Here is a 61,445-nt window from a genome sequence, read left to right as displayed (position 1 = left end):
CACACATACACACACACGCACACACACACACACACACACACACAGACGTAGGAAATACGTGGAAAGTATTCTTTCTCCCCAACCCACCAGGGATAAACACGTAGAGTAACAGGCGACAGTACAGCTATACAGTGTTCGTCTTCTTGATCCCTAGGGAAGGCGGCGTCAATGCCTATTCTGGCGTTCCTCTTTATGCAGAAACTAGCTACATATACCCATATAATGTTTCTGAGGCACTTCCTTCCTACTGTACATAGACATACATTCTGGTGACTGGTGTGACGTGTTTCAGTCCTGTGTAAAAAGGTGATGGATGATATATACACTGAGGATTACCGAGACCATCTTTATATACGTGAATAACCAGTCAAGTAATCCAGAGAGGGAAGATCATACACCTTGCTTTAGAATCGAGAACAAGAGGAAGTAGTATCATGAACTACAGGTAGATTCTGAATTGCTGTACTGTTACCGTGAATGTATTCACAGCCGTAAAGACTTCTGTTATAACACTATGGTCGTTTGAGTTCCATCTCTGTTAAAGGACATTCGGCTGTCATGTGATAATCTGTGTCGGGTTTAGAATGGCTTAGCTCAGAGTGATGACGAAGTGTTCCCACACGAGTCATACTCAAGAGGTTTGGAAGGACCGAAGACTAACATGAAGGAACCTTAGGACTCCGTGCCTTCGAGGAGGCGGTCTTATCGATTTCCAAGTTCAGAGACGTACCCTGAGCCATGCCTGATCTGGAAAGAAGTGTGATGACATCTGCGTTGAAACAAACAAACAAATGGTCAATAATAGATCAAGTGATTCTTGTATATTTGATCGTTTTTAGCAGGATCAAGATACTCTATAAGTTTGACCTCTGAGGATGTTGTCATGACCTAAGTGACCCGTGCATATGTTGTCCTTTTAAACCAACGGTCAGGTTTTTGGTATCTATACATTTTTCCCTCTTTCAATGGCTAAAGCGGCATCGAATCATCCAAACCCCACAGTGAACTGCGAGCGTTGAATAAGACATATGTTGTCCAAATAAGAGTGGCAGATCTTGTACACATCCGTAAATAGTAGAAATTTTGTCTTGAAAATGAAACTAAGGTTGAAGAACAATACATCTTTACGGAAGGTTATTTTATTTGTCATCTATAACAATATACCAAAATAGATTCATTTGAGCAGGTCCAACTATCATCTTTAGGTTGTATCAGGTGAAGGTGAGAGCTGGTGGATGGGCAGGGATGAGGTCGTACGTCGGGGTGGACTGGTGAGTGGGAGGCAGCTAGTAGCAGGGAATGAGGTCGTACGTCGGGGTGGACTGGTGAGTGGGAGGCAGCTAGTAGCAGGGAATGAGGTCGTACGTCGGGGTGGACTGGTGAGTGGGAGGCAGCTAGTAGCAGGAATGAGGTCGTACGTCGGGGTGGACTGGTGAGTGGGAGGCAGCTAGTAGCAGGGATGAGGTCGTACGTCGGGGTGGACTGGTGAGTGGGAGGCAGCTAGTAGCAGGGATGAGGTCGTACGTCGGGGTGGACTGGTGAGTGGGAGGCAGCTAGTAGCAGGGATGAGGTCGTACGTCGGGGTGGACTGGTGAGTGGGAGGCAGCTAGTAGCAGGGATGAGGTCGTACGTCGGGGTGGACTGGTGAGTGGGAGGCAGCTAGTAGCAGGGATGAGGTCGTACGTCGGGGTGGACTGGTGAGTGGGAGGCAGCTAGTAGCAGGAATGAGGTCGTACGTCGGGGTGGACTGGTGAGTGGGAGGCAGCTAGTAGCAGGGATGAGGTCGTACGTCGGGGTGGACTGGTGAGTGGGAGGCAGCTAGTAGCAGGGATGAGGTCGTACGTCGGGGTGGACTGGTGAGTGGGAGGCAGCTAGTAGCAGGGATGAGGTCGTACGTCGGGGTGGACTGGTGAGTGGGAGGCAGCTTGTAGCTGGAGCCGGGATGGTAAAGAGGATGGTGGGCATCTCCCTTGTACTGAACGTCAGCCAGGAAGCCGGAGTCGCCCCTTCACAGTGTAGGAACCCTTCTGGAGACGACGGTCGGGAAGCAAGGCGTAATGAGATCCCTGAGTGTCGTATCCGTTACGAGTTTCCTCGTGGTCGTAGTCGTTGGCAAAGTGGTCGTCCTGTACGTTCTACCTGAAGGTGTACTGGGAAGGACCCTGGGAAATAAGGACGTAACATGTCAAATATGTACGACGTATACACATCATACATCGACAAATGATAGTGATTAAAAGTATCTATCGCATTTTCACATAGAGAACCGAATTGCTGCAAGTTGGAAAAGTGATGATACTGAATACGAGTTGTGTTGAAGTGACATACATGTCCCTCCTCTCGTATGCATATATATACATATATACGCGGGAGACAGCGACAAAGCCAAAAAAAAAAAAAAAAAAAAAAAAATATATATACATATATATATATATATATATATATATATATATATATATATATATATATATATATATATATATATATATATATATATATATATAATATATATATGTACATCTGTGTAAGTTTCAGCCCCATGATTAGGGCTGATGAGAAGATCATTGATGTGATTTAGATAAACGTTCTGACCGAAGATGACTACTATGTAGCGAAGTTTATTATCAGAAAGAAACATCAGGGATACATGGTCGCAGACATGAGAGCCAGCTGTATCTTCGGCTAAGCAGCAGAGTCTTCAGCTTTGTTTCAGTCCTTGGATGAAAAGGACATAAGTACATACTGAACACTTGACATGGGTCACCAACCCGCTACGGGTTTGCTTAATGATAATGGTCAGCTACGATTATAGACTGACCCCATGTTGAGGAGTGTGGAAGGAAGGTGTTGGAGGGTTGTAGGAGGGAAGTGGAGGGATGTACGTGGGAGCAATATCTGCTGTGGCGACGGTCAAAAGGACGGTCAGAAAGAAACCTGCTAAACGTGGGACTGAGATTAATAACGTAGTGGAAGACAGATATATTCAGCAATGGAATCTTTATAAGGTACTTTAGGGATGTCTGTCATTCCAAGATCTTATCTCGTAGGCCATGTTATCGATGGCTGGAGAAGATTAAGATTGATGCCGAGTGAGGAATACGAGCAGGTTATATGTTGGACGACTCTACTGGATCTTCCTGGTCGTGACGACATGACTGTGTGAGTGGGAAAGTAAAAAGCAACTTTTTATATAAGCCCTCAGCGATTATGTCAGCCTCACCAATTATGTTTTTCTCGTGGGTTAGACCGGCGCATGCAGCTGGAATCATGAAGAAGTTATGGAACTTTACCCAGCTCCCTCAGGGAACCTGAGGGGAACCCTACAGTTAACTTGAGGACTTATGGTCAGTTGTCACACACACACACACACACACACACACACACACACACACACACACACACACCCACCACACACACAGATCCGGGCAGCAAGAGCTAATAGAGAAGGTCTAGAGAGAGCAACAAATATGGCATCAAAATTTAGAGGTGAGTTACAGTTGAAAGCTAGAGGACCTAAATTTGTCCATCTAGGATGGCTGAGGAGTTAGGGATGACCTCCTCACAACCTTTAAGTATTTCAAGTTTTTAAAACAGATTGATGACTGCTACTGAGATGTGTGTGTGTGTGTGAGAGAGAGAGAGAGAGAGAGAGAGAGAGAGAGAGAGAGAGAGAGAGAGAGAGAGAGAGAGAGAGAGAGAGAGAGAGAGAGAGAGAGAGAGAGAGAGAGAGAGAGAGAGGGTGGGGGGGGTTTCACACTCGTGGGGGCCCCATCTCCTGAACATTCTCTAATATCATACGATTTCCATAATTTCTTTATATTGTCCGCATCAACCATGTCTTGGGTCATTATTCATTATCATGAAGGGAATCTAATGACTCAAGACATGGTTGATGAGGACAACATAAAGAAATTATGGAAATCGTATGATGTTAGAGAATGTTCAGGAGATGGGGGCCCCCACGAGCGTAAATCCCTTCCAGAACAGTACAAAAAGTACCCAAAATTACATGTACTAGAAAATGGACTTCAACAGACATGAGACAGGTCGCTGTTGTGGAAGGTTCTATGACATTTACCATGAAGGATATAAGAGCATTAGTGCCTTTAGCTTTAAATACATAGGGAAGGTTAGAGAAAAAAAAGATGTATAGTTTAATCAATACCAACGGTGAAGAGCGAAAGAGTTGAGGGATATACTGTGGAGATGTCATAGGGAGACGGTCAGTCAAACAGCATTTATAAGGTATAAGAAAACAACGAATGAGTATAAGAGAATAAGAATCGGGGAACATAGAAACTCTGATACTGTGGACAGTGCAATAGATGTTCCAAATTTTTTATATGAATTCATCCATTATAGAAGGTGATGTAAAGATAGAGGTGGAAATGAATGACAAATTCATAAGTGGAATTCATAAGAGCCCCAACACCATTGAGATGGGATTGGGAGGTGGTTTTGGAAATAACTGAATTTTCTGGAAAAGACATAAACTGATGATAAGAGGCTTTGATCCGCTTAAGGCTCATGGTCCAGTTGTAATTTCACATACGTGCTGAAGATGTACTGAAGATACACTAGGCAAACCACTCACTGATCATGTCGGAGAACGGTAAACTAACTGTCAAGGGAGTGGAAAAAGGGCAATTGTCCTGCCTTATCTATAGCAAAAAGGAAACCCGAAAGTTGCGGTGAAATACGCACCAAATTTTCAGACGAATTTGGTAAATAACATATTGGAAAGAATAGTACGAAGGCGAATGGATTATTTTCTTTGTAAAGGTGAATCTACCTACGCGAGAGGAAATATGGATTCAGGGAAAGAACTGAGCTCTGTGTCAGACAAAAGGTAAGGTTGAGCGGACTGTGTGGATCTGATATGCCAGAGAGCATCTGATGTTGTACCATAAAGGAGGCTTGTAAAGAGTTTGAATCTCCAGGCAGTAACACCGGGCAGACTCCTTCGTTGGATGAAAAATGACCTTTCATGGAAGGGAACAAAGGACACATGTCAGAGGAGCCTTCTCGAACTGATCTGAGGTGGAGTGCCAAAGGCTTCCGTTCTGGGACCATTCCTCTTTTTGGTCACTATAATGACCTGCAGGAAGGATTGGGCTGTATCATTTATGGTTGTTGTCTGCAGCTAAACACTCACGGTAATATCGTCAACAAGTCAGCAATCAGTAATGGTTTATCTATTTCTCTGGTTGTCTTTGAATGAAGAGCTCTTCAGAACATGTTTTATAGACTTCGTCTCGAACTCCATGTCTTATCATATCATCTTATAGATTCGTTTTCCTCTTTATATCTTTGTCAGAATCATCATTTCCACAGTAGTCTGACTATGGGTTCAGTAAGTCTTGATAGGGTGAAAGGTCATCTCTTTCTGGACCTGTTATTGTAGAGAGAGAATAATTGGAAGCTTTTCAAGAAAATGTAGGTCATGAATAAGACTGTTCGAGTTTTTACAAAACTCGCTGAATTCATTACGATTGACAGTCTCAGAACTTCAAACTCATGTACCCATCACATGGTAAAAGTAAATGTCTCGAGAGATAATAATTGAAGAAAAAAAATTGAGATTTCTAACGTCAGTGGTTTATATCTCCTTTTCTCTTCAGTAAATTTCGGGGCACAAACGCCATTCCCTTGACCCCTGTTCAAGCTCTTCTGTATAACGAGACGAGGGTGCCATGTGGCAGGCGAAGGTTGGGTGTGCACACTGAGCTCCCCCAGTGGGAAGACGTAAGTGGACGGAGACCTAGCCTCTGCACCAGTGGCCAGGATTTCCTGCGTCTCGATAAGTTGTCTCAGGCGAGAGGTAAGGGAGTGACCACTTGGGACGGTGGCGTACGCCTCTCTCGTCCTGAAGATCTCCTTCGGCGGGAGGCGAGGAGACACTGCAGTGAAGGAGACACCAGCGCCCCTCCGTTCCCCCACACTCCCTACGCCAACAGATTTATTCTCATCACCACACTGTACGACAGCCCTCTTGGCACAGCGTTCTCTCGCGGGCTTAGCCCTTCACAAGCATGTCGCCCCACACCCGCTCCTCAGTGACATGATAAGGAAATGATACACTTCAGGCTGAAAATGCACGGTTTACAGCGGCTCTGCTTCAGCCGGCTACCTTACATCGCACAGTGAGGTGATGAAGCTGGCGTTCATCTGTGCCTCACTGCTCCATTGAGGGCCGTCTGGCGCCTCACGATGCGTCACTCATATCATTACGTATTCCGGCTGGGAAGAACTTCATACTAGCAACAGGACATCAACCAATAAGACAACAGGGTTTTAGTGATATGATACGATTCCCGTGTAGAGTCAAACTACTAAACTGCCAAACTACCACATTCCCGGTTACCACTTCTAGCTGACGTCTGGACAGAGGCTTACAGAGTTCACTGGTTAGATACAGAGTCTGAGGTGATAAAAACATATGCGTCTGTGATTACGAATGTGATTCTAAAAAATTCAACCAGTTTTTAAGAAGAAATTGTCAGAAGAAGAGAAGTATATATAAGTTACAAGGGATTCTCATACAAATGGCATACATATCCTTAAATGGCTGAACCTTTCTTTTGAAAATAAGGGTAATAATTGCATGGGATGAGTATGATTTGTATATATCCGTACATATGTATACATACATATTCATATATATCTATATTCCTATTTTGAGCAAATACATTAAGCTATGAAAAAAAAATGCGTCCCTATTGACTTAATATTCTACTACCGCTTTCCGTTCATGCTAAACGTGGGGGTGTACGTGCTTGTAGATGGTAGGGGGCTTGTAGTTGGTAGGGGGATTGTAGGTTGTAGGAGGCTTGGAAGTTGTAGGGGGATTGTAGGTGTTAGAGGGCTTGTAGTTTGTAGGAAACTTGTAAATGGTAGGGGGCTTGTAGGTGGTAGAGGGCGGGTAGATATTGGGGGGGTTGTAGGTGGTAGAGGTCCTGTAAGTTGTTGAAGGATTGTATGTTGTAGAGGGCTTGTTGGGGGTAGGGAGCTTGTAGGTTGTAGGTGGTTTGTATGCAGTAGGGGGTTTGTAGGAGATAAAGGGCTTGTGGGTTGTAGAGGGCTTGTCAGTGGTAGGGTGCTCGTAGGTTGTGAGATGTTTGTAGGTTGTAGGAGGATTGTCTGTTGTCGGAGGCTTGTATGTTGTAGGAGGATTGTATGCTGTAGAGGGTTTGTATATTCTAGGGGGCTTGTATGTGTTAGGGGGCTTGTAGTTTGCGAGATGTTTGTAAGTTGTAGGAGGACTGTCTGTTGTAGGAGGCTTGTATGTTGTAGGAGGCTTGTATGTTGTAGGAGGCTTGTATGTTGTAGGAGGATTGTATGCTGTAGAGGGTTTGTATATTATAGGGGGGTTGTATGTGTTAGGGGGCTTATAGTTTGCGAGATGTTTGTAAGTTGTAGGAGGACTGTCTGTTGTAGGAGGACTGTCTGTTGTAGGAGGCTTGTATGTTGTAGGAGGATTGTATGCTGTAGAGGGTTTGTATATTATAGGGGGGTTGTATGTGTCAGGGGGCTTGTAGGATACACGGGGATTGTAGGCTGTAGAAGGTTTGTATGTTGTAGGGTGGCTGTATATGGTAGGAGGCTTGTAAGTTGTGGTTGGCTTGTAGATGGAAGCTGACGTGTTTGTGGTAGGGGGCTTGTAGGTGACAGGGGTCTCGTAGGTTGTAGAGGGCTTGTATTCTGTAGGGTGGTTGTATATGGTAGGAGGCTTGTAGGCTGTGCTTGGCTTGTAGGTGGAAGCTGGCTTGTATGTGGCAGGGGACCTGTAGGTGGCAGGGTCTTTGTAGGTGATGGGGGGCTTGTAGATGTCAGGGTGCTTGTAGGAGATAGGGGACTGGTAAGTGGCATCAGGCTTGTGGGTTGTAGGGGGTTTATATATGGAAGGTAACTTGAGGTTGGTGTCTGGTTTGTATGTTGTGGGTTGCTTGTAAATGGGAGGGGGTCTGTAGGTGGTAGTGGGAATGTATGTGGTAGGAGACCTGTAGGTGGTAGGGAGCCTGTAGGTGGGAGCTGGCTTGTGGACGGATACCGGCTTGTAGGTAGGGGTTGGCTCGTAAGTGGGAGGAGAGTTATAAACAGGGTCAGGCTTGTGGGTAGGATCTGTTTTGAACGTGGGTTCTGGTTGGTAGGTGGGGTCGGGAGGATGGACGGCGGGGTCGTAATGAGCGTCATCGTAGAACTGAACATCTGCCACGAAGCCGGAGTCGCCCTTCACATAGTACTTGACCTCTTGAATACGACCGTCGGGAAGAACCACGTAATAGGATCCGTCCGTGTCGTATCCTTCACGAGTTTCCTCGTGGCCGTAGTGGTTGCCAGAGTACGTGTCGTCCACCTTCCATTGAAAGGAGTAACTTGGACGACCCTAGGAAACAGGAAAGTAAAATAGAATTCATAATAGGTAAATACAAAGCGTAGAAAGTCTAACATCTTCGAACTTAGGGAGTCGTGCGTAGGAGCAATGGGCTGGACACTATGGCATCACGACAGTCCAAGTTCCCCCGGTGGATATATTTGGGCGACATGAATACCCCGGGTCCGATGGACGTGCACACGTACATATTCCGTAGGTGAAGGTGAAGTGAGGATGGATGAAGTGATCAGTCTCACCTGTTGTCCCAGTATCCAAAATAATGAGACAAAGTTAATGATTAGGAAAAACACAGGAGTCACGCGTGCATAGATGAATGACTTAGATGTCTATTTATACTCGAGATAAAGATGTACGATGTCTGTAATCTCTGCAGTTCTGAGCACATTTACTAAGTAACAGAAGTAAGTTGGTGACTGTATACTTAAGATAGAAGCATATGTGTGTATATATATATATATATATATATATATATATATATATATATATATATATATATATATATATATATATATATATATTTTTTTTTTTTTCTTTGTCGCTGTCTCCCGCGTTTGCGAGGTAGCGCAAGGAAACAGACGAAAGAAATGGCCCAACCCACCCCCATACACATGTATATACATACGTTCACACACGCAAATATACATACCTACACAGCTTTCCATGGTTTACCCCAGACGCTTCACATGCCTTGATTCAATCCACTGACAGCACGTCAACCCCGGTATACCACATCGCTCCAATTCACTCTATTCCTTGCCCTCCTTTCACCCTCCTGCATGTCCAGGCCCCGATCACACAAAATCTTTTTCACTCCATCTTTCCACCTCCAATTTGGTCTCCCTCTTCTCCTTGTTCCCTCCACCTCCGACACATATATTCTCTTGGTCAATCTTTCCTCACTCATTCTCTCCATGTGCCCGAACCATTTCAAAACACCCTCTTCTGCTCTCTCAACCACGCTCTTTTTATTTCCACACATCTCTCTTACCCTTACGTTACTTACTCGATCAAACCACCTCACACCACATATTGTCCTCAAACATTTCATTTCCAGCACATCCATCCTCCTGCGCACAACTCTATCCATAGCCCACGTCTCGCAACCATACAACATTGTTGGAACCACTATTCCTTCAAACATACCCATTTTTGCTCTCCGAGATACTGTTCTCGACTTCCACACATTCTTCAAGGCTCCCAGAATTTTCGCCCCCTCCCCCACCCTATGATCCACTTCCGCTTCCATGGTTCCATCCGCTGCCAGATCCACTCCCAGATATCTAAAACACTTCACTTCCAGTTTTTCTCCATTTAAACTCACCTCCCAATTGACTTGACCCTCAACCCTACTGTACCTAATAACCTTGCTCTTATTCACATTTACTCTTAACTTTCTTCTTTCACACGCTTTACGAAACTCAGTCACCAGCTTCTGCAGTTTCTCACATGAATCAGCCACCAGCGCTGTATCATCAGCGAACAACAACTGACTCACTTCCCAAGCTCTCTCATCCCCAACAGACTTCATACTTGCCCCTCTCTCCAAAACTCTTGCATTCACCTCCCTAACAACCCCATCCATAAACAAATTAAACAACCATGGAGACATCACACACCCCTGCCGCAAACCTACATTCACTGAGATCCAATCACTTTCCTCTCTTCCTACACTACACATGCCTTACATCCTCGATAAAAACTTTTCACTGCTTCTAACAAATTGCCTCCCTCACCATATATTATTAATACCTTCCACAGAGCATCTCTATCAACTCTATCATATGCCTTCTCCAGATCCATAAATGCTACATACAAATCCATTTGCTTTTCTAAGTATTTCTCACATACATTCTTCAAAGCAAACACCTGATCCACACATCCTCTACCACTTCTGAAACCACACTGCTCTTCCCCAATCTGATGCTCTGTACATGCCTTCACCCTCTCAATCAATATCCTCCCATATAATTTACCAGGAATACTCAACAAACTTATACCTCTGTAATTTGAGCACTCACTCTTATCCCCTTTGCCTTTGTACAATGGCACTATGCACGCATTCCGCCAATCCTCAGGCACCTCACCATGAGTCATACATACATTAAATAACCTTACCAACCAGTCAACAATACAGTCACCCCCTTTTTTAATAAATTCCACTGCAATACCGTCCAAACCTGCTGCCTTGCCGGCTTTCATCTTCCGCAAAGCTTTTACTACCTCTTCTCTGTTTACCAAATCATCTTCCCTAACCCTCTCACTTTGCACACCACCTCGACCAAGACACCCTATATCTGCCACTCTATCATCAAACACATTCAACAAACCTTCAAAATACTCACTCTATCTCCTTCTCACATCACCACTACTTGTTATCACCTCCCCATTTGCGCCCTTCACTGAAGTTCCCATTTGCTCCCTTGTCTTACGCACTTTATTTACCTCCTTCCAGAACATCTTTTTATTCTCCCTAAAATTTAATGATACTCTCTCACCCCAACTCTCATTTGCCCTTTTTTTTCACCTCTTGCACCTTTCTCTTGACCTCCTGTCTCTTTCTTTTATACATCTCCCACTCAATTTCATTTTTTCCCTGCAAAAATCGTCCAAATGCCTCTCTCTTCTCTTTCACTAATACTCTTACTTCTTCATCCCACCACTCACTACCCTTTCTAATCAACCCACCTCCCACTCTTCTCATGCCACAAGCATCTTTTGCGCAATCCATCACTGATTCCCTAAATACATCCCATTCCTCCCCCACTCCCCTTACTTCCATTGTTCTCACCTTTTTCCATTCTGTACTCAGTCTCTCCTGGTACTTCCTCACACAAGTCTCCTTCCCAAGCTCACTTACTCTCACCACCCTCTTCACCGCAACATTCACTCTTCTTTTCTGAAAACCCATACAAATCTTCACCTTAGCCTCCACAAGATAATGATCAGACATCCCTCCAGTTGCACCTCTCAGCACATTAACATCCAAAAGTCTCTCTTTCGCGCGCCTGTCAATTAACACGTAATCCAATAACGCTCTCTGGCCATCTCTCCTACTTACATAAGTATACTTATGTATATCTCGCTTTTTAAACCAGGTATTCCCAATCATAAGTCCTTTTTCAGCACATAAATCTACAAGCTCTTCACCATTTCCATTTACAACACTGAACACCCCATGTATACCAATTATTCCCTCAACTGCCACATTACTCACCTTTGCATTCAAATCACCCATCACTATAACCCGGTCTCGTGCATCAAAACCACTAACACACTCATTCAGCTGCTCCCAAAACACTTGCCTCTCATGATCTTTCTTCTCATGGCCAGGTGCATATGCACCAATAATCACCCATCTCTCTCCATCAACTTTCAGTTTTACCCATATTAATCGAGAATTTACTTTCTTACATTCTATCACATACTCCCACAACTCCTGTTTCAGGAGTATTGCTACTCCTTCCCTTGCTCTTGTCTTCTCACTAACCCCTGACTTTACTCCCCAGACATTCCCAAACCACTCTTCCCCTTTACCCTTGAGCTTCGTTTCACTCAGAGCCAAAACATCCAGGTTCCTTTCCTCAAACATACTACCTATCTCCTTTTTTCACATCTTGGTTACATCCACACACATTTAGGCACCCCAATCTGAGCCTTCGAGGAGGATGAGCACTCCCCGCGTGACTCCTTCTGTTTCCCATTTTAGAAAGTTAAAAAAAAAAAAAAAAAAAGATACAAGGAGGAGAGGATTTCTGGCCCCCCGCTCCCGTCCCCTCTAGTCGCTTTCTACGACACGCGAGGAATGCGTGGGAAGTATTCTTTCACCCCTATCCCCAGGGATAATATATATATATATATATATATATATATATATATATATATATATATATACACACACACACACACACACACACATACACACGCACATATACACACACACACACATACATATATATACATATGAAAAATGTAAGAAACAATTTAGAAAACTGAAACTTCTAGCTTGAAATGAAATGAAAAAAATGGATGTCACATAATGGTTCAACCTCTGGCTATGGAAAAAGGAAATGTACAATTTATTTACACAAACGTCAATAGTAGTTCTCATCAATTTGACCACTGTATCAATAAGCTTCAATGTCTAAGCTACATTTTTTCCAATTTCACTATTTTCTTGTCAAAGCACCATGTATGAAAACTACCACCATATATATATATATATATATATATATATATATATATATATATATATATATATATATATATATATATATATATATATACGTGTTGATTGGTAAGACATCAGTAACACTAATGGGAAAGGCAGGCGACATATCAAGATGAGAGGGCCAGGTCCGGTGGTAGACTTACATGATCAGGGTCGTGGTAGGAGGGTTGTGGAGGCGCGTACGGAGGACGTGGAGTGCTGTGGGTGGGGACAACCTCGGCTGAAGCGAAGACCACAAGGGCGGCCAAGAAGAAGCTCTGTAAACAATTTCATTGGAATGAATTTTGCAGTCATACAAAACCTACTTCTATGTGGAGTCTTGCTCGTCACGTTGGCAGCCATATGGGTTATCAGAATAGCACATCATCCCATTATCCCAAGGGCCTTACCTTGTGGGACATGCTGTCTGTCACTCGTGACCACTGAGTCTGGTGCTCAGCGAAACTCACGCCTGGGTTATATATACTGGTGATTCCGCTGACCTTCTGGTCATGGAGGTCAGTAGTTGAATGAGATAATGCTAACCATCCTTTTTACCAACCCCTCACCTTTTACGACGGTTCAGGGGGTACGTGTCCCCAGATCACGGGGTGCGTCCGTCAAGTTATCTCCCGGACAACCTACGTTAGTTTTCTCGTTAAGCAGCCGGTTTCTCTAGGTCTGTCTCTCTGTGAGTATGAGTGTTAACTACTGCTACAGTTCATCGCTAATCCCAGACGAGGTCTTCACCCTCGGGGAGCCAAAAGATTGTCCCAAGGAGAGTCTTCCACGCAGACTGATTCTTTTTTAAAACTTTTTTTTTTTGTGGCAAAAGCGGCAATTTCATCGTTCACACCTACCCATTCTATCGGCAGTGGCAGAAAAGAGTATACAGAGCGCTCAAAAGGTCCAGAGACTGGGTGTTCTCAGTGACTGAAATACATTACCGGTTACAGAGTGAGAAAAGGGTAAACATGGTTTGGGAAATTCAATGAATCAATTGGCAGTTTGCATGGTAATTGTAGGTTCCAACAGTTGAACAACAATGATTGTATTACGTATCAAGATAGATATCAAAAGAATCATTTTCATTAAACAAATCTATGATACGTTTGAAGTCTCGGAGTTGGAACAATATGGATGAAAAGTGTGACTCTATCTTGTAATATTTGGTGAGCATCATTTCTGAATGATTATCATAGCTTCATTTTGTATTATTTCAAGCCTGCAGAATTGTGGTTTGAGCCTGCTCAGTATTCAACGAATGTACATTAGTAATGGTCACATGTGTGCAGACCGAATGCCACACATCCTTCACCGTATTGTTTTACCTCTTCACAATATTCCATTTCACGGCGCTACATCATCGGCGTATACTGGATCGAGAGCAGTCTTCCAACTTCCTTCATCATCATAGGCGTAAACTGGCATCAACGAACACCATTTTGGAAATCATCTTCATCAAGCCCTTAATTACGTGTTCTGTTATATAGGATAAGGTAATACAACGGCTTTCAGGCAACTAGACAACATAATAATGTGACTAAACTTTCTCTCACTGTATTATTGGCATCTCTTCTAAAAGGACACTAACCCATGTTTTTCGTCACGGTTCTCCGGTAACACAAGTTTGGCAATGACTCGAAGCATCCTGTGCCAACATGGCTGTTTCTTCCATAAGGTTTTTGCTACACTCATTTGTCTCGCAAAAACACATTAATGGGCTATCTTCGTAACTATCTTCCCGAGGTGTCTGCTGGAGACTAGCAATACATTACATAACACGCCTTAAGTGTCAACACTGTAGAATGAGGAGGTCCTTGGAGGTACAGGAGACAGCAGCGAGCATCCTTTCCCACACTGTCCACGGCAGCAGATCTGCAGTGCATTCCGCCAATCCTCAGGCACTTTATTATGATCCATACATACATTGAATATCCTTACCAACCAAACAACAACACAGTCACCCCCTTTCTTAATAAATTCACCTGCAATATCATCCAAACCTGCCGTCTTGCCGGACTTCACCACCACCGCAGCACAGTCCTCTTTTGATCAACACGTCCTCATGTGCTGAGTTCCTTCAGAAGAATCCCCACAAGGAATTAGTCACGAAGCTGACCATGCCTAGATTGATAGGAAATGGTAGGTCCCAAGCTGCATTAGTGCAGGGTTAAAATCCAGCTTCAGGATAACGGCTGCCTCACTTCAGTTAGCTGCCTCATGTCCTCATGGCAGTCCAAATAAGAGTACGGCTGACGTAGGAGGACTCAGTGCCATCTGAACACTGTGTGGCTCTTCAAGCATCCGTTGTCTTGGATATGAAAATCCGTACAATAACAACAACGAAAAAAAAGTAGAAATAAGAAAAATAAATGAAACTCTTCGTTCTATTTGGTTTTAAAAGTGACAACTCATCAATTTTATTCTCTGTACGAAGGCACTGCCTACCAGGATATATGCCATATTTCGTTAGTGTATTTCACAGAGTTAGATGAGAATTGTGCACACGTGGATGACAGATTAATAGATTTGCATATGGAAAATGTAATAATATAACATCATGTTGTTAGAGGAATATGTGCAGGCGTGATGCGGATTCTTGAGAGCAAGGCTTGGACATTTGTATATGATTAAGTACAAAGTATGAAAGTAATTATTTTGTGATAGAATATTTACTTAAGAATACCAACCAATGTTTGGTAAGGAAAAACTCTAAACCAGCAGAAGTATTCATGTGTAAGGATTAACCATTTGAAATAAACATGTGTAAGGATTAACCAGCAGAAGTACACATGTATAAGGATTAACACACAAAGGGAAGATACATCTTTTCAATTATAGTCGTTCTAATATTGAAATTCAAGATTATGATTACAAGAAATACACGTGATTCTGTATAAGATTATTTATTATTTGCCTGCAATAACATATGAGAAGAAATACATCTCTATTAATATAAAATTGTAACATAATGGTTTGATTATGTTAAACTAAGGATAGCCGTGGGGTGGTCTGTAGGTGGGTTCGTGAGGGTAGGTAGGGTAATGGGCTTCGCCCTCGTAGTTGACGTCAGCCAGGAAGCCGGAGTCGCCGTGTACTTCGTAGTTCACCGTCATGAGACGACCGTCAGAAAGTCTGACGAAATAAGTTCCTTCAGTATCGTATCCGTCACGGGTTTCTTCGTGGCCGTAGTAGTTGCCGGCGTATTGGTCGTCCACTTTCCATTGGAAGGAATAGTTTGGATCATCCTGGAAGATAGGAACGTCACTTAATACTACTTGCATAATATATAGACAGAAATCACATGCAAAAATTGTGTCTGGCCTGTCATGATGGAGAGAATGTATTACTTGTCTGTAAAACAAATATGGTTCCTGTTTGTGGTAGGAGCAGTTCTAAGGGTAATGGTAGGTAATGTTTTTGGTCGATATAAATATTCCACCTCCGATGGACGTGCACACATACACATGTATAAGAGATTCTGTTCCGCATGTGATGGTGAGGCGAGTATGAATAAAGTGGTCAGTTTCATGTGTTGTTCCATCATACGATATGATGAGGGAAAGTTAATGATTAGGGAAAATACAGGAGTAACGTTTGAATAAATGAAAGAGTTAGTTAGCTTTTCGGAGGTGTGATTAAGATCTACGAAGATGGTAATCTCTACAATTCTGAGAATAATGCCTGATTATTGGAAATTATGTTGGTGACAGAATATTCAAGCATATGTAGTTATGCATTAATTGTTGGACATAGGTAAGACTAAGGCAAAATACAGGAGACAGTACACTAAATAGATGAGAAGACCAGGTTTGCCGGTAGACTTACATAATCATTATCGTGGTAGGAGGGTTTTGGTGGCTCATAGGGAACAGGTTGATGACTGTAGATTGGAATAATTTCTGCTGATGCGACGACCAGAAGAGCGGCCATGAGGAATATCTGCAAATAATTGAACTAGAATGTATTTTGCAGTCAAGTTATGTTTAGTTGTTTATGGAGACTTGTTAGCAGCCATTAGATACCACAGAAGTGTTTTCATAAAATGTTAAGAACCTACCTTGTTGTACATGTTGTCGGTTGGTGGAGAAGAGTGAGGTGATGCTGACTGAGACTCCTGTCCGCTTTATATACTGGTGGCTTCACTGACCTTCTGGTCGTGGGGTGAGCAGTTACATAAGAGAAAGTAGAGCATCATTTTTTATAACCTCTCTCCTCTTATGATAGGTTCATAAAATGTGTTACCCGGTGAGAAGATGGGAAGTAATGTGTGAGTTTTTCAATTATGTTGTTTAGCAGCCGGAATGTATGGGTGTGTTTGTGTGTTAGTTATGGTAATATGTGTGAAGACCGAATACCACAGACAGTCTCCTGTACTTTTGTGCCTTTTGAAAAGACCATTTTTCTATAGCGTAATACGACATAGTTGGCAAGTACTTGATCAAGAGCAGTATTCCTACCTTCTCCATCATAATGGATGTAAACTGGGATCCAAGTTCGGTAATAATCTCCTTGGACACACCATTTCCGGAAATCATCTGTAACAGAGCCTGAGTCACCTGTCCTCTTTCACTAGAAGGTAATAGAATGGCTTCCAGGTAACGAGTATCATAATCAGTTAAGGTAAAATTGTAAGTAAACTTTCTTACAATGTATTGGTGGAATGTCTCCTGAAAGGATACTATAATGTTCCCTGTAGTTGCTGTCTTCGCTACCAGTCGACTGCCAATGTCTTGTTTCATCAGCTGCCATCCACGTCTGTGCAAAATTGTGTCGTCCTTTCTGTAGGGTGTTTGCTCCACTCCTAATTGTCTGAGAAATTCTTTCATATGTCATGTAATTCAATATCATTCCAAGTGCCTACTAGGGTGCAGTAATACGTAAACTTAGTTCTCAGAGAGAATATGCTTTATAAACACTGTGTACAAAATCATAAGAAACCTAAGACGAAATGATATCAAAGACACACTAAAGACACTAATGAAGGACAATACACTATTTACCTAAACATTTTGATTGTCAACACTGTAGAATGAGAAGGTCCATGGAGGTACAGGAGACAGCAGCGAGCATCCTTTCCCACACTGTCCACGGCAGGAGATCTGCAGTCAGCTCACCACCGCAGCACAGCCCTCTTGATGAAAACGTTCTCATGTGCTGAGCTCCTCCAGAAGGATCTTCACAAGTAATTTGTCACGAAGTAGACCATGCCTAGATTGATAGGAAATGGTAGGTCCCAAACTGCATTTGTCTAGGGTTACAATCCAGCTTCAGGATAACGGCTGTTAGCGGGGATGGGGTTTTGTGTAAGGTAGTGTAAGGTATACCCGACCGATCATCTTACTGCCATCTCACCACTTACTTCGACCTCTGCTATTGGCACTGATCTACTGTCTTCTCTTTAGTGTACCCATATACATCTTTCTTCAAATGAATAACTTTCACTATCTAAACTTTATATCTTACTTAGTTTACCTTGCACATTAGTTGGCTTTTCCTGCACCACCCATCACTCATTAGGAATCCATGATTAAAATAGTTATCTCGCGTTATCATGGCAAACCAAAATGAGCGTAAGGCTGACGCAGGAGGACTCAGTGCCATCCAAACAATATGTGGATCTTCAAGAATCCTTTGGCTTGGATATAATAAACCGTACATTATCAACGACAAAAAAGTAAAGGAGAAGATGATGAAACTCTTTGTTCTAGTTGGTTTTAATAGTGACAACTTATAAATTTTCCTTTCCGTGCAGAGGCACTGCCTACCAGAATATGTGCCATATTTCGTTAGTGTATTTCACAGAGTTAGATGAGAATTGTGCACACGTGGATGACAGATTAATAGATTTGCATATGGAAAATGTAATAATATAACATCATTTTGTTAGAGGAATATGCGCAGGCGTGATGAGGATTCTTGAGAGCAAGGCTTGGACATTTGTATATGATTAAGTACAAAGTATGAAAGTAATCATTTTGTGATAGAATATTTACTTGAAGAATACCAACCAATCTTTGGTAAGGAAAAACTCTAAATCAGCAGAAGTATTCATGTTCAAGGATTAACCATTTGAAATAAACATGTGTAAGGATTAACCAGCAGAAGTACACATGTATAAGGATTAACACACAAAGGGAAGATACATCTTTTCAATTATAGTCGTTCTAATATTGAAATTCAAGATTATGATTACAAGAAATACACGATATTCTGTATAAGATTATTTATTATTTGCCTGCAATAACATATGAGAAGAAATGACATCTCTATTAATATAAAATTGTAACATAATGGTTTGATTATGTTAAACTAAGGATAGCCGTGAGGTGGTCTGTAGGTGGGTTCGTGAGGGTAGGTAGGGTAATGGGCTTCGCCCTCGTAGTTGACGTCAGCCAGGAAGCCGGAGTCGCCGTGTACTTCGTAGTTCACCGTCATGAGACGACCGTCGGAAAGTCTGACGAAATAAGTTCCTTCAGTATCGTATCCGTCACGTGTTTCCTCGTGGCCGTAGTAGTTGCCGGCGTATTGGTCGTCCACTTTCCATTGGAAGGAATAGTTTGGATCATCCTGGAAGATAGGAACGTCACTTAATACTACTTGCATGATATATAAACAGAAATCACATTATGTTAAATTCTCTTACAAAAATTGTGTCTGGCCTGTCATGATGGATAGAATGCATTACTTGTCTGTAAAAGAAATATTGTTCCCGTTTGTGGTAGGAGCAGTCTCAAAGGGTAATGGTAGGTAATGTTTTTGGTCAATATAATTATTCCACCTCCGATGGACGTGCACACATACACATGTATAAGAGATTCTGTTCCGCATGTGATGGTGAGGCGAGTATGAATAAAGTGGTCAGTTTCATGTGTTGTTCCATCATACGATATGATGAGGGAAAGTTAATGATTAGGGAAATACAGGAGTAACGTTTGAATAAATGAAAGAGTTAGTTAGCTTTTCGGAGGTGTGATTAAGATCTACGAAGATGGTAATCTCTACAATTCTGAGAAGAATGGCTGATTATTGAAATTTAAGTTGGTGACTGAATATTCAAGTTAGAAGCATATGTAGTTATGCATTAATTGTTGGACATAGGTAAGGCTAAGGCAAAATACAGGAGAAAGTACAGTAAATTGATTAAGAGAGAAGGTTTGCCGGTAGACTTACATAATCATTATCGTGGTAGGAGGGTTTTGGTGGCTCATAGGGAACAGGTGGATGACTGTAGATTGGAATAATTTCTGCTGATGCGACGACCAGAAGGGCGGCCATGAGGAATATCTGCAAATAATTGAACTAGAATGTATTTTGCCGTCAAGTTATGTTTAGTTGTTTATGGAGACTTGTTAGCAGCCATTAGATACCACAGAAGTGTTTTCATAAAATGTTAAGAACCTACCTTGTTGTACATGTTGTCGGTTGGTGGAGAAGAGTGAGGTGATGCTGACTGAGGTTCCTGTCCGCTTTATATACTGGTGGCTTCACTGACCTTCTGGTCGTGGGGTGAGCAGTTACATAAGAAAAAGTAGAGCATCATTTTTATAACCTCTCTCCTCTTATGACAGGTTCAGAAAATGTGTTACCCGGTGAGAAGATGGGAAGTAATGTGTGAGTTTATCAATTATGTTGTTTAGCAGCCGGAATGTATGGGTGTGTTTGTGTGTTAGTTATGGTAATATGTGTGAAGACCGAATACCACAGACAGTCTCCTGTACTTTTGTGCCTTTTGAAAAGACCATTTTTCTATAGCGTAATTCGACATAGTTGGCAAGTACTTGATCAAGAGCAGTATTCCTACCTTCTCCATCATAATGGATGTAAATTGGGATCCAAGTTCGGTAATAATCTCCTTGGACACACCATTTCCGGAAATCATCTGTAACAGAGCCTGAGTTACCTGTCCTCTTTCACTAGAAGGTAATAGAATGGCTTCCAGGTAACGAGTATCATAATCAGTTAAGGTAAAATTGTAAGTAAACTTTCTTACAATGTATTGGTGGAATGTCTCCTGAAAGGATACTATAATGTTCCCTGTAGTCGCTGTCTTCGGTACCAGTCGACTACCAATGTCTTGTTTCATCAGCTGCCATCCACGTCTGTGCAAAATTGTGTAGTCCCTTCTGTAGGGTGTTTGCTCCACTCCTAATTCTCTGAGAAATTCTGTCATATGTCATGTAATTCAATATCATTCCAAGTGCCTACTAGGGTGCAGTAATACGTAAACTTAGTTCTCAGAGAGAATATGCCTTATAAACACTGTACAAAATCATAAGAAACCAAAGAAGAAATGATGTCAAAGACACACTACAGACGCTAATGAAGGACAATACACTATTTACCTAAACGTTTTGATTGTCAACACTGTAGAATGAGGAGGTCCATGGAGGTACAGGAGACAGCAGCGAGCATCCTTTCCCACACTGTCCACGGCAGCAGATCTGCAGTCAGCTCACCACCGCAGCACAGCCCTCTTGATGAACACGTCCTCATGTGCTGATCTCCTTCAGAAGGATCTTCACAAGTAATTTGTCAAGAAGTAGACCATGCCTAGATTGATAGGAAATGGTAGGTCCCAAACTGCATTTGTCTAGTGTTACAATCCAGCTTCAGGATAACGGCTGTTAGCGGGGAGGGGGTTTTGTGTAAGGTAGTGTAAGGTATACCCGACCGATCATCTTACTGCCATCTCACCACTTACTTCGACCTCTGCTATTGGCACTGATCTACTGTCTTCTCTTTAGTGTACCCATATACATCTTTCTTCAAATGAATAACTTCTTTCACTATCTAAACTTTATATCTTACTTAGTTTACCTTGCACAGTAGTTGGCTTTTCCTGCACCACCCATCACTCATTAGGAATCCATGATTAAAATAGTTATCTCGCGTTATCATGGCAAACCAAAATGAGCGTAAGGCTGACGCAGGAGGACTCAGTGCCATCCAAACAATATGTGGATCTTCAAGAATCCTTTGGCTTGGATATAATAAACCGTACATTATCAACGACAAAAAAGTAAAGGAGAAGATGATGAAACTCTTTGTTCTAGTTGGTTTTAATAGTGACAACTTATAAATTTTCCTTTCCGTGCAGAGGCACTGCCTACCATGATATGTGCCATATTTCGTTAGTGTATTTCACAGAGTTAGATGAGAATTGTGCACACGTGGATGAAAGATTAATAGATTTGCATATGGAAAATGTAATAATATAACATCATGTTGTTAGAGGAATATGTGCAGGCGTGATGCGGATTCTTGAGAGCAAGGCTTGGACATTTGTATATGATTAAGTACAAAGTATGAAAGTAATCATTTTGTGATAGAATATTTACTTGAAAAATACCAACCAATCTTTGGTAAGGAAAAACTAAATCAGCAGAAGTATTCATGTGTAAGGATTAACCATTTGAAATAAACATGTGTAAGGATTAACCAGCAGAAGTACACATGTATAAGGATTAACACACAAAGGGAAGATACATCTTTTCAATTATAGTCGTTCTAATATTGAAATTCAAGATTATGATTACAAGAAATACACGTGATTCTGTATAAGATTATTTATTATTTGCCTACAATAACATATGAGAAGAAATACATCTCTATTAATATAAAATTGTAACATAATGGTTTGATTATGTTAAACTAAGGATAGCCGTGGGGTGGTCTGTAGGTGGGTTCGTGAGGGTAGGTAGGGTAATGGGCTTCGCCCTCGTAGTTGACGTCAGCCAGGAAGCCGGAGTCGCCGTGTACTTCGTAGTTCACCGTCTTGAGACGACCGTCAGAAAGTCTGACGAAATAAGTTCCTTCAGTATCGTATCCGTCACGTGTTTCCTCGTGGCCGTAATAGTTGCCGGCGTATTGGTCGTCCACTTTCCATTGGAAGGAGTAGTTTGGATCATCCTGGAAGATAGGAACGTCACTTAATACTACTTGCATAATATATAGACAGAAATCACTTACAAAAATTGTGTCTGGCCTGTCATGATGGAATGTATTACTTGTCTGTAAAACAAATATTGTTCCTGTTTGTGGTAGGAGCAGTTCTAAGGTGAATGGTAGGTAATGTTTTTGGTCGATATAGATATCCCACCTCCGATGGACGTGCACACATACACATGTGTAAGAGATTCTGTTCCGCATGTGATGGTGAGGCGAGTATGAATGAAGTGGTCAGTTTCATGTGTTGTTCCATCATACAATATGATGAGGGAAAGTTAATGATTAGGGAAAATACAGGAGTAACGTTTGAATAGATGAAAGAGTTAGTTAGCTTTTCGGAGGTGTGATTAAGATCTAGGAAGATGGTAATCTCTACAATTCTGAGAAGAATGCCTGATTATTGGAAATTATGTTGGTGACTGAATATTGAAGTTAGAAGCATATGTAGTTATGCATTAATTGTTGGACATAGGTAAGACTAAGGCAAAATACAGGAGACAGTACACTAAATAGATGAGAAGACCAGGTCTGCCGGTAGACTTACATAATCATTATCGTGGTAGGAGGGTTTTGGTGGCTCATAGGGAACTTGTGGGTGACTGTAGATTGGAATAATTTCTGCTGATGCGACGACCAGAAGGGCGGCCATGAGGAATATCTGCAAATAATTGAACTAGAATGTATTTTGCAGTCAAGTTATGTTTAGTTGTTTATGGAGACTTGTTAGCAGCCATTAGATACCACAAAAGTGTTTTCATAATATGTTATGAACCTACCTTGTTGTACATGTTGTCGGTTGGTGGAGAAGAGTGAGGTGATGCTGACTGAGACTCCTGTCCGCTTTATATACTGGTGGCTTCACTGACCTTCTGGTCCTGGGGTGAGCAGTTACATAAGAAAAAGTAGAGCATCATTTTTATAACCTCTCTCCTCTTGTGACAGGTTCAGAAAATGTTACCCGGTGAGAAGATGGGAAGTAATGTGTGAGTTTATTAATTATATTGTTTAGCAGCCGGAATGTATGGGTTTGTTTGTGTGTTAGTTATGGTAATATGTGTGAAGACCGAATACCACAGACAGTCTCCTGTACTTTTGTGCCTTTTGAAAAGACCATTTTTCTATAGCGTAATTCGACATGTGGCAAGTACTTGATCAAGAGCAGTATTCCTACCTTCTTCATCATAATGGATGTAAACTGGGATCCAAGTTCGATAACAACCTCCTTGGACACACCATTTCCGGAAATCATCTGTAACAGAGCCTGAGTTACCTGTCTTCTTTCACTAGAAGGTAATAGAATGGCTTGCAGGTAACGAGTACCATAATCAGTTAAGGTAAAATTGTAAGTAAACTTTCTTACAATGTATTGGTGGAATGTCTCCTGAAAGGATACTATAATGTTCCCTGTAGTCGCAGTCTTCGGTACCAGTCGACTGCCAATGTCTTGCTTCATCAGCTGCCATCCACGTCTGTGCAAAATTGTGTTGTCCTTTCTGTAGGGTGTTTGCTCCACTCCTATTTCTCTGAAAAATTCTGTCATATGTCATGTAATTCAATATCATTCCAAGTGCCTACTAGGGTGCAGTAATACGTAAACTTAGTTCTCAGAGAGAATATGCCTTGTAAACACTGTGTACAAAATCATAAGAAGCAAAAGAATAAGTGATGTCAAAGACACACTAAAGACACTAATGAAGGACAATAGACTTTTTACCTAAACGTTTTGATTGTCAACACTGTAGAATGAGGAGGTCCATGGAGGTACAGGAGACAGCAGCGAGCATCCTTTCCCACACTGTCCACGGCAGCAGATCTGCAGTCAGCTCACCACCGCAGCACAGCCCTCTTGATGAACACGTCCCCATGTGGTGAGCTCCTTCAGAAGAATCTGCACAATAATTTATCACGAAGCGGACCTTGCCTAGACTGATAGGAAATGATAGGTCCCAAGCTGCATTAGTCCAGCTTCATGATAATGGCTTCCTCACCTCAGGCAGCTGCTTCATGTCTTGGTGGCAACCCTAACATAAGATAACGGCTGACGTAGGAGGACGTATCACCTGGGGCCTCACTTGTTTCCTTATGAAACCTGTATGTTAGTAACAGCAAATTATGCTTTGTAGCCAAGTATTGAAGTTCCCGTTTAAAGTTAAACTATCTCTCTAGTAAGTATCTCGATCTAAACTACCACAGTCCTGTATGTAGAAGTCGTCTATGTAGCATAGATGCATGCAGCACTTCTGTATGTAGAACAGCTGCATGAAGCACTGCTGTGTATGAAGCACAGTGGCCATCGTTCACCAAAGGTTTAGGAAATTTACTGTTAAGATATTCTTGTGATATATGTAAGCGGACAGTCGAAGAACTGGATGATGTGATTGATTTATGCTGTTAACCCCGGCAACTTTACTGTGCACACTGTGTTCATCTTGTAAGCAGCAGCGACACAATTGGGTCTTACTCAGGCCCCAATGGATTGATCCTACATATAACGTTATTTCATTACATACACAACAACAGGAATACGTCATATTCCTGTGATGTATAGACATAAGTTGAAGATGTTCAAGACTTTATTTAATATTTATATACGACAGTTCAGAGACTTCAGATTTGTATAATGATCGGATGGTGTATGAAAATCGCTTGACAGACGGAAATTTTGAGACGTGAAGCAAAAGAGAAACATTTGAAATGCACAACTTGGATAAAGATGAAACTCTTCATTTTATGTGGTTATGAAAGTGATAACTAATCTAATTAATAATAATCTCATTACAAATGCAATCCGGACTAGGATATGTTTCAAATTCGTCATGAATTGATATTCGGAGAGCTGTAATGTCGACGCGCGGACGCAAAGGAAGATTAATGAACGAATAATCAATGGAAGAATAAATGAAAGATGTTGTAGATATAACTTCATAATGTAGCACGATCAAACACAATAGGATGAAAATATCATGGAAGAAGATAAGGATATGTGTGTAACCACACACACACACACACACACACACACACACACACACACACACACACACACACACACACACACACACACACGAAGCGGATACACATCCTTGAAATTCAGGGTAATGATTGCAAGAAATACATAAAATTCTGTTTAATAAGATTTAATTGATATTCTCACACAATAACACATAAAACTAAAACGAATTCCTATTAGAACAGATTCTAATATCACTTTGCGATCAAACGTGGGTGAGTTCTGCCAAACAGGTCAAGGTTGGAGTGGGAGATGGGATCTGGTTCATGGATGGGTCCTGCTGGCTCGTAAGTGGGATGAGGCTTATATGTGGGTTCGTGAGGGTAGGTAGGGTAATGGGCTTCGCCCTCGTAGTTGACGTCAGCCAGGAAGCCGGAGTCGCCGTGTACTTCGTAGTTCACCGTCATGAGACGACCGTCAGAAAGTCTGACGAAATAAGTTCCTTCAGTATCGTATCCGTCACGGGTTTCTTCGTGGCCGTAGTAGTTGCCGGCGTATTGGTCGTCCACTTTCCATTGGAAGGAGTAGTTTGGATCATCCTGGAAGATAGGAACGTCACTTAATACTACTTGCAATATATATAGATATCACATTATCTAATATTCTCGTACATAGATTGTGTCTGGCATGTCGTGACTGGGGACTGTAATGCAGTTCATGTCCATGGCACGATCGGTGGGTAAGATTTCTTTTTCCGTCGACAAAAATATCCTGCCACCGATGGACGTGCACACATTGAGGTGAGTATGGATGAAGTGGTCAGTTTCATCTGTTGCCCCAGTATACAGTATGTTGAGACAAAGCTAATGAGAAGGAAACACACAGGACTCACAGATAGATAGATGGAAGAGTTAGTGGTTTCTTCAAACCTGAGTTGAGCATCTAGGAAGTGAGTAATCGTTACACCAATAAGGACAACCTATAAAAGATTAAAATCAAATCAGTGGCTGAAGATTGAAGCTCTGAACATCATACATGTTTATAAATAAACATTCGGGCAGACGAAGGTCACGGAATATACAAGAAAGATAACGCTAAAGCAAGAGACTGGAGAACAGATGTAGTAATATTAGGTGTAGATTCCGCCCATGTTGACGAGTCTACATGAGAGAGCCAGGTCTGTAGACTTACATGATCAGGATCGTGGTAGGTGTGTTTTGGTGGCTCGTAAGGATGTTGTGGAGTGCTGTAGGTGGGGATAACTTCAGCTGAGACGGTGACTGCAAGGACGACCAAGAACACCTGTAAAAAAAAAAAGTTTACAGGCATCAATTTCGCAGTCAAATAGAATTTGTTGTTTATGTAGTGCTGTGAGCAGTGGCAAGACCTTACCTTGTGGGTCATGCTGATTGTTACTGGAGTACTAACAAGACTGGTGTTGGGTTAGGCTCGCGCCTGCTTTATATACCGGTGGCTCCACTGACCTGGTCATGGGGTGAGCAGCTACAGAGAAAATGCAGAACAACCTTTTTTTTCTTCTTATGAAGGCTTCACCTTTTGCGACAGGTTCACGTGGTAAGTGTCCTCACCTCATACGATGCTCCCGTGTTGCCACTGTCAATAACAGGGTCATGTTAGTGTCTTAGACGAACTATTATAATGATTCCGCTAAGCAGCCGGTGTCATGGGTGCGTGTGACTGGCGAGCGCGCCTACAACTTCCCACTTACGTTAGACGAATTGGCAGGTGAAGCAAAGGACATTTCTTTAAAGGGAAAGTTAATTCTTACGCAGTGGGAAACGGAGTTGTGTGGCAAGCAGACGATGAGTTGTTGACGATAGTACGTTAGGTATAGTCATATGTGTAGAAAGACTTCCACACACACACACACAAACACACACACACACACACACACACACAAACACACACACACACAAACATCTAAGTAGCTTAGAGTTTTCCTGTCTTAAACACTGGAAAGTATCAAGAACAGTGAATTATGACTAGGGAAAGAAAGAAACTGACGAATTGATTGAAAAATGATAATGGTGTTATGAGATGAAAAAGAATCTCATGGAATGAAAATGACATAGTAATGAACACAGATTTACATAAGATGACGAGCATGAGAGGGTACATAGCCAAAGGATGAAAGGTACGATATGTAAATAACTGGAAAGGTCAGTCGGGGCCGCTCTAGATGTCTTGCTGGCTGCCAAACTAGAGGAAAACCCCATAGCAAAGGATATAGAAATTAGTGATCATAGCAGACAGGGAGGGAGACCAGGAGCAGAGTCTGTGTCTGGGCAATAGACCCAGAGCAGTGGGACACGAACCTGGGGACATCATACAGAGGTGCGCAGGATATGCTGATGAATTGATAGAGACGGAACAATCACTGAAGTTTATGGTTTGGAAAGATTGAATGCTCAGACAAATGCAGAGCATTCAGGACCAGTGCTTGTTGGCAGAACTGGAGATTATAGAGAAAGCCAGAGACAGAGGTTGACCTATCGATCGTGATGCACTTGATGGTAAAGTAGGAGGTTGATCAAAGCAAACCTTTAATCATTTTTGGATTGAATGAAGATCGAACACCATACAAAGAGGACTTGCACGTTGAAAGATGACTTGTGGTTGTAGAATCTCCAGACTTGATTTCTTTAATAAAAAGACAGAAGAGTTTGTGGTTATGATGGTGAGGTGTGAGGATGGCCAATGATGATGATGATTTCTTTGGGTCGAGCAGCCAGGAGGTGCTGAGGCAAGCTAAGGATTCAGCCGCTTATAGACCAGACGTGATAAACCAAGGGCACACAGGGAGAAGAGTCAAGAATGTTGTCAGAAGCGAAAAAGAAAAGATAAACAGGGTAACACGAAATGATGCAAGAGGACGGGGCTTCCCCGCCATTAATACGTAGGCGTCAGGAATGATGGCAAAATTGGACAAAGTGTCTAAATGCTGACGGACTAGTAATAGATGGTAAGGGGCTGGAATCTATGGAACGTATTAAGGCAAACACTTGTTATCGTTGGAGTCGTGGAAACAAAGGTTATTAATGAGATAACATCTCACCTGTCCTGTCCAGCGGGGTACATGATAGTAACGATGGAAAGTGATGGCAGACGAAGAAAAGATTTTTACCATCCTAATAACAGGTTTTGAGAGTAATCATATATGATAAACCCACTGGAAAAGATGATCATTTGATGATGGATTATATGTGGTATAGATTATGAGATCAGATTCAAAGAGGAGGTATAGTCGTGGAAACTATGTAGAAAATCAACAATTTCTCAGGTGTGGTGAGAGGTAATATTACAATGAGGTTTGCCTCATATATAGAAAGAATGTTGAGAAAGACGGAGGAGTGGTTCAGTCTAAGATGCTCAAAGGCGAAGTCACCCCGCAATCTGCTGTGATGATTATAAGGGCTGAACCCCTGTCAGCCAGCGGCATAAAGTATAAGAGAGAGGAAGAAGAAAAGGCAGGATAAGAATGGAGGAGTAGGGGAGACACAGAACTCTGAAAAATGATATGGCGGACAAAGCAACGGACAGCCCAAAATCTATACATAAAGTCATCAGGTGTAGATGATTATCAGCTGATTACTCTGAGGGATACAGAGGCAAGAAGTACAGAGGATGGTGTAAGGACATACGAGGAACTACATGTAGAGTCCATTAGTAATTTCACAGTGACAAACACTGTAGCCCTAACATCAGTTAGATGGAATGTGGAGAATACTGAAGGCTCTTGACCCTTGACAGATCACTTGAAATGTTGTTCAAGATATCGCTGGAAAAAGGTCAAGGGAGTGGAGGCTGGAAAATGTCATACCTGTCCATTAAAAAGGGCAGTGAACTCCATCCAGTACTGAAGACTTCCATAGTGGAGCTCGGCCTCCTTCATCTCCTTGGTGTTCTGACTCAGGTCATCTATATCAGGTCATGAGGCGAAGACGTGGTCTAGACAGCAACACGGGTCATTATGACACTTGCTTCGCTTCCTTGCGTCTGTGAGGCTTCCCTTCCTCTATCTGTACCTGGTTTATGACCAGGTGAATCTATACATATAGCTATACATATAATTATTACATATAACTAACCATTTTCCCGACTCCATGAGTCATTTGTGCCCTGAGCACCAGACATTTCCTCACCGCCTCGGTGCTACCTACACTCACCGGTCCCATGACAGTAAGAAAGGTCACACCACCACCAAGTTCCCTCTCTGTCTTGGACGTCGCTCTTTATCCCCCGGCTGAGGAATCTGAAGGTCAAGTGTTAACTAAACGCGGTTGGCGCTGCTTCGATCGTTCCTGATCTCAGGTCATCATGTTCTCCAGTGCCAAGCGCTCTTGTTTTTCACCCTGTAGGCGCTTTTTTATATCACTCCGAAACCTCTAGTTTTACTCTCTGTAGCTCAGAGTTCCTGACAGAAGAACATTGATGAGAAACTAATCATCCATATTCCTCTTCCTCCCACCACCAGAAGAAGGAACACTAGTGAAAAACAATGCACTATTTACACGCGTCCGAAATCAGAGAGCAAACATGTTCAGTATGAGAGAAATTGAGGATTACAAGCAGGAGGGGAGTGAGAATCAGTGTCATTATGTGAAGTGAAAGTATCTGCATAAGAACCAATAAGGTTAGAGGAAGAGATGATCAATTACAGAGTCAAGAAGAGAGTAGGCGAAAGACAGAACCCTGAGGAACTCCACCGTTGCTCCACAAACGACAACTGTAGTGGAACGGCCAGAGAGGAATTCATGCATTCAGGGTACAGACTGAAACACAAAAACCAAAGGGAGTTTAGAACGTAAAGTCTTACGCTACACCCAGTCAAATACTTTGGTCATGTCACAAGTTACGGCAAAAGTTTCACCAAAATCCCTGAGAAAAGAGGACCAGAGATGTGTCACATAGGAGATATCACCTGTATATCAAGCACCGTGAAATCCACATTTGTGTTCGGAAAGAACGGAATGGGAATCTAAGTATTTCAAAAAGTGAGAGTTAAGGATAGTCTTGAAGGCTTTGGAGAGGCAGAAGTGAGACTGCTGGTGTGATAGCTTGAGGGGGTTGGATCAGTCTCCTGTCTCAGGGATAGGTTGCATCCAGGCAGGCTGTACGAGGAGGGAAAAGTCCGGACCTTTAGACAGAGACTAAATAGGCGGACAAGGATCGCTGGAAGTTCAGAGGCGCGCTTCCTGAGGACACGAGGCTATATTCCATCTGGAGCATACGCTCTGTCTTCGTGGAGGTGGGAGAACACTTAGAAGACCCTGCACGAGGAACATATAAGAGATGGTGTGGGGTCAGTAGGAGCAGATATGAACTGATGATGATTAGACGCAGAATCATTTAGAATTGAATCAGTGGAAGATAAGGTAGCAAATAGAATCTGCTTTATTAGATGGTTAGATGGTTAGCTATAGGCTGATGAGGTCGGAAGAAAAGGGAAAGGTTTAATTACATAAGTTGTCGGAGATGTTATTAGTGAAGGGTCAGAAAGATTTGTTCGTAGACGAAAGCACGCGGCACATTCTATGTTTCTGTATGATTTCTCGACTTTAAGAAAAAAGAAAGAAAAAAAAACCCAGCTGTTCCGAGCAGAACGCTGGGCGTGTTTCAAGGGTAGGGAAGGTTCATGATCTGGTACGATCTGTCCCTGAAGGGAAGTGCAATTGAGCAGGAGCGATGAAACCATGTGACAGGGGAAAGAAGAGTTAGAAGGTGGGGTAAAGAACTCCATCCCAGCCAAGATTATCTCCGATATACGTTCAGCACAGCTGGAGGCGCAATGATCATTAAGTAAAGAAACTGAACAACGCTAAGTTGTGCCACAGGGCCTAAGGTGTTGTGTTCGAGGATGGAATAAAGGGTAGAGGTGCCCTGTGTGAAGAGACAGAGATAAGATTGTAGTCGGAGGTCGCAAAAGGAGTAAGAGATACGGTCGTGAACTTAGAATAGGAAGGTTGTGAGAAATGAAAAAAAGAGATATCAGGTGTGTTGGAGGCGTGGTAGTGAAGACAGGGAACTACGTGTGAGCACTGAACACAGTCTTAAGTGAGCGATGATATTCAAGTTCATGATGTGGCAGCAATACACACACACACACACACACTTGAGACGGAATTCTGTCACCGATGCCTGGGACCTCGTATAGTTACACATAGAATGTGGATAAACCATAGATTTTTCTGTGCTTTATGATATGACGAAATTCCGATCGGTCTCGAAGTGAAAGAAGTTGTCAAAGAGCAGAGGCAAGTGTGTGTGTGTGTGTGTGTGTGTGTGTGTGTGTGTGTGTGTGTGTGTGTGTGTGTGTGTGTGTGTGTGTGTGTGTGTGTGTGTGTGTGTGTAGGGATCAACACACGAAGGACAAATGATACCCATGAACAAGTGTACCTATGTCGTGAAATTCAAGGTAATGGATACAACTGATGGATATGATTCTTAAAAAAGATTGCCTTTTCTTCTCGGTTCATACAGTACGAAAATAACTTAATAACAAAAGGCCTGATACCTTTCATTATCATGCCAGACTAATGTGAGACGTACAAAGGCTGGTAGTCGTAAGTCGGGTCAAGGATGGTTCCCGGTTTGTACGTGGGCCAAGGCTCGAATGCGGGCTCGAGGTAGTAGGCGAGCTTGGGTCTATAGGTGTGCTTGGGTTTATAGGTGGGTTGAGGTTTGTAGGTGGGTTCGGGCCTGTAGGTGGGCTCAGGTTTGTAGGTGGGCTCCGGTTTGTAGGTGGGCTCGGGTTTGTAGGTGGGCTCGGGCCTGTAGGTGGGTTCAGGTTTGTAGATGGGCTCCGGTTTGTAGGTGAGCTCGGGCCTGTAGGTGGGCTCAGGTTTGTAGGTGGGCTCCGGCTTGTAGGTGGGCTCAGGTTTGTAGGTGGGCTCAGGTTTGTAGGTGGGCTTGGGCCTGTAGGTGGGCTCAGGTTTGTAGGTGGGCTCCGGTTTGTAGGTGGGCTCGGGCCTGTAGGTGGGCTCAGGTTTGTAGGTGGGCTCCGGTTTGTAGGTGGGCTCGGGTTTGTAGGTGGGCTCGGGCTTGTAGGTGGGCTCAGGGCTTGTAGGTGGGCTCAGGTTTGTAGGTGGGCTCGGGTTTGTAGTTGGGCTTGGACCTGTATGTGAGCGTGGGTTTATCAGTGGGCTTGGGCTTGTTGGTGGGCCCGGGCTTGTAGGTAGGGCTCGGGCTTGTAGGTGGGGCCGGGCTGATGGATAGGGTACTGGGCATCACCCTCGTAGTCGACCTGAACCTGGAAGCCTGAGTCACCATGGACTTCGTAGGTAACTCTCTGGACACGACCGTCAGAAAGATGGACGTAATATGATCCCTCAGCGTCGTAGCCTTCACGAGCTTCTTCATGGCCGTAGTGGTTGCCAGAGTACTCGTCGTCCACCTCCCACTGGAAGGAGTAGTTGGGATCATCCTGGAAGAAAGGAACGTAACTTGATATTAAATTTAATTCTTCTACATCAGTTGAGTCTGGCATGTCATGACCTGGGACTACGTATTACTTATCTGTATAACAACTTGGATGTGGTTCATGGCACGACCAGTTTCTCAGGAGGTCGACATAAACATCCCGCCACCAATATGGTCGTGTAACACATACATTTGTATGCGATTCTGTTACGTGCCTGAAGGTGAGGTGAGGAAGAATGAAAGGTTCAGTGCCAGCATCCAGTATGAGAAAAGCAAGGCTTTCCTTCTTCCTTCACTTAGGAAAACCGACCCATCAAAAGAGTCCAGCGTCTGCGAAGCCCCTTGAATGTTTTCCTTCGTTGCCTGTACCGACAAAAGTTGGTTACTGGCTCTGGATGATGTCAAGGACATCAAGGCTGGTCGATGGCTCCATCATCCGGGGCCAGACGGAGGACATCTGCGTCAGGAACCTACCAAGCCGTAAAGGTTTTTGTTTTCCGTGTGCCAGGCTAGGTAATGTTGTGGACACTGTAGTGGAGGTGTGTGGCGGTGCTAACGACAGTATCCTTTTTGATATGTCACTCACGTCCTAACGATATACTGAAGGAGAGATCAGTGTAACAGTTGGGAAAATATTGCTACCTTATTCGACGTTTTCGAAACAAAACTAACAGTATTATGATGGCTTTTTCGGTAAGGTGTTCAAGGCTCATCAATAGATCAGTGAATCTTTAGTCACAGGAGGGAATCGGATTCGTGAACCTATGGAGGCATTTTAAATGCATTCTGATATGTTTACGGAGGACGAACTGCATCTGAATGAAATGGGAGTTGCGCATTTTGGCAGGCTCCTTAGTGAGTGTATGTTTGCGTTTTGGTCAATTAAACACAGTCCGCCAGGAGCAGCCACATCCTCGTATGTTAATTCTCTTCGAAATATGTCTCATTCATATATGAAAATATTTGATGTTGATTTACGGAGTATATGTAACAAAATATCAGAGTTTGAAACTACTGCAATGATTGAAAATTATGATACTACTGACAGTTTTGAATCTTTGTAAAGTATTGAAAATAGAGATTCCCTTGCTAAATGAACATTTCCAAGGTACACTGTCTTTATCAGGTCCAGGGTATACTACTGTCCTGAGAAATGTTGCACCGGTTGATAATGACTTCATTTATGGAAGAACCAGAGATAAGATTTGCAAGAAAATAACATCAGGACTAGTTAATAAGTTCCCTGCATAGACACTAGAGGAAAACGAAAGACTTTATGACTAGTAGTGGAAATTTGCTATGAACACGAGTCGACCATAGTAAATTTTGATATACCGGTATTTGAGTGAGGGAAATTGCTCTCCAATAGCTCCGGGCGGGACTCTGCTTAGAGTTGCTAAATAGCGCCCTAATACATTTACTAGAGAAACTCTCTTGCGACGAGAGTACATTAGATTCAGTTGTAGCTACAAATGAGGATCTCGTCAATAATGTGGAAACTGAAGAAAAGTTTGAGAAGTAATCACCGACAGAGTAATTTAGAGGTATGGTGCAGTGATGAAATAAAGGAGTGCCACTTGTCTGATAATACTGCGCAGAAGAGACTCAGAAATATCCATAACCAAAATCATGGAGTATACCATGTAAATGTGCGTAGAGAAACCAAGAAATGTATATACCTAAGTAAACGTCAGTATGAAGCATGTATTGCCGAAAGTGGCACAGGAAATTCAGATGAATCTTATGATGATGTTGGAAGGAAGAGAGTGATCACCCAAGCAATTGGGTCATTGATTGAGGAACATGGTGACTTGGATGAAGATGTCGGAGTCAAGGTTTAAATTATCTGTTTTTGCTTTGCATTTCTTGCATATGAATATACAGCTGATGTCTCGAGTCCTGTTCCGTTGGTAAGAGAAGGAAAATGTTGACATAAAATTTGAAAATGTACTGTCAGCATTAGATGGTATGAAAGTAAACAAAATGGAAGGCTTAGACGAGTTTCATCCAAGGACAATGAAAAAGACGAAAAGCGAGAAAGCTAAGCCCTTGACTGTTGTGTTCCTTTCAGTAGATCACTTGCCTGTGGGGAAACTTCCAGAGGACTGGAAGTATGGAAATGTGACACCGATATACAAAAACGGTAATAAATCGAAGCCCAGAAATAATCGTCCAATCAGCGTCGCGTGTGTAGTTGGTAATGGGATAGAAATCCTCATGGTGGACATACTCATAACCCATGTAGAAACCACCACTTGATAAACGATTCTCCTCAAAGCTCTCGGCAATACCGCTCATAACTGACACTTGGCCTGATTTCTTTTATAAAATGATCAATAGCACCAATAAAGTAAAACAAGTGATCTCATCTATTTAGATCTTCGAAAGGTTTTCGATGAAGTTCAATACCAAAGTTTACTAGCGAACTCTTTTACATATCGGCTGTAATATAAATTCTGTTGAGCTTCGAAAAGTAGATGAGAAAAAAGACTTAGGTATGTATAATCTCGATGATCTAAAAACAAGTAAGCATTGCAAGAAGTAGTAAAAATGACCAACAAAAGACTCTTGGATTTACAGTTAAGGCTTTCGAATCTAAGTCCAGGTAAATTATCCTCACTCTTTACAATTCAATGATGCATCTCCACCTTGATATTGTGCTCAGGTGTGGTCACCCTGCTAGACAAATGACGTAGATGGAATGGACAGAGTACAGAGACAAACTGCCAGGATGATTCCCGGACTGAGAAACTAATCTTATGACAGACGAATAAAAGACAAATTTCTTTCGCTTAAAAAAAAGAAGAATAAGAGGTGACCTGATACAGGTATTAAGAATTTTCGAAAGCTTCGATGATTTTGATCTAATAGGCTACTTAAGGATAAATTCTTCTGATTTCACTCATTTCAGTGGACAGAAACCCGTGTGTAAACGTTTTACAGTGAATCCTTCAGCAGGATTTTTGACATAGGGAGAAATTTGAGAACAGAACGAAAGATGCGTTTAAGAAGTCTTAATAAGAAATTCGTTTCATATCCACGATGAACATTGTTTGAGCCTCCTCAATTACATGAGAATGTTGCAGGTTTCTCTCTGTGAAACAACTTTATGTCTTTCTGCACTTAAGTATTTGTTCTCTTCCATATACCAACAGTCTCTTGAGGACCAAGTGGTCTGTTGCTCTTTGAATTCCTTCCTAGTCTTTGTCTAGATATTGATCGTGAAGTTAATTATATCATAATCTGAGTTCTGATTTCAGTCAATAGATACGGCACAGACACAGTCAGACATTGCAGATAATGAAAGGGGCGAAGGAATAACATACACTAGACATGAACTTCAATCGCTTGACAGGTCTAGATGAGAGGACCAGGTCTGGTTGTAGACTTACATGATCAGGGTCGTGGTAGGAGGGTTGTGGAGGCGCGTACGGAGGACGTGGAGTGCTGTGGGTGGGGACAACTTCAGCTGAAGCGACGACCACAGAAGCGACCAATAAGATTATCTGTAAGCAGTTTAACCGGAATGAATTTGGCAGTCGTAGGAGACGACAGTAGCAATTTTTTTTTTCTCCCTATATTATCCTCAGAGCTTACCTCATGGGTCATGTTGTTTGTTACTGGAGAATGCGACTGGTGCTGAGCAAAGCCAGCGCGTGCGCTATATATATATATTGGTGGCTCCCCTGACCTACTGGTCATGGAGGTCGGCCAATGTGTCAGGTAAAACCAGAACATCCTTTCTTCAAGCCTTCACCTCTTGCTAAAGGTTCGCGAGATATATTTTATCCTCTCGTAAGCTATGATGTATTGCCGGTATTATTAATAAGTTATGCTGGCGACCCGAACACTTGGTTCAGTCGTTAGGTTTGAGATGGGTGTACAATTTGTATTTTTTTACGTTTCTTTTTTAATTCCTCGCTGCCCTAGATTGAAAGGTGAAGACCAGCTTCTCTCGATGTTCCTCGCCTAAAGATTATAAGAAGTACATTTATCTTACAAGTCGACGGTCATTAAGACGAATAATCTGGTTTTTGTAACCGTCACATATAATTGATACGTTTATAGTCACTGGTATTTCATCGTTAGAGCCACTGGCGAGTATCTTAATACCTAGTCATCATGACATCAACTGGGATGGACTGGCATAAATACCTACCTCTCAGAATATATAAAGGTTTCAATTTCATTTATGAAAATATATAAAGGTTTCAATTTCATATATGAAGAATATATAAAGGTTTCAATTTCATATATGAAGAATATATAAAGGTTTCAGTACCATATATGAACATATAAAGGTTCAATTTCATATGGTAAGGAAAACATCTAAGAGGTTTGCAGGTGATGAAAGTAACAGACAGTGAGTCTTCAGATTCTTTTTATAACACCTGTGACCCATATTCTCTCCACTCTCAATAGCTTACAAGAAATGAAAGAAAAAAGATATAGAAAGACAGGAGTCGTAGGCTTACGTATTGTCTCCGTACTGATAACAGTGGTGATGTATTTTCTTTTATGATATTTCTCTTTGCAGATGTGCCTCACATATCCTGAGGCTAATAGAATCTTCGACGGTGCTTTGACGCTTTCTAATGACCATAGTGACAGAAGAAATGACTTCAAAGAAACATACAGACACAATAGCACGTAAGCCAAGTCTATGGACGTGCTAATTACAATCTTTCAGAAAATAGGACTCTGAGAAAATTGGTATTTCCGCTTGAGGCATAAATGGACGCCCGGTGAGGAGTCGTGAGATACAGAGTGATGTGACCAGGAGCTACGGTAAGCAGGCGGAGGAGACGTTCCGTGGGAGTGCTCACCAGAACAGCAGTTTAAACCAGAGAGAGAGAGAGAGAGAGAGAGAGAGAGAGAGAGAGAGAGAGAGAGAGAGAGAGAGAGAGAGAGAGAGAGAGAGTGGGTGGGGGTCATGAATGTATCGCATGAATGCAATAGTCGAATTTCAATTTTCGATTAGGTCACTCATATGTACAGGCTCGGGTAGCCTGGGTGCTTAGACACCTCCCTGATGATGGTCAGCTTCTCAGTGCTTCCTCCCACACGACCACCAGGAGTGTTGAGGGTGGGTGTATACGGACGCAGGAGGGTCATAGATAACATGATTCTTCTCGTTGACCGAAGCTGGTGCCATTGTAGTCCTTCTTTATGCTCCAGATGAACTCGAGTGTGTAGAGGACTTTGGGCAAACAAGGTTGAAACTTGTCACTAATCGTGTCATGGCTAATTGACCGAGGATCGCTTATAACTATCTCACGTACACATCCAGGATGGACTTCATGGCTGGGGGTCTGTGCTCGTTGTCTGTGGCGCATTCATGATGAAGTCAATACCCGTAGAACTAAAGATCTCGAAGTGCATGAGTGGGAGTTAAACTTTAGGGGGCTCCCTTGAAGCGACCTATGTGTTCTGCAGTCGGTATATGGAAAATCGTCCCGCTGGTTTCAGTCCCAATCTCTAATCTGATATGATGGCCGTTGAAATGATCAGTCCCACTAAGTTTATCCCAGCGACGGTGGTAAGTGGAAGCTGGAAATTTGAGAGTTACGTGTGTGCTTATGTGGCGGGAATGTGGACACACTGACCTCCAGCACGAGACATACCAGGTATGATCACCAGGTGTGGACACCATCCCCCACCCACACCACCAGACGTGGACACCAGCCCCCACCCACACTACCAGGCGTGGACACCAACCCCCACCCACACTACCAGGCGTGGACACCATCCCCCACCCACACCACCAGGCGTGGACACCATCCCCCACCCACACCACTAGGCGTGGACACCATCCCCCACCCACAACCCCAGGCGTGGACATCAACCCCTACAATTTCTGATAGAGACAGTTCAGTATACACAATTCCTTACTACCATTCAGAAGGGTTGTAGGCAGCAGATGGAAGCTGTAGGTGGCAGGTGGAAGCTATGGGTGGCAGGTGGAAGGTTGTGGGTGGCAGGTGGAGGACTGTGGGAATCAATGAGATTCCAAATAAGGTAAAGTAAGACGATTTGCAGGAAGTGATCACTCACACGTTTACCGGATCTTGTGTATCTTGTCTGGAGACCTTACATGGCCAGTAGTGCTACCTGGTGACCCCTTGATCTCGTCTGTGCGAAACGAACAGGAAAGTCGACTTTGTAATGTGCCTCCCACTGGTTATATACAGGAAGCTCCTCCCTCCTCGCATCTTGGGGGAGTCACTCGCTTTGAAAGCGAAAGTAGAGACGTTTTTTCTTTTTTTCTTTTATCATCACAGAAGGTACTGAGAGAGACCCCTGGGCCGACTCATGATGATTGGTATGACGGCCTTCATCCAAAGCCTTAGAGCGAGAGTTCGCGCCTTAACTGGTCTCCTGAAATACCTTACTTGAAATACCATGCCAGGACAGACATGGCTGACCTACTGCGCTGCCACACGTCTGAACCACACAGATCTCAGTCATGTACCTCGAGCTGCCATTGTGCACACGTGACGATGCCCATTCTGAAGTTTGGATAACAGGAGACAAGAACTCTCGTGTCATATTACATTGATCTATGCTAATGGATCGACTGGCATAACCGTTTGACATAGCTGTTTGGTGACACAGATCCTCCGTAGGTGTGGCCATATGGTGTGTCTACCTCTGTTGGTGTGGCCACAAGGTGTGGCTGTCTCCGCCGGTGTGGCCCCACGGTTACTGTGGTCATCTAGATACGTACAACTGAGGAACCTGAACTGAATCTTTTTTCTTTCTGACGGGAAAATGTTGCTTGTCTTGTTCCACTGACATATTCCCGGGGGAAGCTGTGGTAAGCGAGCCACCGCCTCACCGGAAGCCTTCCACGAGAGTGTACATTTACTGTGGTAACAAGCCGCGCTGTCTCCAGGACCTGACGTGGTATCATGGGTCATCATACTCTGGTTTGAACACCATTGATAAAGAATCCAACACCTTCACTGACACATTGATAAAGAATCCGACACCTTCACTGACACATTGATAAAGAATCCGACACCTTCACTGACACATTGATAAAGAATCCGACACCTTCACTGACACATTGATAAAGAATCCGACACCTTCACTGACAAATTGATAAAGAATCCGACACCTTCACTGACACATTGATAAGGAATCCGACACCTTCACTGACACATTGATAAAGAATCCGACACCTTCACTGACACATTGATAAAGAATCCGACACCTTCACTGACAAGGAAAATCTGGGACGTCAAAGACCTTGTCATTTGGGAATCAGTTGTTCTTGTGTGTTGTGATCGTAAGCTGTGTCAAGCTGGTGAATTCTTTAGATGCAAATAGTGTCATGTCAATCACTTCGTCATCCAGTAGGCAACACCTTCCTCACCTTTTCTTCTTTTCGTGATTTTATGAAAAAGAAAAAATATTCTCTCGTGTGCAAAACTAATATATAAAAAAGAATTCCTTTCAAATTAAGTTCTATACTTTTCGTACCGTCTTACATAAGGATTTTTTTTTTTTGCGTTTTTCGCTGTTCTAAAATCTCAAACTGGTTTTTACTACATTTCATAAGAAATTCTTATCTTTTTTTTCCCTCTGCAACTGGTTGTGGTCAAGAGGTGTTGGCTCACAATAATGACTTCAGAACACTGTGCCCAAGACACACTAATATCAGAGAACCATTGCCTTGTTATCATTTTCTTCCACTTCTTTAAAGGTGTTTAGACCAGATCATCTTACATAGGCCTTGGGCATGTGTGGTCTGTGTATATATGACCTTGGGTCTGTGTGGTCTGTGTATCTATGACCCTGGGTCTGCGTGGCCTATGTATCTATGACCTTGGGTCTGTATGGTCTGTGTATCTATGAGCCTGGGTCTGTGTGGCCTATGTATCTATGATCCTGGGTCTGTGTGGTCTGTGTATCTATGACCCTGGGTCTGTGAGGTCTGTGTATCTCTGATCTCTTGGTTCTGTGGTCTGTGTGGTCTGGCTCATTTATGACCTTGGGTCTATGTGTTCTATGTATCTCTGACCCTAGGTCTGTGTAGTCTGTGTGTCCTTGACCCTGAATCCATGTGGTCTTTGTGTCTATGTAGCTCATTTCCTTGAGACTCCCTTAGAACGCCTTAACAGTGGCCATAGAGGTCAGGTCAAAGGTGAACGTGTCACCTCGTACGGTGGCTCTGATGCTGGTTGATCTGACAAACAAAAAAACATCTTAGCATCGTGCATCTTTCTCCCCATAGCTTCATCTATATAAGTGACCTCGATATATATATATCTATATTCATGGCTCTCTTCATATATCCAGCAATTGATAGATAGATGATTATCATCATCAATCTCCATTATCATCATCAATCTTTATCATCATTATTATCACTATTAATTACGAAACTCCTCGGACTATTTTGATAAGGCTCCTTCAGCTTCGAGGCTGCGCTCTACGCAGGAGCAGGGCAAGGTGGGTCCCTCTTGGTGCAAGGAGAACCAGGACGACGCTGGACACTTTCTCCGTCTGTTGACGATGGTACAACCTCCTCGAAGAGGATTCCTGTCTCGTGGTGTAACCAACTGCAGGAGTAATCAACACAGACCTGGCGCAATGTATACTTGACCTTCCTACCCCAGGATCCCCCTCTTGTAGGGCTTCCGCAGCGCTCAGGAAGTCAGCCATGTTCACCGGGCGGCGCTAGAGGTTTAGAAAGTATGATATGGGTATGCGTGTTTGGGGTTAACACTAAACAGTTCGGGTTTAAATGCTCAGTGTCTTCTGCACAGATTTTTCTTGATTATCTATGGACTTGGTCATACAGCAACTTTCTAACTGCCTACTTGATCATACAGCAACTTTGTAATTACAGACTTGATCATACAGCAACTTTCTAACTGCTTACTTGATCATACAGTAACTTTGTAATTACAGACTTGATCATACAGCAACTTTCTAACTGCCTACTTGATCATACAGTAACTTTGTAATTACAGACTTGATCATACAGTAACTTTCTAACTGCCTACTTGATCATACAGTAACTTTGTAATTACAGACTTGATCATACAGTAACTTTCTAACTGCCTACTTGATCATACAGTAACTTTCTAATCACAGACAATGATTTTTTTTCATGGTGGAGACATAATTCACGGATAAAAGTCCACATCACGGTTGAGTCCTAAGTGAAATACAGAAAGAATTATGAAACGGAGAAACAAAAGACAAAGGAAAGTATTTACGAATTTTTGAGGACATGTAAGACCTATCTTTTGAAATGTGCGGCAGGTCATAGCTACTGGGAAAGACATGAGAAGGCATAGAGTTCCAAAGCTTCGAGGTATAGGGAGAGAAGCAGGTATCAAAACGGCCCACCCCTGAGTTGCCAATGGTCGCACAATAATCATTTGACGCAGCGGCTTACGGAGTATTGCATGGTCTAGCTAGTGATGGGGGCACACGAGCAGCCAGATCTCGGGAGCAAAAACCAAAGTAATAAAACAACTTTCTAATTACAGATCACAGAGCAACAAAATGCTCTCAGTGTCAGGCACCACAAACCAGTGCTGCCCCCCACTAACTTTCTCTGGGGTCCACTACTCCCTGGGCCGATGGCCCGATGGGTGCGAGTGAGCTACATGAGCTGGACCAGCATGTTACACTGACCAACAACACTGGACCAGCATGTTACACTGACCAACAACACTGGACCAGCATGGTACACTGACCAACAACACTGGACCAGCATGTTACACTGACCAACAACACTGGACCAGCATGGTACACTGACCAACAACAGCGGACCAGCATGGTACACTGACCAACAACACTGGACCAGCATGATACACTGACCAACAACACTGGACCAGCATGTTACACTGACCAACAACACTGGACCAGCATGTTACACTGACCAACAACAATGGACCAGCGTGGTACACTGACCAACAACACTGGACTAGCGTGGTACACTGACCAACAACACTGAACCAGCATGGTACACTGACCAACAACACTGAACCAGCATGGTACACTGACCAACAACACTGGACCATCAAGGTACATAATTGCTTGCATTCATTGCACACTACCTTGCGTCACACTGTATCATTAGGCGTCACCCTACATCACACTATGTCTCCTTGCGTCACCATACATTACACTCTGTTACGCTAAATCATTATGCATCATCCTACATCATACTTCGCCATCTTGCATCACGTTGCTTCACACTGTCTCACCTTAACTCATACTATATCATCCTACATCACCCCACGTTACACCATGTCACCCTACATTACCTTACATCACACTACATCATCCTTCGTCACCATACATCACAGTATATCATCCCCATACATCAAGCTACACCATCCTGCATCACACTGCACCATCCTACTTCACTCTGCAACACGCTACATCCTTCTCTTTCACATTGCATCATAACCTACATTACGCTACAACCTTCTGCATCGCCTTACATCTCCTTACATTGCACTACATCGTCCCTCTCCATCCTATATTCCGCCACATCATCCTACATAACCCTACATCATCCGGTATTATCCTACGACATCTTGTCTTATCCTGCATCGCATTACATCATCCCTGATCACCAGCATCATCCTCTGTCATCCTGTACTACCCTACATCATCCTGTACTACCTTACATCATCCTGTACCACCCTACATCATCCTGTACTACCCTACATCATCCTGTACTACCCTACATCATCCTGTACTACCTTATATCATCCTGTACTACCTTATATCATAGTATATCGTCTTGTACTTCCCTATGTCATAGTATATCATCCTGTACGAACCTAAGTCATAATACATCCTTCAGTACTACCTTACATCACACTGCATCATCATTTAGTACCTTACACCACACAACATCATCTTTGCCTTACATCACAAAATATCGCACCTACATCACACGACGTCAACTCACACCATCCCTGGACAGATTATAATGAGGTTTATGAAGTATCCCATCCTCTACAGGCTACTGTGACTGGTTGGGACGTCTGTCCCACCTCACAGTCGAAAACGTCTGATGATATGAAGGTAATGTTGGACCCGACTGGCTCAGGGCAATCGCCCGTGCCAACCTGCCTACACCACCTACTGTGTGCTGCATCATCCACCCAGATTCACTTATAGACACACACTGACGAACCGTCTTATTAAACACCTCTGATTACCTCATGCTCAGGTCCCCGTGTCCCATGAGAGTGTTGTAACGAGACTGTACTCATACCACGGGTCTCCAGGAACAGGTGAATTTACCACAGGCTCTTGAATTCCCCACATATGGTCAGAGGACTTTTGACCTTACTTGATCATCATCGCTGACCAGTATCTACCCGTTGGCCGCAGCCCACAGGCGCCAACGCCCTAACGAAGACACCAATACCTGGGCACACAGGCCGGTGGCCGCAATACGCCACTGTGGACCGCGGACTGGTCGATGCTCCTGGGCTGATGTGTTGAGCGAATATGACGTGGAAACTAAATGGGATGATAATGTGAGCACCGTCAAGGAAGCCAACCCACACGTCGCTGCTTCCGAGGGAGGTCCTTAAGACGACACCCAGGCGACGTGCCCTGGATCACACCCATCTGACGTGTCCTGGACGAAACCCAGGTGATGTGTCCTGGATCACACCCAGCTGACGTGTCCTGGACGAAACCCAGGTGACGTGTCCTGGATCACCCAGACATTAAGAGGCTAACGCAACCATGAAACCAGGCCATCAACCATCACCACAACAACAACCTCTACAAGGCCCTCCACAACACCACCACCACCACCACAACCTCCACAAGGCCCTCCACAACACCACCACCACCACCACAACCTCCACAAGGCCCTCCACAACACCGTAATTCGCGACTTAAGCATTGTGGAGGCACGATATTCCCCCCACCAAGCTCCAGCACCTGGAGCACTCCATCAGCCACTGTCAGTAGGATACTCACAGAGTTGGTCCAATCCTTTCCCTGAGTCAGTCACCTCTCCAGTGGAGAGAGTGTCCCTCATCTTGCTGACAATGCTACTATCTGCCATCCTGCTGTTATTCCCTGTCCCCCAGACCACTTACCCAGTCCCATCACTCACAGGTCAGTGCTGAACGCGTCAGCAACACCACCCGGGTCCTCCAGCGATCATAATGACATTCTTCGTCGTCTCAAGACACTTGGACTCCTCCACCTCTGAACCCAGGAACATCGACACACCGTTCTTCCTTCTCACACTCCGCCCACGCCTTCCTCGCCTGGTCACCCGGTCTTGTCTACCTCACCACCAATCAAGAGGCGCTCCACACCCTGGTCCTCCTACCACAGCTCTCGCTAACCATCATCAACTACACCTCATCCGACAATTTGGAAACAAGCCACCATTTTCGCCACCATCATCCCCCTCATGCTGTATGAGTTTGCGAACTACGTGCACTCCCTCAGCGCCATCTACATGCACTCGCTCAGCGCCATCTACATGCACTCGCTCAGCGCCATCTACATGTACTCGCTCAGCGCCATCTACATGTACTCGGTCAGCGCCATCTACATGCACTCCCTCAGCGCCATCTACATACACTCGCTCAGCGCCATCTACATGTACTCGCTCAGCGCCATCTACATGTACTCGCTCAGCGCCATCTACATGCACTCCCTCAGCGCCATCTACATACACTCGCTCAGCGCCATCTACATGTACTCGCTCAGCGCCATCTACATGCACTCGCTCAGCGCCATCTACATGTACTCGCTCAGCGCCATCTACATGCACTCGCTCAGCGCCATCTACATGTACTCGCTCAGCGCCATCTACATGCACTCGCTCAGCGACATCTACATGTACTCGCTCAGCGCCATCTAAATGTACTTGCTCAGCACCATCTACATGCACTCGCTCAGCGCCATCTACATGTACTTGCTCAGCACCATCTACATGCACTCGCTCAGCGTCCATCGAAATAGAGTTAATGATGACATTATGAAGAGAGAACAAGCGACTCATCATTCTTGGAGACAACAGTTGTCTGTCTGCCTTCACCATGATGGTATTTAACCCCGGACTCCTAACCTAACCTGACCTGACCTGACCGTATGTAACTCAACAAGACACAGTTTAACACAGGGAAAACTTTTTCATTTTTTCTCTCTCTTTTTTCTTTAAGATTGATGAAGTTAAGTTTAAGTTAGGTTCAGAAAGCTATATCTTTTTCTTTTTGATAGTTTTCACTTCATGTGTGAGCTTTATTCACAGTGAGAGAGAGAGAGAGAGAGAGAGAGAGAGAGAGAGAGAGAGAGAGAGAGAGAGAGAGAGAGAGAGAGAGAGAGAGAGAGAGAGAGAACATGTCAGTACATTTTCTCTGTGTGTGTGTGTGTGTCGTGTGTGTGTGTGTGTGTGTGTGTGTGTGTGTGTGTGTGTGTGTGTGTGTGTGTGTGTGTGTGTGTGTGGCAGTAATGGCATGACCACAGGTCAACTGGGTCAGGCCACGGAAATGGCGATAACGAAACAAGGTCGCCTTTCACAGAGAAATGACCGTTTTGTAATGTCAGTCAGGCTGTGCCATCACCCTGCTCCACCCTCATGGTACACACCCCTCCTCCAGAACCGTGAGGGAGGGTACACACACACACACACACACACACACACACACACACACACACACACACACACACACACATTATGTCATCCGTCTTATCTATGATGATAATGATAATGATAATGATAATGATATTAATAATGATGATAATGACGATGATAATAATAATAATGATAATTATGATGATAATAATAATGATAATGTTAATAATGATAATAATGATAATGATAATAATGATGATGATAATAATGATAATGATATTAATAATGATAATAATGATGATGATAATGATGATAATGACGATAATGATAATAATAATGATAATAATGATAATAGCTATGATAATAATAATAATGATGATGATTATGATGATACTGATTATGATAATGATGATGATGATGGATAGTCCAGCCCAGCGTGAGATCTGAACACTGTAGAGTGAGTGGTAGTGGAATGTCCAATCAGTTGCAGTCAGTACGGTCATCCCCAGTCAGTACACACTGGGACCAGTCAATTTCCAGCGGTGAAATTAGCAATATTTCTATTTCCTCGTTAATCTCGAGCGATGAGATTAGTGATATTTCTATTTCCTCGTTAATCTCGAGCGATGAAATTAGCAATATTTCTATTTCCTCGTTAATCTCGAGCGATGAGATTAGTGATATTTCTATTTCCTCGTTTATCTTGAGCGATGAACTTCGTGATATTTCGATTTCCTCCTTAATCTTGAGCGATGAAGTGAGTGATATTTCCATTTCCTCGTTAATCTTGAGCAATGAACTGAGTGATATTTCCATTTCCTCGTTAATCTTGAGCGATCACGGTAGCTTCTTACCATCTAACACATCTCGTCAGCGTTTAACGAGCAACACAGCGAGTGAGGCTTCTATTGTTCTGCGTTAAGCTTGTCCCTGATGGCGGTCCTTCGCTTAGCCATTCTATTTTCTGGCGTAAATAAAGTTTCATTGTTCTTCCTGTAATTCTGTCAGTCCCTCCTTCTTGATAGTGTTATGTTAACCCTGGTAAGTCAGGGGTAAGGAGGCCTTGGTCGTCCATTACCCATGAACGGATCAATCGCTCTCCTTGTTCCTCCTTGATCCAAGTTCTTCATTGTGTCTGAGAGAGAGAGAGAGAGAGAGAGAGAGAGAGAGAGAGAGAGAGAGAGAGAGAGAGAGAGAGAGAGAGAGAGAGAGAGAGAGAGAGAGAGAGATGAATATCCGAGTTGGAGTCTGGCAAGGGCGAGTGAGAAGCCATTCCATTCTAAACAGCAAATCCTTGATATCACTTTCCTGACTTAAGTATAGATGACCAGATCTTCTGGACAAAGTAAGTGGAATGTATAAGTGTTTTTAAGATACTGAATGCTATACATGAAGACACTGTTGCACTATCAAAGCTCGGAGGGAGACGGGTTGAAGAGTGGTCATTTACGCAAAATGTATGAGGAATATGACTTCCAAATTAGTCGTAACTGAAAAACAATGAATGGGAGTCGCAAATAGATAATGATAAAGATACTTTGTATCTGTTGAGAGGCATCGCCTACGTCATATATGGAACTGATTACAGAAATGGTAACAAACTAATCTAACATGATCTTTCCTCACTCTCAGCACACTGGGAAATAAGTGGAAATACAGGATGATAATGAAGATATAACTTCTTCAGGTAAACACTTGCTACTGGATGTTGTGGAACTTATATCAGCAAGTTTGACCTTGCACATTTCTTACACATTTGTCTAAAGGCGAAGTCGTCACGTTGAAGAGTTTGTCGTTAGGACGATTTGCAAAGGAGCAGCTCAAACCACAGGTATTACTGTTTTTGTTCACAGTGAGCGAGGCGATCCGTCAACCAGAACAGCTAAATCATCATGTATATGACTGACCTTGACCAACACCCAGTGAACATACCGGATCTTAGCAATAGGGTATGAACGCAGACGCTGACCTTTGCACAGTGTCTTATTCCTGCTACTACTGCTGGCTGGTTGTTGGGGCGAGTTGTAAGCAGTTAGAGAGAGAGAAAGAGAGAGTAGTAGTACTAATGTCCAGTCACGGGTCTCATGATCCCTTTGACAAAATCATGATGATAAAAAAGTATGCAATTCTGAGTTTATCTAATTCGGAGGTCGAGTCTGTGGACGTCCATATCTCTGGCAGGTAGGTGTCATGGACGTAATGTATTGTCACCTTTTTCACGATTTTCTTTGGCTTATCCTCTCGTTGCTCTTTTAGGATAGACTATTGAGTGTATGGACACTTATAGTCATCTGACTTTCAGAGCTGGAACTTTGTCATACTCTGGCTCATGGCAGTGAAGCAGCCACCCGACACGCTGGCGATGTTTCATCTCGATGATGTGGGGGAATGAACAAGTCTGCCATGAAGAGGAAAGCTAGGCCCGTCTTCCCGTTGTCTGTGGCGGGTCTGATTGCATTTTCTGTGGAGGTAAAAAAGAAACAATGCTGTTGAACGCCCGGTTTCTTGGCGTGACGGACGTGCATGTACCATCGGTGCTCATCCCGAAGTTCCTCGCGATCTCAACACTGTCAAGAATACTTCTTCTTCGCAGAGGTCGCTATGCTTAAGCTTTTGACAGAGGTAACAGCAGCTTGAGTGACGTCACACCTGATGAGTTCCGCTGTGGTTTACACTATAACATGTTTATTTCAGTGGATGATGTTATATGGTAACTAAAACACACACACACACACACACACACACACACACGTCATCTCTGCAACACCTGCATGTTGCACAGCATCAGGGAACTCACACCTGGACTCGTTCATTAAGGAGATAATCACTACAAGTACCGTCTTCTTAATGAGGGTTGGCGACACCGCGCTGCCCACTACACTGTCAGACGAGGGGACTCCGTCATCAGCTCCTGTTCCAGTTGACTATCTCTACCTGTCTGTCGCAACACGGTAGACTCCAGCCATCCCTAAAGTAAATACAGATGTGTAACAGTATAGAGTAATGGCGGTAGTAAGTCTAGTGTGTGTTTATATTTACTTGTAGATACCTACTGTTGCTGTATGGGGAGGGAGCGGTCCATTCGTGGAGCTACGTGGCTCAGGCTACCTGCCAGGGACCAGGAAGAGGCCAAAATGAGGCACCATCCCGCCTTAGAACGCTCCTACCACCTTGCCCCTCCCGCCCCAGCACACACCACAACACGTACCTCCCTCCCTCAGTACCACAGCTATGTTCGGTCGTCAGCCACAGACTTCCCACCAGTCGCCAGGTTCTGTCTCACTTGGCTTCGCTTCTCACCAGTAATGTGACACACACTTTCCCCAAGACCCGCTGGTATTGACGTCCAGCGTCTTCAGCAGGTCTACCAGATCTGTGTGTGTGTGTGTGTGTGTGTGTGTAAGTTATCCGATATAATCTATCGTCACACGGAGCATAAACTTCTCCGATTACCGATTATTTATCTCGAAATCCGGATATCCTTAAAATTAAATGAGTTAGCTTGAGGGAGACAAGATCGATCAAAAGTTCCTCTTGTTGGCGTTACTGAAGGTTTCTGAGCAAGTGAGAAAAACGGTGAATTCTTCTATCTTGTTAAAGTCTATTAATGATGGCACCTGGCTGACACGTCGAGGAAAACGTATATATGATGTGAAGTTGTTTATAGCAAGTATATATGTTGTAAAGTTTATATGTTATTAAGTTGTTTATAGTAAGTATATATGTTCAGAAATTTTCATAGTAAGTATATATGTTCGAAAGTTGTTTACAGTAAGTATATATGTTGTAAAGCTTTTTATAGTAAGTATATATGTTATGAAGTTGTTTATAGTAAGTACATATGCTGTGAAGCTGTTTATAGTAAGTATATATGTTGTAAAGTTGTTTATATTAAGTAGATATGTTGTGAAGCAGTTTATAGTAAGTATATATGTTGTAAAGTTGTTTATAGTAAGTATATATGTTGTAAAGTTGTTTATAATAAGTATATATGTTGTGAAGCTGTTTATATTAAGTATATATGTTATGAAGCTGAAGTAAGTATGTGCTGTAACGTAGTTTATAGTAAATATATATATGTTGTAAAGTTGTTTATAGCAAGTATAGTACTTGGATATAAATGATGTGAAGTCTGCGAGACACAAGTCCCTGATGATCGCTCAAAAGTTAGGTATTGCTCTCAAAACTGACCTAATAACACACACGCTCGTCCACATATATAACGTTCCTCTGAACTCGTGACGTTCAACCATTTTTTTATTCTTTACTTTAGAGAGCAAATATCTGTAATGGTCACTGTACCCCGACCACCAAGATCTTGTCTGATGAACAGTAGAGAGAAGGAAGGCCAGAAGTGAGGTACACTGATGAGTTATTGTGAGTTCGATGTAGTAACCTAACTTTTAAAAATAATCAGTCCTTCATTATCAGATGACCTTATAGTCATTTTTTTTTATATATATTTAGTACTTTTTCATATATGGAACGACCTCAGACACACCATCTGAATCAGCCAATCAGTGATTCCAACCGCAGGTCAACAATGCAACGACAGACACAACCAGTAAGTTACGTGACTCATCGGAGAACATGTAGTTATATGATCTTTGAAGAATACGTAATGACGAGATTAGGTTCAGCTAAGGCCTCGTCATCCCACGTCCTCGTGACAGCAACACTCACTACCGACCTGTGCCAGTAATGGCATCTAGAGTACACACACACACACACACACACACACACACACACACACACACACACACACACACATACAAACACGACCTCAGCCACAACCAATTATGTCAACCCCGAGCACACGTTTGACCTGTTGTCATTGTAGCAGTTTATTGTACTTAAATCTTTGTCTGATGTTGTGATATCCATATTGTCTGGTGAGGTTTGATGTGTCATGCACTCATGACTGGAAAGGCATACTGTCATGCACTCATGACTGGAAAGGCATGGTGTCATGGTGTCATGACCTCATGGGTGGAGAGGTGTCGGGTGTCATAGCCTCATGATTCCAGGTGTCATTTGCCGGTCTCACACGAAGTGTCACCACACTCACTTCGCCCGCCAAAGTAAAGCTTGGGGAGCTAACGCCATGGCAGAGAGAGGCAGCACCGAAGCCTCCCTGGTGTTACCCTCGTGTACCCACAAGGATAAGTCTCCTGGCTGGCTACTCCCATCCCTATTGGACTCCGAAGGACTTGACAGAGAAACACTGCTTCATCGGCAGCAGCTCATCCATACCCGTCGTAACTTGTCCGTGTTGATAATTGCTGTGGTTCTGTACACGAGAGGTCGCCTCTCTCTCTCTCTCTCTCTCTCTCTCTCTCTCTCTCTCTCTCTCTCTCTCTCTCTCTCTCTCTCTCTCTCTCTCTCTCTCTCTTACTCTCCTCTCACGCCTTGGCGACAGGTGCCCTACACGACCCTTCCTCTGTGATACTATGAAAGCACCATTTGTCCACGGGCTCCTTGTGACTATCACCACTAACCATTGCTTTACCAGTGGACCATAAAAACACACACATAGCCATCATTTATGCTGGTATTTAGTCTAATTTTTTATGTAATCGTTTGTAATCCATTTCGACTGTTTTGCATAATCTGTCTATATAATCCCACTACTCTTTACAAGCAGTTAAAGACATCAGTCTGTTTATATACTGTGAGATTTATATAGAAAAAGGAATACTGAGGAATTCAGCAGCAGATTAATGGCTCCGTTTTCTAAGCTGTGTGTGATAATGGAAGAGAACAGGAAGTCCTAACTTAGTGTGGTGGGATTTGCGGACGTCTTGCAGATCATAAACACTGCTCATACGAAGAGGATTACTTCCTTATCAAAGTAAAATTCTACGAAATCTCCCCATCTCATTCAACTGTTCTTATATACTCTTCCCCTGTAGAGACAATAGCATCTCTCTCGCGTCAGTTCCTGGAACGACAGAGTCAGATTTAGACATGTTAACAGTAAGATACAGATCACACTGACGATGGTGAGACTCACCGTTCCTCTGGGATGGTAAAGAGGCAGCGGACGGAGTCCTTGCGTGATGACCAGCTTCCTCGCTGGCGGCGTCGACTACTACTTGGCCTCCTACAAGGACCATGTGCCATTATCCTCCTGACGGAGGTCCGGCATCTCGTCTGCTGCTTGAGAGATGGGGTAGATTCCTAGAGTGGTGGAGGAGGGAGGTAAGACACCAGGTGTCAGCAGGCGAAGACCAGCGTAGAACGAGTCTTGACTCTTGCTGTGGTTTTCTATTTTCATGACTAGGCAACTCAGCTACTTTTTACCCACGTTACTGGAGGCTAAGTAGCTTTTTGTTCCGTCAAATTATAATGTCTCGATTTTTATAATCTTCGTCTACTAAAAAAGTTACTGAGAACCATTTTCACTTCTGGTTGTCATCAAGCGAAGATGTTATCCATTGTTTTGGTTGGAGGTTTTTCAAGATCTTGTTCATCTGGGGTGAAATGTGGACGACGCTACGTGACTGGCATGACACGTGCGGTGGTTCAGTGGTTTTCAGTCAAAGTTTCGTCAGGCACACACGGTATAATGAAGCAGAAACTACCAGTTTACTGCGGTAATATTGTCCGATGAATGTGAAGTTATGTCCAGCTCTGGGTGTGTGTGTGTGTGTGTGTGTGTGTGTGTGTGTGTGTGTGTGTGTGGTTTGCCCTACATGTGACCTTGTTTTTAAAAGAGCAGAAAAAGTGTTTTTTTTTCTTTTTTTTTTAACGTGTGCTAAAAACAAACTGCGATACGCGCACACACACGGACCATGAGTCAGCTAGGGCCCGATAGGGATCGGGTCTGCTTGGGGTTCGAATCTTGAGTGCAGCAGTCGTCTCACACCCACTCCAGATGTTCATCCTCACCTCGAGGCTGATCGATGAATATATACGTGGCTTGGGCTGGTGTGTGTGTGTGTGTGTGTGGGGTGCCCATACACATATAAAAGTAGAGACGATACACATATAAAAGCTTAAGAGGAGAAGCAATGCGAGTCTAAAACTTTTCCCCGTGACGGAAAAATAGCAATCAATCACACACACACACACACACACACACACACACACACACACACACACACACACACACACACACACAATCACATATCTGAGTCCACTTAAAGCCAAACTTCTGTCGTTATCTATTAGTGACTGATACTATGGGATCATTAGGAAGGTAGATATCTAGGTTTCCATTTTCATTCTATGGTGCATGAAAGATGAAATCCAATGGTTGCAGTGTGCTGAAAGAGACAGGCTGAACGAACGAAAGAAAACTGAGGAACGGCTTAAAAGGGAAAACTAATATGGAGGTTTATATGGATCTTTTCGACACGAGTATTACATAACCTTTGTTATAAATACATTCACTGTAAAGGCAGTAGGGAGCAAGACTGAGTAGGAAAGATTAAAGAATATTCTCATATATCAGGCAAAGTTTCATTTATTGTTCAAGTTCAGTCAGTCATGTAGAAACAAGAGCTGTCGAGTGTGTATTATCCATAATGGGGAGCAGGACTGTAGGAGGGAGCTGGGGCAGGGTGGTAGGTGGGGTACTGGGCCTGGCCCTGGTAGCCAACCTGGGCCACGAAGCCCGAGTCGCCTTGAACAGTGTAGTCCACCTTCTGCAGACGACCGTCGGGGAGCTGGGCGTAGTAGGAGCCCTGGGTGTTGTAGCCGTCCCGGGACTCCTGGTGACCGAAGTCGTTACCGAAGTTGTCTCTTACCGCGTAGTTGAAGTCGTACTTGGGAGGATCCTGAGAATTAAGATATGAATCTGAGCGTATCTTGGCACTGACGAGATCATCGAGCATGCAATATTCCTAGCATAACGGACAGAGACCTAGCTGCTGGGACTTACCACAGGGGCGTAGCTGGGAGGGTGAGGGTGGTAAGGTGGGCGGATTGCCGGGTGAGCGAGGGCTACCGCCACCAGAGTGGCCAGCACTAACACTTGCATCATCTGTGGAAATAACAAACACCCAGTAAATGTTACGAATGGCTGGGCTTAAACTATCTTGTCAGAGCAATACCAAAATGGCCATTGTTTTGATTGGAACCTGAGCACTTGAGGTTTGAACGATTTGGAAAGACTCCTCAAGTCTTCTTCCAGCACACTGTACTGTACCTGGGAAGTCATGTTGAGAGTTAGGGTCGTGACAATGATGCTGACTCCAGGAGCTGCTGGCTTTTATACTGGAAGCTCCACCACAAACCGTTACGTCACGGAATGGTAGAAGGGAGGTCACTGTTGTCAAATTTTTGTGGGCTGTGAAAGTCAGGGTGACCGGACGTCGCCCAGCTACCATGTGTAGTTGTTGGTGATGAGTTTAAACTACTGAATGTTCATTTAACATGCATTTAATATCCTGTTTATTTTCTATATTCACTCATCTATCGTTATCATCATTGTTAATCAATATCATGGATGTTTATGATAATTCTTATTGTTATCATTATAAGTTTTATTATCATTATGAATGTTTATGATGATTATTATCATTATCATTATTATAAGCTTTTCCTGCTGGCCTTGAACGTAGTTTGGATCATTTTGGGTGCCCGGTCAGAAAGACTATCTGCATTGCAATGTAATCTTCATTGGATTACATCTTCACTACAACCTTATCTTCATCCAATTTACATCTCCATTATTTTCTTATCTTCACAACATCTCTAGCTTCACCACACCTTCATCTTCGCTTCATCCACATTATCAACACAACCTAGTGTTCATTATGAATGATTTCATTACACTTATCTTCATTATACCATCATCTTCAATACACCCTCCTCATTACTACTCTCTTATCTTTGCTATATCTCAGACTTTACTTTCTTTAATACGTATATGACTTTACTATCTTAACAATACTTATGCATTCACTAAGTTAGCTTCCATCCGGCCTTGAACCCAGCATAGATAATTTCATGTTCATATTACTCTTCTTCACTGTAAAGGTCATCTGCACTACACACCATCTTAACTACTTAGGTCATCATCACTACACCCTTAGCACCATTGACCTTTGAGCTCACCATTGCAGGTGAGGTGAAAGGTTAAGGTTTTCCCATAGACACACAACACCAATGGTTGGTTGGGTGGTTACTTGAACTTCAGGCTTATCAATTGCCAGGATCAGTAAGGTCGTCAACATCAGGTTAAAACTCTATCCGAAAAGTCCTTAATTCCTACAGGTGTTAAGGATGATTATAAGACTATACATACTTTACATGTATGATTCTTGGCCATTATCAGTATAAATGATACTATCCTTTAACACGATATTTGTGAGTGAGGAGTGAAATTGCCATCATCCACTTACATCCACTCAAGGTCTGATGCTTTTTTTAGATTCTAGAAGCATCAGAACTTATGCAAGTGGACATGATATCCCTGGGATCACATTAGAGGAAATCAAACCCCACAAGGGTCGGATGGTGCGTTGAGGCAGTAGTACCACCACCTTCTGGTACAGTGCTCTTGAAGTCTCATCACCGTCTGTGATTGTGTAGTGAAGCATTTAGGTCTTTGGACCTCGAGAAGACAGCAGGTGATATGAACACAAAGTCCGCAGGAGTTTGACGGGGGTAACTGGAGTAGATATCTATGAGGTGGTGGAGATGTAGGGTTATTCTTACTACAATGTGTTGCTGATTTGGTTTTTCAGTTCGACGTTATAGATGAATAAAGTAACTTATGGTGAATTGATGAGGTTAAAGATGCAGTGAGAGTAAAGATAACATACACAGAGATGAAACAAAGAAAGAATTAGAGGAAAATGATAAAAAGAAGAATTATGAAATGGGTGAAGGGAAATGGAGTCAGTGTAAAAGAAAGAAACTGGGCCATGACTTTAGTTAACAAACCGGAAAACAAAGGAATGTTATCTGAGAACTGGGAAAGAAATAGTTCATAATATCTTTATAGTGAGGTCTGCACGTTCAGGGAGAGATGCCTGCATTTTACTGATAAATGGAGATCCCATTTCATTATATATATATATATATATATATATATATATATATATATATATATATATATATATATATATATATATATATATATATATATATATATATATATATATATATATATATATATATATATATATATATATATGTATATATACATATAATGATTACTTATTGATATCTAAAAGATAAAATGACAAGAGGAAATATTGTCATAATGTCGTGGTTTCATTTTAGCAGTTTACCGACTCATCCATTAAAAAAACTTCATCGTCACGGAACTCATAATGACGCCTCGCCTCGCCTCCCTTAATAGAGAAGTTGTTAAATAGTGACTTTGCTTTCTGCCCTTCCAGTGTTTGGTGACGTAAGGACTTGTGGTGGAGCTTCCAGTATAAAAGCCAGCTGTACCTGGAGTCAGCATCATTGTCACGACCCTAACTCTCAACATGACTTCCCAGGTACAGTACAGTGTCTTCAGAAGAACTTCAGTATCCCTGCCTGAAATGAGACTTCAGGGGTAACTACACAGATATAAGCAGACCCCAGCCACTTTAATCATACTCTGAGATGGAAGTATGATTAGCTTCAGCGTTTCTTTACTGATGCTGTTTATCTTCCCACAGATAACGCAGCTCTTGGTGTTGGGCGCACTGTTGTCCGCTGCCTCAGCCCATCCTGGCTACCAGCCTTATCGCCCTCATGCTCCCACCTACGCTCCTTCGGTGAGTCCAAGATCTTTAATTTGATATCTCTCCCAACGACAGTTGAGCCAGAGGGAGATATGGGTGAGATTTTTTCCTTCTGTTTGACTTTCATCATTCCAATACTATGTTAAGCCCGGTTTCTTTAGCAGATAACTCGTCATGGACCAACAGGTCTCCTGTTATCTGTCGTTCTCATGTACTCTCAGCATCAAAACTTCTGGCCACTGTACTCAGAGTATCTGTTGTTTGCCGATGCAGTTAGTGTCAATGACGATTGTTAGCTACCGTGTATCTCCAGGGTCCTGCCAGGTACGACTTCAACTACGCGGTAAGAGACAACTTCGGTAACGACTTCGGTCACCAGGAGTCCCGGGACGGCTACAACACCCAGGGCTCCTACTACGCCCAGCTCCCTGACGGTCGTCTGCAGAAGGTGGACTACACTGTTCAAGGCGACTCGGGCTTCGTGGCCCAGGTTGGCTACCAGGGCCAGGCCCAGTACCCTACCTACCACCCAGCTCCCTCCTACAGTCCTGCTCCCCATTATGGATAATACATTAGGCAGCAACGACCCCTGTATGACTGATTGAACCCCTGTATGACTGACTGAACCCTTGTATGACTGATTGACTAAACCCCTGTATGACGACTGACTGATCTGGAAACAATAAATCTATGCTTTATAGTCAGGAACATCTTTTACTTTACATCCCTCACGGATTGGGACCTCTTATGTAGTATCGAAACCTCTTACCCCTCGCCATGTGACAGGTTGTTGAGGAAGCCGTTGATGCACTGCAACTCCTCTTGTGTTCGAGTGTCTGGTGCAGAGCAGACCCTCTTGGTCTCTTGCAGTTGTGTGTGTTGGAGTCTTCGGTGCCATGCAGGTCTGGCGCGGTGCAACAACACCCGAGCCAGTGACACTGTAACACCTGAGTGCGGGCCCTCGACCGTAGCGCGGCAACACACGCTTCTGTAACGTAACTATGGGTATGACTGGTGTTGCGTATCACCTTCCAAGTTGATGGTGTAGCGTCGCGTGTGTGTGTGTGTACGAGCCTTTGTTATAGTGCCTGAAATGTACGTGGGAGCCCAAAGAGAGACGGATGATAAAAGCTGATCGGCAGAGACAAGGATAATCTGTTGGAAGACAGTAATGATAGTCTACGTGCCTTATCACTCCTTATCTACATGGATAAAGATGGGGTAGTCAAAGAGGTGGCTCTTCTCCACCAATGGCTCCCTCGAGCACATCATCCGGCAGGAAAATACCTATGAAGGAACACCATGTAGTAGACAGAGGATATATTGATTTGGAAATTCCATCAGAAAGACCGAAAGTACTTCCTGACCTTTCTAATCTCTGGGTATTTTATTTTCTTTCTTTAGGGAGAGACATTTCTAGTGCATTTATACACATTTACATATTCATACTTGCTTGCCTTCATCCAATTCCGGCGCCACCACACCCCACCGGAAACAGCAACGTTACCCGTCGCTTCAGTGAGGTAGCGCCAGGAAAACAGACAAAAAGGCCACATTCGTTCACTCTTGGTCTCTAGCTGTCAAGTGTAATGCACTGAAACCACAGCTCCCTATCCACATCCAGGTCCCACAGACCTTTCCATGGTTTACCCCAGACGTTTCACATACCCTGGTTCAGTCCATTGACAACACTTCGACCCCGGTATACTACATCGTTCCAATTCACGTATCTCACCCTCTTGTATGTTCATGCTCCGATCGTTCAAAATCTTTTTCACTCCATCCTTCCACCACCAATTTGGTCGCTCGCGTCTCCTTGTTCTATCCAACTCTGACACGTATGTCCTTTTTGTCAACCTTTCCTCACTCATTCTCTTCATATGTCCAAACCACTTCACCACACTCTTCTGCTCTCTTAATCACACTCTTTTTATTTCCACACATCTCTCTTACCCTTTCATTACTTACTCGATCAAAACACCTCACACATTTCATCTCCAATACATCCACCCTCCTCCGTATACCCTGTCTACAGCCTATGCCTCGCAACCATATGATATTGTTCGAACTACTATTCCTTCAAACATACCCACTTTTGTTCTCCAAGTTAACGTTCTTTCTTTCCACACGTTCTTCAACGCTCCCAGAACCTTCACCCCCTCCCCCATCCTGTGACTCACTTCCCCTTCCATGGTTCCATTCGCTGCCAAGTCCACTCCCAGATATCTAAAACACTTCACTCCCTCCAGTTTTTCTCCATTCAAACTTACATCCCAACTAACTTGTCCGTCAACCCTGCAGGACCTAATAACCTTGCTCTTATTCACTTTTACTCTCAACTTTCTCATCTCAAACACTTTTCCAAAGTCAGTCACCAACTTCTGCAGTTTCTCACTCGAATCAGCCACCATTGCTGTATCATCGGCGAACAACAAATGACTCACTTTCCAGGCCCTCTCATCCTCAAAGGACTGCGTACTCGCCCCTCACTCCAAAACTCTTGCATTTACCTCCCTAATTACCCCATCCATAAACAATTTAAACAACCATGGGGACATTACACACCCCTGCCGCAGACCGACCTTCACTGGGAACCAGTCACTTTCCACTCTTCCTATTCGTGTGCATGCATTACATTCTTGATGAAAACTTTTCACTGCTTCTAGCGACTTACCTCCCACACCATATACTCTTAAGACTTTCCGCAAAGCATCTCTATCAACCCTATCACATGCTTTCTCCAGATCCCTAAATGCTACATATAAATCCATCCGTTTTTCTAAGTATTTCTCACACATTCTTCAAAGCAAACACCTGATCCACACATCCTTTACCACTTCTGAAACCACACAGCTCCTCCCCAGTCTGATGCTCTGTACATGCCTTCACCCTCTCAATCAATACCCCCCCACATAATTTCCCAGGAATACTCAACAAACTTATGGCTCTCTACTTTGAACACACACCTTTATCCCCTTCGTTTATATACTATGGCACTATGCATGCATTCCGCCAATCCTCAGGCACTTCACCATGGTCCATACATACATTGAATATCCTTACCAACCAATCAACAACACAGTCACCCCCTTATTCAATAGATTCTACTGCAATACCATCCAAACCCGCCGTCTTGCCGGATTTCATCTTCCGCAAAGCTTTCACTACCTCTTCTCTCTTAACCAAACCACTCTCCCTGACCTCTCACTTCGCATTTGTATCAGCAGCGCCACCCTTCCCACCAGACCATAACCCCAGGAACAGTGCCATCCTTCCCACCAGACCATAACCCCAGGAGCAGTGCCACCTTTCCCACCAGACCATAACCCCAGGAGCCGTGCCACCTTTCCCACCAGACCATAACCCCAGGAACAGTGCCACCCTTCTCACCAGACCATAACCCCAGGAGCAGTGCCACCTTTCCCACCAGACCATAACCCCAGGAGCCGTGCCACCTTTCCCACCAGACCATAACCCCAGGAACAGTGCCACCCTTCTCACCAGACCATGTCTCCAGGAGCAGTGCCACCCTTGTCACCAGACCATGTCCCCAGGAGCAGTGCCACCCTTCTCACCAGACCATGTCCCCAGGATGCACTAAGAATCAGGGGAAAACAAAACGATTGCTGTATCCGCTTCGATAAACGGACAACCTTGTATTGTGCCAGGGGACGAAAATCGAATTCTGTGACACATCACACGCAAGTATGTGTACAATACCGCCAGGAGTGCTACACCATCAAACAAAGACCTCTTACTCCACACAGATAGTAATCACAAATAGAAATCACATTTACTAACACATCATTACCTGGTTGTGTGCACCAGCTTCTTGATATGTAATAAATCTTCCAAATAGTTGATGTGTTGCGTCCATCACGACTCCTGCTGTTATATATATATATATATATATATTACTTTTCTTATGCCAGAGAAAATGATTTTACCGTCCCGACCCACTGCGACCTTCACGCTTTGTTGGGCTCCCATTACCTTCACAGTTTGTTAGCATCTGAAACTGCTGAGGAGAGAGAGAGAGAGAGAGAGAGAGAGAGAGAGAGAGAGAGAGAGAGAGAGAGAGAGAGAGAGAGAGAGAGAGAGAGAGAGAGAGAGAGAGAGAGAGAGAGAGAGAGAGAGAGAGAGAGAGAGAGAGAGAGAAATCACGCCAGAGACAAAGGCTTATTTTGTATGATTTACCTACAATTATGTTTCATTATCAG

At 43.3% G+C, this 61,445-nt stretch overlaps 7 protein-coding genes across 7 annotated transcripts; 1 reads left to right on the top strand and 6 right to left on the bottom strand.

Moving 5' to 3' along the window:
• Positions 1-15,595: 15,595 nt before the first annotated feature.
• On the bottom strand, positions 15,596-16,677 carry LOC139758532 (cuticle protein 8-like). The gene is made up of 3 exons (XM_071680053.1): positions 16,666-16,677; positions 16,434-16,547; positions 15,596-15,853 (listed from the first exon to the last, which is right to left on the bottom strand). Exons 1-3 carry the CDS (start codon positions 16,675-16,677, stop codon positions 15,596-15,598), a joined length of 384 nt encoding a protein of 127 aa, XP_071536154.1.
• Positions 16,678-18,917: 2,240 nt separating this feature from the next.
• LOC139758531 (cuticle protein 8-like) lies at positions 18,918-20,022 on the bottom strand. Its single transcript, XM_071680052.1, has 3 exons — positions 20,011-20,022; positions 19,779-19,892; positions 18,918-19,175 (listed from the first exon to the last, which is right to left on the bottom strand). The coding sequence occupies exons 1-3, from the start codon at positions 20,020-20,022 to the stop codon at positions 18,918-18,920; spliced, it is 384 nt and encodes a 127-aa protein (XP_071536153.1).
• A 2,237-nt stretch (positions 20,023-22,259) lies between these two features.
• On the bottom strand, positions 22,260-23,344 carry LOC139758530 (cuticle protein 8-like). The gene is made up of 3 exons (XM_071680051.1): positions 23,333-23,344; positions 23,101-23,214; positions 22,260-22,517 (listed from the first exon to the last, which is right to left on the bottom strand). Exons 1-3 carry the CDS (start codon positions 23,342-23,344, stop codon positions 22,260-22,262), a joined length of 384 nt encoding a protein of 127 aa, XP_071536152.1.
• A 2,340-nt stretch (positions 23,345-25,684) lies between these two features.
• On the bottom strand, positions 25,685-26,937 carry LOC139758597 (uncharacterized). Its single transcript, XM_071680116.1, has 3 exons — positions 26,896-26,937; positions 26,695-26,805; positions 25,685-26,102 (listed from the first exon to the last, which is right to left on the bottom strand). The coding sequence occupies exons 1-3, from the start codon at positions 26,905-26,907 to the stop codon at positions 25,758-25,760; spliced, it is 468 nt and encodes a 155-aa protein (XP_071536217.1). The 5' UTR covers positions 26,908-26,937; the 3' UTR covers positions 25,685-25,757.
• A 4,996-nt stretch (positions 26,938-31,933) lies between these two features.
• On the bottom strand, positions 31,934-39,492 carry LOC139758529 (uncharacterized). The gene is made up of 4 exons (XM_071680050.1): positions 39,373-39,492; positions 36,270-36,449; positions 32,791-32,947; positions 31,934-32,743 (listed from the first exon to the last, which is right to left on the bottom strand). The coding sequence occupies exons 1-4, from the start codon at positions 39,490-39,492 to the stop codon at positions 32,058-32,060; spliced, it is 1,143 nt and encodes a 380-aa protein (XP_071536151.1). The 3' UTR covers positions 31,934-32,057.
• A 14,494-nt stretch (positions 39,493-53,986) lies between these two features.
• On the bottom strand, positions 53,987-54,724 carry LOC139758598 (cuticle protein 19.8-like). Its single transcript, XM_071680117.1, has 3 exons — positions 54,687-54,724; positions 54,420-54,521; positions 53,987-54,315 (listed from the first exon to the last, which is right to left on the bottom strand). Exons 1-3 carry the CDS (start codon positions 54,696-54,698, stop codon positions 54,055-54,057), a joined length of 375 nt encoding a protein of 124 aa, XP_071536218.1. The 5' UTR covers positions 54,699-54,724; the 3' UTR covers positions 53,987-54,054.
• A 2,247-nt stretch (positions 54,725-56,971) lies between these two features.
• On the top strand, positions 56,972-57,908 carry LOC139758596 (pro-resilin-like). The gene is made up of 3 exons (XM_071680114.1): positions 56,972-56,994; positions 57,160-57,258; positions 57,539-57,908. The coding sequence occupies exons 1-3, from the start codon at positions 56,983-56,985 to the stop codon at positions 57,791-57,793; spliced, it is 366 nt and encodes a 121-aa protein (XP_071536215.1). The 5' UTR covers positions 56,972-56,982; the 3' UTR covers positions 57,794-57,908.
• The last annotated feature ends 3,537 nt before the right edge of the window (positions 57,909-61,445 follow it).

This window comes from Panulirus ornatus, chromosome 30 (assembly GCF_036320965.1).
Source record: "Panulirus ornatus isolate Po-2019 chromosome 30, ASM3632096v1, whole genome shotgun sequence".
In the NCBI taxonomy this organism is placed as follows: domain Eukaryota; kingdom Metazoa; phylum Arthropoda; class Malacostraca; order Decapoda; family Palinuridae; genus Panulirus; species Panulirus ornatus.
This window is presented reverse-complemented; position numbering and strand designations above follow the sequence as displayed.

Bases quoted from the DNA above. Each gene is read 5' to 3' on its own strand.
- LOC139758598 (XM_071680117.1), bottom strand. The intron at 54,316-54,419 runs GTAAGTCCCAGC...CTTAATTCTCAG, and splicing joins CTCCCAGCTACGCCCCTGTG to GATCCTCCCAAGTACGACTT.
- LOC139758529 (XM_071680050.1), bottom strand. From the start codon at position 39,492: ATGACACGAGAGTTCTTGTCTCCTGTTATCCAAACTTCAGAATGGGCA. The intron at 36,450-39,372 runs GTAGGTCAGCCA...AACTGCTTACAG, and splicing joins TTCAGACGTGTGGCAGCGCA to ATAATCTTATTGGTCGCTTC. The intron at 32,744-32,790 runs GTGACTCAGGCT...GGTGATGCCCAG, and splicing joins AGTTACCTACGAAGTCCATG to TACCCTATCCATCAGCCCGG.
- LOC139758596 (XM_071680114.1), top strand. The intron at 57,259-57,538 runs GTGAGTCCAAGA...GTGTATCTCCAG, and splicing joins CTCCCACCTACGCTCCTTCG to GGTCCTGCCAGGTACGACTT.
- LOC139758531 (XM_071680052.1), bottom strand. The intron at 19,176-19,778 runs GTAAGTCTACCG...CCTATCTTCCAG, and splicing joins CCTACCACGATAATGATTAT to GATGATCCAAACTATTCCTT.
- LOC139758597 (XM_071680116.1), bottom strand. The intron at 26,103-26,694 runs GTAAGTCTACAG...CCTATCTTCCAG, and splicing joins CCTACCACGATCCTGATCAT to GATGATCCAAACTACTCCTT.
- LOC139758532 (XM_071680053.1), bottom strand. The intron at 15,854-16,433 runs GTAAGTCTACCG...CCTATCTTCCAG, and splicing joins CCTACCACGATAATGATTAT to GATGATCCAAACTATTCCTT.
- LOC139758530 (XM_071680051.1), bottom strand. The intron at 22,518-23,100 runs GTAAGTCTACCG...CCTATCTTCCAG, and splicing joins CCTACCACGATAATGATTAT to GATGATCCAAACTACTCCTT.